This window comes from Crotalus tigris, unplaced genomic scaffold (assembly GCF_016545835.1).
Source record: "Crotalus tigris isolate CLP2741 ecotype Arizona unplaced genomic scaffold, ASM1654583v1 scf7180000019004.2909048, whole genome shotgun sequence".
Taxonomy (NCBI): domain Eukaryota; kingdom Metazoa; phylum Chordata; class Lepidosauria; order Squamata; family Viperidae; genus Crotalus; species Crotalus tigris.
In genome coordinates, this window is record NW_024097319.1 from 183,428 (window position 1) to 244,375 (window position 60,948).

Consider the following 60,948-nt stretch of genomic DNA (forward strand, 5'->3'; position numbering starts at 1 on the left):
AGTTATAGCTTAGGTCTTCTTAAAGTGTCTCCAGGAAATGTAAGGTTGCATTTCTATGAAATTGGGAAATAACATTAATCAGCAACCTTTTCCTTAAATGATGAGACCTTAGAAAATCAGAAGATACTGATAAGAGTCAAACAGAACAGTACAAATAATGTATTTATTTTATACAGTCCATCTTAAAGGTTCAAGAAAAAGTGAAGCATACCATTGAAAGTCAGAATGGTGTAATAGTTAAAGTACTAGATTGGTACTGAGGAAGAGCAGATTGAAATCCCCTCTTGACCACAAAGCTTAAATAAATATTTGGGACTGACATCTCTTAGCCAAACCTGCCTCATAGAGTTATTGTTGGGAGGATAAAGAAAAAGTTTTCCTAGCTATGCTACCTAAAGCTCTAAAGCAGGGGTAGTCAACCTTGGCTATTTTATGACTCGTGGACTTCAATTCCCAGCTAAGCTGGCTCAGGAATTCTGGGAATTGAAGTCCACGAGTCATAAAATGGCCAAGGTTGACTACCCCTGCTCTAAAGGAAAACAGAAACACAACATGTTTCTAAATATGAAACCCTGCACTGAGTCACATTGAATGAAGTAGAGTCATATAAAAGACAAAAAGACTTTTTTTTCTAATTAGTAGTGGCACAAGGCTGGGGGGCGGGGGAAAGCGGGTATAGTTGATTCTTACTTTAATTGGTTCATTCTTGCATTTTATTCCTTCAGGGCAGGTTCTTTTTATTTTAAGAATCTGCTTCGGAAAAAGTCAGATCAGATGAAGATTCACGATGTGTAAAGAAGTATCAATATCAGCAGAAAACATTAAGCAACCCTTTCGTTTGATTCACTAGAACAAATGCTACCGTTCCTACATAAGCGTGTGGATTAGAAATTTCTGTTTACGATGGGACTTCTAATTCCACTTTAAACACTACCTAAATTTTGAAAATACTTTGTATCATTTCTGGAACCATCCAGTCTGAGGCCAGGCAAATGACTTCACTGCCAGAATGTTTGCATTTGTCTTCCTAACTTACCTTTGAAGACAAGAAATACAAAAACAAAAATCAGGCTACAGGTTTATCTTTTAAGTATGATGAATAAAGAGAGCAGCAGCCAGCCAAATTTATGTCAATGTACAGCCACGTTTTAGGTGCTATTTAGCATGGGGCATCACAATGTCCCATTTCTTCCTGTGACTATATCATTCATCTTCCAGATGACTGTTATTTCTCTTTAAAACCCTTGGTATCCAATTTAAAGCATAATGTAGACTGATGTTCATCTGTTTTCAGATCTGTTTGGAAGTCAGGACACTATGAGTAAGGATAAGTTAATGAGAATGGAGCTCAAGGAAGAGCAAGCCAACATTTCTTCTTTTTGGTAAATAGCTGGGCCCACAGAAAAGCCATTCAGTTGTAACTGCCTGGTTTCCTATCCCCATCTCAGTTTTATGCCTAAATATATATCACTTCCCATCTTTATAAAAATAAAAAAATAAATTGCTATTGGGTTTTTTTTATGTTTCAGTGCCCGCGGTGGTAGTAAGCCTTCATTGTTTTTTAAAATCATGTTATTGTCTTAGCAATAATTTGACATTCACCTGGTCATGCCAAAAAGCTTCTATAGATGAGGGAGGGAGGATTTAAGATCAAGATAAAAACACACCAAAGAAAATAAAGAATAATCTTTCAAACATAAAAGAGTGACACCATGTTTTTCCTAAAGCAGAACTTGCTGTTTTGAAATAGCATTTCTTCACCCATGAATATAATGTAACTACCACAGGGATATATCAAAATTGCTTTCAGGTCTCTGATTTCAGTGTCAGATCCACTCAGGTACAAGGACTGTTCCTTCATTTGGAAGACATCATTGTTTTGGGAAAGAATTTATGTGCACCAAACAGATCAGTGGAGAGATGATATTTTTAGCCATTTATGATATTGAGATTGCATTATTCTCAACAATTACAATTATGAATGTCTAGCACTCTGTGTATATAGTCCCTATGCAGAGACTAACAGAGGAGCAGCTATGGTTGTCTACTGCAGCACAACAATCTTTCAGGTGCCACAATACTCTTCATTATTGTTATATGCAATTTGGTTCACAGTAGCCTTTCCTCACGTAGGATTACTGTAACTGCAAACATAATTACAGAAAGACATTTGGATCTTTGACCTGGTGACATATCTTAACTCTCAGTATTTCATTAAAATAAAACTGCATCAGGATTGTATCTAAATAGTGCAAATTGAATCCACCTAGGAAGCTATTTACAGGTAGTTCTCCTTTAGCAACTGCCTCAGACAATGACCATTTGCAATTAAAATGGAGATGAAAAAGTAACTTTGCATTCAATTTGCACATTTACAACTTTCATAGTGTCTTCCTCTCAGTGACATATTCAGCATTTCTTGAGTTTGTCCTGTGCCTCACTGATTTTTTTTTTCTCCCCTTTCTCTTGCAGTGTGGAGAGATTGCTTAAACAAGTTTTCTATTCCTGACGTGCTTTTCTATGCAGTGGATCCCTAAAAAGCGCTAACTGTAAGTTAAAAATCTCAGTTCTGTGATCTTAAACCAGTGGTTCTCAACCTGTGGGTCGGGACCCCATTTGGGGTCGAATGACCATTTCACGGGGGTCGTCAAACCATGCTGTCCGCCATTTTTTCCCCTTTTCCCTAGCTGTCCTACTCCCTCTTACTGGTGGCCACACCCACTTGGGGGTCACCACAACATGGGGAACTGTATTATGGGGTCACGGCATTAGAAAGGTTGAGGATCACTGTCTTAAACAGTTGATTGGAAGCTGCCACCAGCTGTTTATATTCAAGCATATATATTTATGGACATATGTAGCATAAATTCTTTTGTACAGTCTTGACCAGAAAAGGGTGGTGGCTTGCAGACACTCTTCAGTATTGCTTTCTGTGCATTAACAGAATCTATTTTACAAAATTAACATTCAAGATCCATTGAGAATTATATACCCATAGAATCCAGTGAACTTGTGAATGATGTGGTATGTGGAAGGGAGAGATCTTGATTTAAAACTTGCTGACAGATGCTATGTCCATGACCACACATATTCATAAACACCTTTGCCCCTTTGAAAATGAACCACTGCACAGCCCTAATATTGATCAGGTATAGTATCTCACTTGTGCTTTGCTTCAACCAGCCACTTTGCCAAAAGTGCCAGTGGATGTGTCTTCTGGGCAGCTGAAGGTATTTGAAGCACCTGCTTTGATGTGGCTTGACTTTGCTGAGCTATCACTTTGCAAGAGGCCGTTCAATCAGGGCTCTGTTCTACGCAAAGTCCCCCTGGGTGGCTTCCCTAGCCCAGTTTTCCAGCAGTAGAAAAATACCTTTTTATTCTCTGCTGCCTTTTAATTCAAATGTTTGCATTTGTTTTGCAAAGTTAATTGTGAATACATTTTTTGTTCTTGATGTTTAGTGGTCATTTTAATAGGTGCTTTAATTGTTGGTTTATAGTTGTTTGCTAGGCTGTGTGAGGCTGATGTTCTTGGTTTATATTTTTAGATATAATTTAGATAATTTAGTACATTTTCCACTTTGAAAAATTTACATTGAAAGGAAATATTTACATTCCAAAATAAACACTTTTTAAAGCCCACACATTTTTTAAGGCATACACTTTGACTCTAAGGCAATGAGTCTATATATAATAAATGCATATTTATAAAACAACTCATGGGATTTGCAATGCCAGGATAAGAGATTATGGAAACCAATTCTGAATGGCAATTAGGTATAGAGCATTCTGTATCTGTGGATCACTTTCAGTTCTGATTCACATTAACATATCTTTTTCATTGAAATTTTGAAAGCAAAACCAAGAATTGGTATTGCTGAAGAGTATGTGTTCCTTAACAGAAAAAAATAATAGCTACAATAAAAAGCAATTCATTGTTTTAAACTGTAAATATCATTGAACTGATATGATAATTAAATATAATTAATGTTATGGTTTTTTTACTGGAGGAATAACAAAACCTCTGGAGCAAATTTTATACCATGAATTACAGAAAAGTGCCTGGAGCCTGAGTTAAAGATTTCATTACAGAAATAAAAATAAATTAGAATGCAAAATTTCTGGGAATCTATTTCTGGGGATCACTCTATCAATTCATGCTTTTTATATGATGTTTTTTAAAAAATGAAGTAAACTACCAATCCATAGTGCTTTGCCATAGAACAAAAAAATAACCCACAGATTTCATGCAAACCATTTTAAAACACAAGCACCCAGAAAAATGAGATTGGAGCTTACATGTGAAATTTGCACCAGAGACAGTGCCACTGCTGGTTGTTTTGAAAGGATCTAGTACCATTTCTCTGAAATCTAAGTGATCTATTGCTGGTATATGAAAATGTTTTAGGAAACTGGCTCCTACTTCAGAACATAGCTCAAAGCAATCACCTCAGGCAAGGGATTTTATGGTTTCTATAGAGTTTCTGCTTCTTTGTGTTTTTTTTTTAAAGCCAGTTCAATAGCAATAGATACCATTTTGCCTTTCTCCATAAATGTAAACATATGTTAGAGAGTCATAGATGGGTTTTCAACTCTTTATGGGTTTGGTTTGAAAGTTGAATTAATAAAGTACAGAGAACATGTAGAAAAAATTTCAAAGTTGTAGAAGCAAACTAAATAACAGGATAAAATGTATAGTGAATATTGGCTCAGGTTTTTTTCTCTCTTTTTCTCTCTCTTGATCATCTTATTATTATTATCAAAAAAATGGAACTCTGTCTAAATTGAGACCACTTGATAGGGAAATCTTAATCCTTCCCAGCTTATTTGTGTTTAAAAATGTATCTCCCGACTCTATGGTTTGCCAATGCAGTTATTTCATTCCCACTTATGCTTTGCCTATTATATGTGCATATTAATGCAACTACTAGGATTTCTTGGAGTTAATACACCTCCCCAAAATGGTCTTTGTAGCAGATAAACCAGCACATTTGTAACAACAATCATGATGACACAGATACCCGGGCTAGTATGATAATCTGTTAGCTTCAACAGATGGACAACACAAATACTTCATTTTAAATGTTATAAGGTATTGTTATATTATTGTTATGATGTGTGAGTAATCTATGATTAGATTCATAGTCTAAGATTACTGGAAACTTAATAATTCAAATCCTAACTAAGGAACTAAGAATTATTAAGGTATGCTTAAGAATTATTATTATTTCACATGTACATCAAGCCTTTCTATAACATTTTTGCTGTTCCCAAATATAAGAATGCTTTATCTACATCACAGACTTCTGGTCCTTGAAGTTCTGGAGAACCAAATAATTGACTGAATTTCCAGCCCACTGGAACATACTAATTTTGAACTTTAAAGCCTTTTGTGACTTAGGGCCAGGATATTCAAAAGACGTATGTACCCATCCATACTTTCCCAACATCACTGAAGGAAATTCTTTGTCCACTGGGATACTCATGTATTTTTCCATCAAATAGTGGGGAGTTGGCCAGTGTTGAAGAGATCTCCATTAGTAGCAAGTGAAATACACCAAATCATTTTCACTACAGCACTAAGACATCTTAAAGACAGGCTTAAGGTTGTTATCCCATTTTCCCTTTAGCAGCCTGGGGTAGGGGGAGAACTGCCTTTAAAGAAGAAGAATTGCTAAAATTGTTATTTCCTTCCCCTCCTCCCCCCCCCCCCATCTTTAGGACTTGTGCAGGTTAAGCATCTGGGACTGAGATGGAAACAGATGCAATAAGTACATGCATATAAATGAGTGTTGGTATTTTCCACATACATGTGTAACTCTGCCCAGGAAATGCGTGGGGCAATAAATAACACTGATAAAAAATCTTCAAGTAGTAATAAATGGAATGGATGTGATGCCTGGCAGGAGAGGAGAGTTATTAACAAGTACCCCTAGTTTTGCTGCAGAACATCAGAAGACACTAGACAACTGTTATCAGTCTCAGTCCACCCCTTCCCTACTTGGTAAACCCCAAGCCATTCTTTTTGCTGCCAGATTTTAGTCAATGAGCATATATACATGAAGGTTAGTGAAAATGAGAATAATGAAGATGTTTTAAAAAAAACTGGCATCTTCTCATAGAGATTCTGCATAGCCAATGAAATGCTAAATTCAATTGATGAATTATTCATTGTGAATTACTCATTTCTCATGCCAAGCTACTTTGATCTAACTAGGCATTTTCATTGGAGAGCCTTTATAAGCTTTATCCCTAGTTTCTACTATTTCTTCCAAAGTCCATAAAATAGCATTCAGGGATTTTTGGCATCACTATTCACAATGTATTAATATTAGTTATTGATTCTGAATGTAGTATATACTGGATTTTTAAGACATAAAGACAAGGTATACTTTGCTATTTTAAATGGAACAGTTTTTTCCTATCTTGAAGCCCCTTGAAGAAGTTCAGCATGTTTACTCCAAAGTAAACCATACTCTCTATAATTAGCTTATTTGCAGATAAGTATGTATGCAGTCTTAATTGTTCAAAGGCATTTTTGCATGCTGGTGATATTTCTTGAGGCAAATAGATAAGAGTCAATGTACCCCTGCTAAACTCTGAAAACAACTACAGTGAACTATTGGCTATGTTGCTTGGACTTTACAAAATTGACCAATTAAACTTGTGTAGCTGGATTTTCCTGCTAGAACCGAATCTTAGTCTGGAGGAGTTGGTCTCAGATGTAAATATTTCTAAAGGGACTCGCTTTAAAGTAAGGAACATACTAATTATTATTATTATAGTGTAGATGTCAAAGCAGTTTATTTCTTGATGACAAGTGGCTCTTGAGCCACAAAATACTAATACTCTGCTCCTCTTCATTCATAAATACACATATATATTATGCATAATTTCTGCTTAATTGGAAGGGTGTCAACTTTAAGCAGCCACATGACAGATTTCCTGAAATCAATTTTAAGCTGCACCGGTTGCTGATTTGCTTCCAGGTGCAATTCGAGGTGCTGATTGTCACCTTTAAAGCCTTCATGGCTTGGGACCAGGTTATCTGAGGGACCATCTCTTGCTGGTCCCATCTACCTGACCCACTAGTGGGGAGACAAGGAATGTTGCAGGTCCCATCCCCTAAGGAGATGCATCCAGCAGGACACAGAAGAAGGGCCTTCTCTGTGGTGGCTCCCTCCCTGTGGAACATCATCCCTCCAGAAATTAGACTGGCCCCCACTCTAACACTCTTTCAGAAGGTCCTCAAGACATGGTTCTGTCAGTGGGCCTGGGGAACACAGAGCAGGATGGATCCCATTAAATTGCTGGTATGAATGTGTGTTGTTGCCATGGTGGGGAGGTGAGGGGTTATTATTTTCTTATTTTTACTTCTTTTATATTGTGCTTTTATGTACTGTAAACCATCCTAAGTCACCATGTGCAAATAGGAGGCAATATCAATTCTCTAAATAAACAAATAAATTTCTGCTCCTGAAAACACTAGTATCTCTCTGCTATTATATCGCTTCTAAAGCCTGAGAATGAAAAGATGTTCCAGATCTATGGCAGGTAGGCTAAAGGATTTTCAGGAGCCCCAATATTCCCAGTTCCAGACGTGCTCTAGAAACAGCACTAGGTCTATACTAAGGCAAGTGTAATTAAATTTCTCCTACTAAAATAAAAAGAGATGGGGATGGAGACAAAAATGGGAATGTTGAAGGGGATGGGGAGGGGGATGATGATGATGATGAAGATGATGATGATGATGATGGTGGTGGTGGTGGTGGTGGTGATGGGGAAAGATTGAAAAAACTATAACTCTTTTCTTCCATTCTGTTTGTTGGCATATTTGTAACATTATCATGTAAGTATAAAAAGGCAGGGTTTGGGTTATGATATCACAATGCACCTTTCGTCATTTTGGCATATTGTAGCTACTTGTGGATCCTTTGCCCTCTTGAAGTTTTGCTCTGTAGACATTTGAGTTTAGCTATAAGCTAAAAATTCGGCTCAATGATGTGTGCTTGGCTAATTGGCTGCTTCTTAATCTGTGTAGATCCAATAAACAGGGAGGATATAAATGTATTCCCTCCCTTTAGCCTGTGAAAGAAAACCATGCTTTTCCTGTGGAAATATAATGTTCTTTTCAGAAGTGAAGAGAGAGAGACCCAATCCTGTCTAGAACCACTTGTTGTATCAATCCACAGTAAAAACAATTTCCAGATGTTTTTCAGTTCATTAAAGTATGAGCTCAATGGAAATACTTTCAGTGCCTGTTAATTAATGCCCCTAAAGTGAAAGTATATAGATAACATCTAAAATAATAATAATTAAAGCTGATCGATCAAAACAAGCTGAAAGTTCATCTATTGAATGAACAAAGAAAGGAAGGGAGGAAGCCCTGTTTTCAATGTTGTTTTCTGTCTATTTTATTGGTTGAACTTTTCTTAGGTTAGTACTCTCCAGATATGTTGTCATCAGCCCCAGGTAGCTTAGAGCTATTCTGCCTGAACAAGATAGGGATTGTAGTCCATCTGGAGATGAAAATATCAGAACAAACTTAGGAACAAAGCAGCACTTGAAAAAAATGTCTAAGCTGTTACTAAAGGAGTTGTCTTACAGTCTACATGGATTCTGAAGCTAAATTTATTGTTTTTCTTGTGCCCTCTGCTGACTGAATACTACAATGGCATTTAGCAAAATAACAATAACAACCCCCATCTTGAGTGCCCTGTTGACCCAAATATGAGAGAAAGAAATCTTTTGCCTTGTATCAGCTCAAAGGTTCGAATCTCAGAAAAGGTATGTCTAGTTGATAAGAACTAAAAAGTTCGAAATAGCTATTCCAGTTCTCCTTTAATTCTTTGCTAGCAATCCAAATTTTAGAAATATATATGATGTCGCAGTTGTGACTGACATGCCTGTGGATGGCTCTAGTTTGAGCTGATACAAGGCAAAAGATTTCTTTCTCCCATATTTGGGTCGACAGGGTGTATCAAATAGCACTCAAGATAATTCTCCTCCCCTGTCTCTTCCCTCCCTGATACAGCTGGCAAAGTGAGAAAGAGCCTGTGGCCTAGAGGTTAACACAGCTGCTTAACAGGCAGACAGCCCAGGTTCGAATCTCAGAAAAGGTATGTCTGGTTGATAAGATCTAAAAAGTTCGAAATAACTATTCCAGTTCTCCTTTAATTCTTTGCTAGCAATCCAAATTTTAGAAATTTGGGCCGACAGGGTGCATCAAAAAAAAGCACTCAAGGTAATATATATATACATATTCCCAGGACTTCTAGAAAATATTTTATTTAAATAAAATTCTAGTTGAGAACTTTGGTCATAGGACATATTAGAAGAATAATGAATGAATGACCTTCAGAACAGCTTTCCTTGAAGGTTTTGAAGCAAAGGATGAAAGCCATTGCTTCGGAAGTAACAGGGTAGAATTGCTAATTACCTAAGGTTTTTGTTTCAGCTCTTATTCTGTGGAAATAAGTGACAATCTATTTGAAATGTAGCATCTTTGGCCTGTAGTACATCCTGAAAGGAATGGGAATCTGGCAAAAGGTCATGTTTTATAAGACCTACCTGCTTATTAGTAGAGATAGCATAAAAATCTTACACACCATTTATAGTAATATCTTTGAACTGAGAAGTCAGAAGTTCTGTGAAGGTGTTGATAGAGACAGAGTTGAAACTTCTAGGAAATATCTACTATAGTTCAGGCAAGTCTTTAAAATAAGAGAAGCCCTAACTCAGAACAACATTTCTCTGTGTGTATTAATTAGCAAAGATGATCATTTTAAAAACAATTATAACCTGACCATGCTAGGAATTAGCTACAACAAATTCCACAAGTTCCACTATTTCTATTAGATGTATCTTTTCCATACATCACCTTCATTTATGCTTAGTGATTTAATTATATCTATTAAAATATGTAAACCACAGCTAGTGGCTTAATGTGCCATGTGAAGGTGAATTCAATAAGCCATAGTTAAGCAAACTGTAATATAGTTTAATGTGTAAATTCCATTCTAGGTTGTTTAACTTAATTTTTTCTGTTTCTACAATGCTGTTGATTCACATTCAGTTCTCAATCAACTCTTATTCCAACTTTTTTTCACAACTATCATTCTTTTTTGTGAAGCTATCATTTCTTTATAAGGGCATCTGAATTTTGTTTTCTATGTGAAGAACATTCTAAATCAGTGTTTCTCAATCTCAGCAACTTAAAATGTGTGAACTTCAACTCCCAGAATTCCCTAGCCAGCATGAATTGAAATTCACACATCTTAAAGTCGCTGAGGTTGAGAAACACTGTTCCAAATGAAGCAATCCATGGGGGGAAATATTCTGCAGGTATTATTTTTAAAACTGTGGGTCAGGACCTCAGATAGTGTTTGTGAGCTGTTTAGAGAGTGGTCATAATTCTTTTAAAACCTGAATGATATAAGGTATAAATCAGATTTTTTTTCTTACTTCAGGGTTTTCTATTTCATTTCTTTTATTTACAGTATTTATTTTGCTTACTGTTTCTTAAATTTTTCTGTGCATTTCTTACACAAAAAAGGAATAGTAGAATGAGTACATAGAAGTAAATGAAAAATGTAGGTTGTGGACCTCATCAATTAAAGAATTCTGACTGGCATCTGGCAGGGTCCAGGAAGAGAACCTTCTCGGCCATTGCCCCCACTCCCTGGAACACTCTTCCCCCAGTCTTTCAGAAGAGTGTAAAAATAGGGCTCTGTTGCCTTGCTTTGGCTCATAAAGAAACATGCACCTGTGGGGCTGGTTAGTGCACTGGAAGCCCTTCCGCCTACTTTTTAATTAATTGTTAATGTTGAATTTTAATTATCCTTTCCTCTTTTTAAATTTATCTACAGTTTTTATGCTTTAATATTTTATTTGTATACTCCTCAGGGCAGTTTCAAAATTAGATAGATAGATAGATAGATAGATAGATAGATAGATAGATAGATAGATAGATAGACAGACAGATGGTTTCATTCTGTCCGTTTCCGCCCATTTCTTTAATCTTTGACATTCACTTTGAATTTTATTTCTGCTACCATCTATTCAGCCCAGTTTTGTGATATCTCAGTATTAACAACCATTTCCTTTATTTGTTCATCAAAATAAATAATAAAAGTATTGAGGACTAGAGGAATAATTAATGAAAATAGTTTATACCACCTTTTATCCCATTAGTTGCTGTTCCACCCAATGCAAAGCTAACTACCTAGCTAATCAGAATGCCATGGGGTATATTATCAAATGCTCGGCTGAAATCAAAATGTATTTTACCAATAGCTTTACCACAATCTATTAAAGAAGCCATCAATCGAAAACATGACTAACACAGAGTTAGTTGATCAAAACTATTGACAAATTCATGCTTATTTTTTGCAAATTACTGTACTTTTTTCAAGGTGTTCACAGACTATAGGTTTAACTTTTCGTAAGGTATCATTGTCAGCCTAACTCCTCTATAATTCTCTGAATCCTATTTATTCTCATTTTGAAAATTACAGATAAGTATTTGCTTTCATCTAGTCATCAGATATGTCCTAATATTTTTCAAAGAATATACATAAATTTTAGCCCAAATGTTAGCCGATTCCTTCACTATTATGCCAATAAATTTTGTCAGGGAAATTCAAATCATTCCATACAGTATTAGTGAAGCACAGCTGCTCAGAGAGGGGTGTGAGTACTCTTGCTTCACCTGTTGAAGATAAAGCAACTATACCTTTTCTATGCTTGCATGGAGGTTGCATCAGCCCTAGAAACAATCTGTTTGACCTAAGGAGGTACTAACAGGCCATAACACAGTTGTTACACCATGTAAACATTATTTTTACATTTGTTTAATTTAAATGAATACTTTCCTGGACCACATGTCTCCTGTTTGAGTACATCTTCTTTTAAGGAATGCCAACAGGTATAGCTACCATACTCCTTCCAAAATGCCTTTTATAGTATTTCCCACAGATATAGGTGCTGTGTCCTGAGCCTGCAAATGCAGGCTCGGGATGTTGCAAGGGTTCCCGAGCTTTGCAGAAGCTGCCTGGGACCAGACTCAGTGGTGCCGACCTTGCGCGCGTGCACAAGGCACAAAAAGTGTCTGATTATGTTGCTATTATGTCCGAGGTTTGGGGATGTATAAAAGGAGGCCTGTGTGCTTTTGCTCACTGTTGGAGTTTTGACTAAAAGTGCAATAAAGAATTGTGCTGTAGAAATGTGTCTTCCTCATTCGCCATCACTTCGAGGATTTAATACTGGCGACGAAGGTGGGATCCTTCACAAGATAACTAGAAGGAAGCTTTAAGACTCACCCAAAGAAGTCCTGAAGAGGGAGAACGGCATCCTGCCACTACAGTGCCGCTGGAGGGTGAGTTTGGCTGAAAGACCCTTTCCCTGGAAGAAGCGAGTGGTGAAGCGCAAGCTACAATGGCAAAGATCGGCCGCTTATCAGAGTTCGACATCTCACACCCAGAAAGATGGGAATCATACGTTGCGAGGGTGGAGAACTATTTCAGAGTCAACCAAATTCGAGAAGATGGCTTGAAGGCTGCCACCTTGTTGTGTGTCTGTGGACAGGAAGCTTCTGAGATTGCCAAAAATCTAGTGGCCCCTGCCTCTCTGGAAGCAGTAACGTACACGGATCTCAAGAAACTTCTGAAAGAGCATTTCCAGCCCAAGATGTCCGACATTGCTTGGAGGCACACATTTGAACAAAGGGATCAGAGGGCAGGTGAATCTGCTAAGGACTTTATTGCGGCCTTGAGGCGAGCAGCCAGACCGTGTGAGTTTAAAGATTTGGAGGAAAGGCTGTGCGATCATTTTGTATGCGGGTTAAGGAATAGAGACTTACAGCAAAAGATCTTTGCTAAAGAAGATGTTTCCTTCCAAGATGCTCTGAGAGAGGTTACAGCAGAGGAAGCAGCAGGTGGGGCAGTAAAGAATACGCAGCCCACCAGAAGCTCTCCAGAGACCATCGCCGTCCACCAGGAGAACGTGCAAGAAGAATTGGAGGAAGTTCCTGAAGATGAGGTGGATAAGCTTTACCAGGCAGCCGGAAGGAGACAGAAGGAATGCACAGAAAAGGCTTCAACAACCCTCCAATGCTTCGGGTGCAGAGGATGCCACAAAAGAGCAGACTGACGGTTCCGTTCCGCCATTTGCAGGGCATGCGGCAGGCAAGGCCACATCGCATCCGTCTGTTTGGGTCGTCAGAAGGTACAACCTAGAGAAGAATTGCATCTGAAAGGTACCAGGGTCCCCAGCCAAAATAGGGTGAGTTTCACGCAGAAGTATTCTAAGGACAGGCACACATAAACTCCTAAAGAAGAAGGTGTCCCTTAAAGTAAGGTTGCATGGGGTTCTCTTATCCATGGAATTGGACACTGGGTCCGCTCTCTCCATAATTTCCCTCAACACATTCAGGAAAATTTGTAGCAGCAGTGGCCTTTGAGTGAAACTGGGAATCCAGGTCACGGGGCTGCACCATTTGTAAATGTTAAGTCTTGCTGAAGTCTGCAAGGAATTTGCAGATGTGTTTAGTTCTGAGCTTTGATCCTATAATGGGCCTCCAGTTTCATTACAATTAGATCCTTCCATAACACCCATTAGGGTTAAACCTAGGAAGGTACCTTTTGCCCTAAAGGTCAAGATTGATGCTGAACTGGACAAATTGCTCCAGCAGGGCATCTTAGAACCTGTAGATTCTAGTCCTTGGGAAACCCCCATAGTAACGCCTCTAAAGGCTAATGGGGACATTTGCATATATGCAGACTACAAGTGCACACTAAACAAGGTACTGCAGCAACACGCTTATCCAGTACCTGTAGTCAGTCACATTCTGGCTTCCCTAAAGGGGGGGGGGCATTTTTGCGAAGCTTGACCTGGCACAGGCCTATCAACAGTTGCCTGTTGATAAGGCAGCTGCTGAGGCTCAGACAATTGTAACCCATAAAGGAGCTTTTAAAGTAAAGAGATTGCAATTTAGAGTGAATGTAGCCCCTGGCATATTCCAAAGGATCATGGAGAACACACTGAGGAGTATTCCTGGAGTCTGCCCATATTTTGATGATGTCCTCATTGCAGGGGAATCATCTCAAAACTTGGCAGAGAGATTAAGAGCTGACTTGCTTCATTTTAGGAGAGCAGGCCTTAAGTTAAAAAAGGACAAGTGTAAGATAAGAGTCAATTCTACTGACTTTTTGGGATTCAGGATAGATGCTCAAGGCATTCACCCTTCTGAAGCTAAATTGAAGGCCATTCAGCAGGCCCCAAGCCCTAAGTCTAAAGGGGAACTACAAGCATTTTGGGGGCTATTAAACTTTTACCATGCATTTCTGCCAAATAAAGCTGCTATAGCTGAGCCCTTGCATAGACTCTTAGACAAACAAGCCTGTTGGCAGTGGACTAAGGTCCATGAAAAAAGTTTCAATGAGGTTAAAGCCTTGCTTACTTCTAATGCTGTACTAGCTCACTTCAATGAGCAACTACCTGTTTGCATTGCCTGCAATGCTTCTCCATATGGAGTCGGAGCAGTTCTCAGCCATCTGATGGATGATGGGACACAGATCCCTGCTTATTATTCCAGAACCCTGTCTCCTGCTGAGAAAAATTACGCTCAGATTGACATGGAAGTGCTGGCCATTGTGGCTGGCATTAAGAAGTTCACTTTGCAGAAGCTGTCCGGGACCAGACTGAGTGGCGCCAACCTTGCACGCATGCTCAAGGCACGAAAAGTGCCTGACTATGTTGCCATTATGTCCGGGGTTTTGGGATGTATAAAAGGAGGCCTGCGTGCCTTTGCTCATTGCTGGAGTTTTGACTAAAAGTGCAATAAAGAGTTCTGTGGAAATGTGTCTTCTTCATTTGCCATCACTTCGAGGACTTAACAATAGGAATTATATCTTGAGACAAGATATAACCTTGCAAAATATTGCATCATAATTGTTAGGCTGCTAAGCAGAAATCTTCCAATATCACTTTCTGATAGAGCTGAAAGACATAAGACAAGATCCACTGCAAAGTAGTAGTAGCCCCCATCTCTCTCAAGCACTCCAAAACCTGCTGGGATCCATTGTATCATAAGCAATTGAGGGATCCAGGATTGCACCCCAATGTCTGTCTCTTGCAGAGAACATCTACCAGAGCAAAGCCATCTTCATGCCAAAGCTAGTCCTGAAATCAGACAGGAAAGAACCTAAATAACTCAGTTCACTAAGCGTTTTTGCCATGTTAATCCAGTGCATCTGGAAAGCACTAGGTTGGAGAAGGCTGCTTCACCACATGTATGACATAGTTTTTAGGAGGTGTAATACAGAGCTGGAAGAAATGTCAACTATCCATTCAGAAGATAGAGATTTGCTGAAATGAACTAGGGAAGGAAGTATCATGGAAATAACAGGGCAGAGGATTTTCAGGCAGAGGATAAAGCTTTTATTTTCTGCTTTGAATGTCTTTAAATCCTAAAAGTGTTAAAATCATATAACCACAATTTGAAACTTCTAGGAGAAGTGGGGGACACGAAAGGACACTAGGATTTGCATGGAATTTGTAGGGGGCAAGTTTGTAGGAAGATTTCTCTATACTCTCCTGAAAATGGTAGATCTCAAAGGCACATGGAAAGAAAATAAACAGACTATATGTGATAAATTGTGGCTGGGTGAAAAAAACAGGCATGATGGCAGTCATGGAAATGCAATCAAAGCCCCTTCCCCTTTGCACATGCCTGCTGTTCCAGGTTAAAAGGAATTTAAAGATTTAAAGGACTTCTCTTTTAGATAGGTGACAGCAAGAACTAATTAATCTCACATTGGTTATTAATTCAGACAATAAAAAATTCTCGTTTCATAGGAATATTTCAGAAATCAACACTAGATAATATATCAAATGCAGTTTCACAGCAATAAGTTAATAGTTAGTAAGAACCTCAAAGCCAAAATATTTTGATATAAGAAAACAGATTTAAATAATGGTTTAATGGTAGTTCTTAACTAGGAACCTTTTGGAACTGCTTCCCAAAGTCCTTGCTTGGTACCAACATTGATCTCAAACAAGCTCCCACGGCACCAGCAACAAGCTGCCTACAATGTTATGTTTTATGCGGAACCATTCTTTGTTGCAAAAAAAAGATAATAGATTTTTTAAAAAGGTTAGATAGACAACATCAAAACACAATTCAACAACATCAATTAACAATGTTGAGGCCACCAGGAGAGCAAGAATCAGAACTTTGTATCTCCCTGGACACCTGAAGTAATGGAGGAGGAGGAGGAGGAAGAGGAGGAGGAGATGATTCTTTGTTGCAGATTAATGCTTTCTCAGAAACTACTGTACAACTTGAAGCAAAAGTCTGGTTCAAGCAAAAATCATGACTAGATCATTCAAATCAATTTTATTTCATTACTTTTCATTTTCTCCACTACTTTTCATCCTTCTCCACTAAAGCTGCAATCCTTCAGACCTCATTTATGTCACTCCATCTCCCAGAGTCCCTCAGTAAACCAAGATTAACAGAGAGAAGCCCCTGGAAAGCAATAAGATCAAGAGTCCAGGTGGCCCCTTGTTACTGATGGCTAACCGGGCAATCAATGAAACTGCTTATCAAATGGCTGTGAAAATCCCCAAGTACCTGCTGGAATCACCTAGATGACAGATCCTGCAAGTAGGTCTGTTTGCTCTGCAAAAGTCCCAGGCAGCAGTCAGGAGCAGGATGTGATCTGATTATGGCTAGACATTATTAATATTGGCATATTCTATCTGATCATGAAAACAGAATTGACGTCAATATTAACCTGCTTTCCTAAAGCCAGAAAAAATTGTCAAGAATAAATTTTAAACAGGAAGAGCTAATTAGAGTAGTATAAGGGACTGCAAAGCTTGAAAAGTCAAAGTCAGTGAACCTTTGGATTGTAATGTAATACACCACCTAAGGGTGCAGTTTTAATCAAGATGTTTTTCTGCATTGCAAGGGTGCTATAACATGGATATCTTTATTTTCAAAGCAGTAACTTTGAGGAAATTATAGTTAATTATCCATATGGACTAATGCTGGAATCAATCTGGTAGCTCTTCTGGGAAATCTTCAGTAGTACCATCACTTTGTATTTTATTTTATTTTTTTAATCTACCAGAGGTGAATTCTTTTTGGCAACTGCTACATTACTTGGAGGTATTTCTCAGCTGTTGATGTAGCACCTGAAAAATATTTCAAGGAAAAAATTTGCTCTAGTACCTTTCTTTGAAGAGTCATGTTGGTATATGTTCCAAGCAGCTTGTCTAAAAAGAAATTGGCAGACTGTTTCAAGCCTACATCTTAGGAGCTGTGATGTTAGACTTGTAAAGAGCATCAATTATGCAAAATTGTCCTTTGGTGTAAGTTTCCTGTGTTGTTTTCACAAAGGTGAGAGTTCACCAGTTTAATGTATTTGTCAATGTGTCTCTCTTTGCAAAGCTATTGCAGCAGCACTAATTGGTTTTTTGGTGTACATGGTTTACTGAGACAAAACACAGCCTCTTCATAAGATGAGATGAGATGAGATGAGATGAGATGATAATCTTTATTGTCATTTTTTTACTGTGGGCACAACAGCACACATCAAAAATGAAATTTAGTTGCCCCCTCTCAAAGTGAACACATACATGACACACACTTAAACATACTATATACAACATATGTGTAGACCCACACCCCTACATATACATAACAAATAAATATTAAACACTGTCCATCTTGAAATATAATCCTACATACTTAATACAGTCAAAATTAGATTAAGTAATAATGAAAAGTTCTAATGAATCCTAGGTTATTTTTCTCCAAGTTAAGATAGTCCTCTCTTGCTGACTGTCTTGCTTAATGACCAGAGTTACAATGGTGTAAAAAAAAGTTTTTTGACCAATCTTTGTATTGGTCTCTACTCTGATCACCATTTGTGTGCTTCCCAACAAGCTTCTGGCAAGCAGAGTTAATGGAAAATGTGGAAGTAAAATCAGAAGATGTGGTCACATGATATCTCACTTAATGAGTATGGTGAGTCGCTTAATGACCAAATGGGAAATAACACTGTAAGCCAGGGGTGTCAAACTGCCGGGCCCTTGGGCTGGATGTGTCATGCCAAAACCACACCCACCCCATGTCGTGAGTTTGACACCTGTGTTGAAAGCCCATCATGGTCATTGAATTTTCTGTTTAGCAATTAAGGCACTTTGTATTAGAATTACCAGTCCCAAGTGACAGCTAACTATATTATGATTCTTAGTGCAACATCATGTTCCTCCTTAAAAGCAGCCTAGCCTTTGCCTACATGAATCCAAGAAACATGATGGAATTCAATTAGGAAAAGATTTACATTAAATAAAATATATTTAGATTATAATCATCAATATCTAAAACTATAATCAAGCATATAAGTGGTTTGTTCTATACATACTAACTTGTAATGTGGATTAATAATCCGATTCAGAAATATGCAATTATTATTTAAAACTCCACAGTCAGCCAGATGTGGTTGATCAAAGTATTAGGCTCTTTGCTTACCCTTTTGAAGGCAATTATAGTTCCAACAAACAGAATACCAGTAGCAATTGCAATTTGTAAACTGCAACTTGAAGAATACAGTCCTAACCCTAACCCTACAGTGACAATACAACTAAATATGCAGATGTGTTTTGTAAGACTATTATATTCATATTTGCAGAATTTTTACTTTTTTCATTTGAAAACAATAATACTTATAATAGTACTCATTTTACAAATAAAATAAAGAACCTAATGTTTTGCATCTAATGGCATTCATTATACCCAATGCTCTCAAGTCATTAGCACAATTTCTTTAATTAACGTAGCATTTCTGTGGTGGCCTTCCATGGGCTATGGCAGGGGTGTCAAACTCACAATGTCATGTGACATGTTGTGACATATCGTGACTTTTTTTCCATTGCCGGCAATGGGGTGGATGTGGTTTCACCATGACACATCCAGCTCACGGGCCAGCAGTTTTATACCCCTGGGCTATGGTGTTATCCAGATGTCTTCTTTGATGACAGAAAAAAGCTTCAGCTTATGAGGAGGATATCCAAAATTGAATTCCTCTTCTGCGGGCCTCCACAGCTGGCTATTTCCAGCCTAGCACAGGGGTTCACAATTACATTTTAAGAGAGAGAAAAAATAAGGAGATGGAGAGAGATTCAAATCTCTCTTTGATATCCCTTCTGCCCTGCTAGTCTGCAGCTGTTTGGCTTTGAATTCCAACTCTGAAGCATTCTGACAGAGCATGAGAATTGCTCTGCCCATAAGCTTGCCACAGAAGATTTTTACTTAATTGAAAGATTTGGGTGGAGGAGAGTTTTTGCATGTCTGCAATTTTGAACATTTTGCTTGCTTAGGCTGTTACAGCTGTCAGAAAGAGGTTCAGATCCAAAGATCACATCTGTTTATTCACTTAATACAAGTTCATGTGAATTATTCACATTCATATTCAGGGGGGTCAAGAAACTAATTATAGTTTTAAATAATTAAATATCCTTAAATTTAGATTGGGAAGTTACCCTGCAATCTTCAAGTGACATCAAGATTGCCAACCCAGCAAGTACTATAAAGTGGGCCACTTCCTCTTCTTCCTTCTCCTTCTACCCTATGTCCTTGGAAGCTCCCCCTCTCCCCATTGGTAAGTGGATTGCCTTTCTGCTTCAGGCAGTATTTGGATTACCTCCTCTTGTCAAACAGAGGAATTTTTTGATGCTCAAAACTGTCCAGGCCTCCACTCCTCCTGGAGTTTGCAATCTGCCTCTGGCATGGAACTGCTCAGTAAAATATGCTGGCAAAGTTTTTTTTCTCTCTCTCTCTCTACTCAACATGCCACCTTGGAATCAAAATGCCATACACTCTAACAAAACATTTCTAAGTGCATTCAACTAACACAGATTTTATTTTTCTGTGTGCAGCCAGGCTTTGAACTGGAAATGTATCCACTGAAAATCAGGCACCCATTTTCTTCAGAGTTGCATATAATTGTGCAGGTTACCAAAAGCAGGTCAGGGAGAGCACTAGTCATCTGAAGATTTATTTGAAAGTGAAATGTGCTTCCTAATTGTTAACATCTGTTTTATCAAGAAAAAATAATTTGAAAGCAGAGTTCTGATATGTAATGATGAAAATCACTGAAACAATTGTTATTTCTGTACTATTTGGGCATTGCATTACAAAAAGTACAACTAAAAAATATTCAGAATTATAGACTGAAAAGCAATTTTTATAATGTCTGAATAGCAGACCACAAATTGGTTTGATGAAGAGGTTTCCTGACATTCTAAACAATTTTACCAAAGTTTACTTCTAAAAGAAGATGGGCTGAATGGGTGTGGAGTGGTAGATCGTGAGGAACAGGGGGGCTGAGATAGAAGCCTAGCAGAAAAAAATAACAGGGTAAGAAAAACACCCTGGTTTGTCCAGAGAAAGTAGGATACAATTCTAGATGTGGTTCCTACGGAGTAAGCCCTGCTCAAGTTGATTTTTTGAACAGGATTGTATTTCCTGTGCACTATCTTTGCAGGCAAAATGAAGTACTTATGTTTTGTTCTTCTTACAGTTCAGGGTCTTGGAAGTGGAATAATTAGTTACTATATTCTTCTGGCCACCTAATGAGAAGGAAGGATTCACTGGAGAAGAGCCTAATGCTGGGAAAGATTGAGGGCAATAGAAGAAGGGGACGACAGAGAATGAGATGGCTGGATGGAGTCACTGAAGCAGTAGGTGTGAATTTAAATGGACTCCAGAAGATGGTAGAGGACAGGAAGACCTGGAGGAACGTTGTCCATGGGGTCGCGATGGGTCGGACACGACTTCGCAATTAACAACAACAACATATTCTTCCACTTGCTCCTAGTGCCTGGATTCTTAGAAATCATACAAATGTAGGGATCTGGATGCATATATCTGAGATCTCACAGCCGCAACCTGTCCCTAGAAGTTGCCACAAAATTAAATGTTACTGTGATAGGGAACCGGTAACTTGTATTCTTGTTTTACTTCAAAAATAAATTAAAATGAGATAACTTTTATATCCACATCTCATGTATTGGAAGGAAGATCTGGAAATAAATGACCTATATGTTGAGGTTTGGTGAAAGTATGCACGTTTCTATCCATTTAAAGAAGCTGAAACAAAGGTCTGCTTTGTATTCCAACCTTCTTACTATGGTAGGATACAATAGATTACCCATTAGTCAGCAAGTTATCACTAGCAACACAGCTGTTTAAAGATCATTAAAATACTTTAGGCTATAAGGTATTTCAACAAGATAACAAAATCCCTGTTTGGCTTGTGCATATGCAGGCATGCATGTACATGCACACAACACCCTTACTACCCCCTCTGATACATAAAAATGTGTACGAAAACTCATTTAACTCTTGCTTTCTTTTTCTTCAAAGGTTTGACAAAACCTTTTATTTCTGAAGATTATGTTTACTGAAAATGATAAAGCAGTTGACACTGTTTATACTATGCAAGAGATGTCATAAGCTATTACAGTTGGGTTTTGGGGCTCTGAGTATTTTCACTGAACTACATTTATGTCATCTAACTCTCTTGTTAATTCACCAAAAGGAACATGAGGTTGCAAAAGTAAACAAGGCTTTGAAAATTTCTTTGAAGATTTGTAATCAGGATTCTTGGATTCTTGCTAATTACCAGATAATGTGCAGTTAAGTGTTTGTAACTACCTTATTTCTTTTATGGCTCTACAGTAATTGTGTGTTTATTGTGAAGGAAATAGGATAGGATATGCATCCATTTTATGTACCTATAATCACCAAGGCCTCCCACAGGGGACTAATGTGAACTTTAAAAAGAAAAAGAAATTGTTTAAATTGTTGAAGACCACCTAAGGGCATAACTACAAGGGGCATTTTGGCACATCAAGAAGTGTCTTCTAGAATCCAGTCAAGGACTTGACAGCATTATATTCAGGAGGAAAAATGGCATCATATATAGACTGTATAATCTGGATGGGCTCATTCACATTGCCTTAATTCATTTATGGCAAGTGCAAGTCCCAGCCTAATTATGAAGACTTTGGATGAGAAATCATAGGCCGTTCCAGGTTTGAAAAATGGTAGAAATAGACAATAGTTCAATAATGTGGAGGAGTTGCATTGCAAGATGTTTTTTGGACCATTAGTTCTTTTTTAAAAAAAAAAATCCATCTGACATGAATTGCTACCCTTTTTTACAAATGAGTATAGAAAAGAGAAGTACATACTTCTTAATACCATAGTTGTTTAATTCATTTACATACATTTGGACAAATGCTACAAGGTACCAAAAGTAGGAGTTTAATATTGTATGATGTTTAGAGCCAGTCCTCTATGAAACTTTACCAGAACATTTTCTCACTGGTGATCCAAGTCTTTCTTATTCACTTCTTTATGCTTTGTTTAAAGCATGTATATAGCTTTTTGGTTGTCATTTCTTTTTTAAAAGACATATTAGAAAAGGTTATTGTGAAGGGACCAGGACATGCTTTGCAAGATGTTGTGTTGCCATCTAGGGGCCATTATATCATATGCCTTTCCAGCAGGAAAAGAGCAGCCACAACAGATCTCAAAGCACACATTTCTATTCCCTTCTTTACCCTAGCTCTTATTTAGTCAGGAATTATGAAATGAATTGTTATCTGTTCAACACTCCAGCTACAGTGACCTCTATCTGTTTGCCTTTCCCACACAACACTCAGATACATTTGAAAGTTTGAAAAAGAGATAATTTTCTTTCTTAGCTCTCCTACTATTTATAGAACCTCCTGTCTAGATACTGCTACCTGTAGTACTCCATTTTCTGACTCTGCTGGGCTCATGGATGTTTGGAAAGAAATATAGACCTTAGCACACATATCCAGTGAATTCTATTTATCGGTAACAGAAACAACCTTAGAAAAATGGAAGGTACAATAGAAGATTCCACACTAGATGATTACTTCAGGTCTGGGAAAAGAAGCCCAAACTCACTTCCCTGAAGCAAAGAGGCCATCCTGTTTGCCTCCAAAAGACAAATTGTTTTGGGCAAGTGCTGTAGTATAAGGTTGCTTTCAACCATCTCCTGCTCCTTACAACACCAAAGCCACACATCAGTAAGGAGATTTAATACTTGGGAGGTGGTTCTACATACTTTGTCTTCAGTGTGCACCCACAGTGGGTAATCCCATAACAATGCCAAACTTGGATTATATTTGGAGTACTGCTCAATCAACTCCCTCTGGTATCATCGGGCCAAAAATCCTGACCAATGTGGACCGGGAAAGACTGGCAGCACTACTCAATCCTTTTGTCACACATTTCTTCTAGCACCTACCGACAGCCTCCAGCATCTGCTGGCCAAAGCTCTGGAAATGTGAATGGTTCGGGTGAGTGACTTCTGACCCACACTGGAGTTACATCTGGGGATGGACAAAGATTGGAAGTGTGCGGTTGGAAGTGTCAAGGAGGCACAAGGTCTCTTTCTGATTCCATGTGTTTCAAGGATTCCCCCCAATCTGTACCAATACTACACTAATTCAAAGGTGGGTGGGTGGGTGGGGTGTATTTGTCACACATATACATACATACAGGTCTTTTTTTCTCATAGAACGGAGTTCCGGCACCTTTTTGGGATGGAACCTTGTACGGTAGGCAAGGCGGGTTGTATGACGTGTGTGAGTTCTGGCACCTTTTTTTTTTTTTTTTTTTTAGAAAAAAAGCACTGCATACATATATACATACTGAGCTGATAAATCATTTTCTACTCAGTGGGTCAGCTGAAAAAGAGCAAAGGCATTTAATTCTGATCTCACAAGAGAAAAGCAATTTTTGTATTGGTTAGCTATTATATTAATCATCAATTTCTGTGTGAATAACCCACCTGTCTTTTTAATAACTGAATAGACCAAAAACCTGACACACAACTAAAACCCATTCATTTCCTCAAACATGAGAAATGATCAATTCAATATCTGGATGTACACTTTAAGTGAACTTATAATAGCACTTTGTTTCAACAAAACATAAGCTTGTCACTTTGAATCATCAGCTCCCAGATAAGAGTATTTACGCTCCAAAGTAATCAGACAATGCCATCTGCTGTTTTGGAGAGAATAAAATAATTGTCACCATTATGTAAATGCACCATACTGTGTATTGCATATGTGGGGATGAAAGACAGAATTTCTACTGCTAACCTATATACTTTATAATACCATTACAAAAAAAAAAAAACTGTTACCACCTTCGATAGTCTGCAGTCTGTTCAGCCAGCAGGATTTGGATTCAAGACAATGAGACTATACTCTTACAGTTTTGTGTCTTGTGTTGTCTTGTGCTAAATATTTGACATAACCAGGTCTTAAGGGATTTCCAGAATGATAACAGGGATGGCACTAAACTGACTTGGGATGGGGGGAGGGGTGTTGTTTGCACCATAAGAGAAAAGGCCCATCTCCTGGGACCCACCAGTTGCAGTTCTCTGCCAGATGGTATCCGCAACATGTCTTCTCTGCTAGATCTAACGGGAGAGGCTGATGTTATTGGGGAGAGGTGGTTCCTTCGATAACTTTGTCCCACATCATGAAGATTAAAAGCAGCACGTTGAACTGGACCTGAAATCAAACTGCCAGCCAATGCAGCTTTGAGGAGCAGAGGTGTAATATGTGTTCTTCTAGGAGCAAACATATGACACTGGGTTACAATTTAAACAATTGAGAGAATCAGTCCTAAGATTAAAACAACAATATTTTTCAATAGTGCCTTTATTACATTTGCTGAAGAATAATAAACATTCTGATAAAATCAGAACAATTTTAATGCACTATTCTACTGAGACAGTAGTATGAAAATAATTCAAAATGCAACTTATAAATATGTTTTATAGGATATTAAAATATTATTCCATTAAAGGACTGCTATGCAATACTAAAAAAAGGGGAAATACCCATTTCGTTGATAGCCCACTAGACTAAGATTCAATTTGTTCTAGAGGAAATCCTGATTTTATTGAATTCAGTTAAAATTGTAAGCATTTATTCTGTAAAGAAACTTGACAAGTTATTTGATTTAAAATAATGTTACATTATTAAAATTAAGTTAAATATATTTGGAAATAAGACATAAATGGCAGATTTACTGTACTTATCTCTGTTTTTGGAGAATATTTTCTTTGGTGCTACATTAAAAAAAGAGAGGATTATATATTTAAATCGCTAGAAAGGGTCCTTTTCCTTTCACCATCTCTTCCCATTGAAAATATATCTGAAAAATCGCTTCAATTATTTTCATATATAAACATAAGAGTAAAGAATAATAAATGCACACAAGCCACTTTTAATTTTCATAGTTACTCTAAATTTGTAGGTGCCACACTTCTGTTTTCCTTTAGCTTTTCATAACTGCCTTGAAGAGATGCCAGATTAATTTTTAACTCTACAGTTAATCACAAGGCAAGAGGAGCCAGTTCTTAAAATAATAAAAACTCATTGATTCGGCTGTTATATCACTGTACTGTAAGTAAACAACTGTAGCTGATTATATTGTATCTGGTAGCTAAGATAGTATTTTCTTATTTTAAAAAAAAGAATAGGTTTTGTACTTTCACATTTCCAGGAGTGGAAAGATGCAGTCCACAAGTCTCACAAGGCCCCTAATGCTATGTGACTTCAGAGTCCTCCCCCAAATCAAAATTGCAGAATTGCTAAAAACCACAACATAGTATCTGCTGTTTTAAGACATAAAAGATATTTTTAAAGAATGAAAATGCAAATAAACACAGAACAAGACATCCTTGCTTTCTTCCTAAAACCCCGTTATGACTACGGGACCTAGCTGATCAATAAGGTCCCCAAAGTCAGTCCATCTCCCTGCTATTTTCTTACTGCAGCCAATCAGGTATATTAAATAAGAGAAAATTAATGGAATGTATCTGGCTGTTGCAATGTCCATAATATATTGATGAATTAACTAAATTCATGAAAAAAATGGATAGTGATTATTACTATTGAAGGGATTTTATTGTGCTTATGATTTTAGTATGTTTAAGTTTGACATTAGCATTTATTTTATATATAGTAACCATTTTATATTGATACTTAGAGTGTTACCATGTAATCGTTGTTTTGTTATTTTGTAATCATTATTTTGTAGTTAATTGCTTGATCAGATGCTTTATAAATATATATTGGAAAAGTAAGGGCTTCATGCTTTAGGCATAGGTTATTACTATATGAAAAGAGCATAGTAAGGGGAGAGGGAAAGGAGTTACGGATGGAGCCTGGGTTGCTGTGTATGAGTCATCACCTAGGAATTATTTTTGGGTGCCATCTTATGCCTAGTATCAAGACCTGATCTCTTTGTTCTGAAAAGGTATAAAAGGTGGAAGACATCTTTTCTGGTTGTTGCCTTCATCTCTCTACCAGCCACGAAGAGAGATGGGGTCACCCAACTCTATTTTGATCAAAATAAAAGTTGTTTGCTTGCTGAAACCTCGGCTCAGGAGTTTCTTTGGCTCTTTTAAATTCCTGAGTAATGCTGGGGCAATTGTGAGGCTAAGTGGAAAACCTTACACTATCAAAAACAATTCCATTATCAGGAAGAATAAAATAATTCCAAACATTAAAACCAGGGCTTTTTTTCTCATAGAACGCCCAGAACAGAGTTCTGGCACCTTTTTTGGATGGAATCTTGTAGGGTAGGCAAGGCGGGTTGTATGACGTGTGTGAGTTCAGGCACCTTTTTTTTTTTTTTTAAGAAAAAAAGCACTGATTAAAACTGTACTAAATACATTGTAATTGAAATGATATTCATATGAGCTTTCTATTCCTACCAGATTCCAACATATCTATTATTTTTCACATAATAGATAAAAATTTTAATCCAAAGGAGGTATGTGGGACAATTTATTATTAATGCAGATCTCCAACATATAGCCACTTAGATTCTTAGGAGGCATTTAGTTAACCACAAGAATGTAGTAGACATTTGACAACATTTCCAGTGGTATCCTAATAGAGAGGATAAGAATTGTACTTAATTATAAAGCATATCAGCAGCTGCATCAACTGGGAAAAAGTGCCAAGTGACATATAACACGGTTCTATTCTAGCTCTGAACACTTCAGCATATTCATGAATGACTGGATCAAGGGTTACAAAGTATGAATATCAACTTTGCAGATGACATGAGAGAACAGTATGAATATGTGAGGAATAGCTTGACAAGCTGGAATAATAGAAATAAATTAAATTAACAAGATGAAATTCAACAAGGACACATAAAAAATCCTGGATTTCAAAAACAAAAACATGGGATTGGATGAGAAATATTGAGCATAAACTGGAGCAAATCTAGAGAAGAGCAGGGAAGATGATCAAGACCTGAAAAAAACCTTATGAATAATACTGGAGGCATTGAGAATGTTTAGCCCAGAGAATTGAGACTATGGATATACATGTAACTTGGATCCAAGCATCTAAAAAGCTGTCATGTAGAAAAAATGATAGATTTTTCACAGTTGCTCCAGAACACAGAACAAGAAAATTAAATTGTTTAAATTACAGGGAGCTATAGTTTGGTTGGACATCAAGGGGGGAAAAAATTCTAAACATGGAACAAACTGGATTCTCCTTGGCTGAAGGTCTTTAAAGACAGATTGGCTGACTAAATCTGTATTAATAGATACTTCTATTGGGCAAAAATTAGACTAGATGATTTTTAAGTATATTCAAACCCTTGCATTTTATGATAATAAAATAATAAACAGAGCTCCCAAAGGCCCTAATATAACATCTTAAGTGTTCTGAATTAATAAGAACATTATCACAACCAAAACGTTATGAGATATTCTTGTATTATCAAAAACCATCTTTCTTTCCAACCCATCCAGAAAGTTCTTTCTGGCCTCAGAATGTCAGAACGATGGAATGGGAAGAATCTTTGGGTTGAAAAATTAATGGATCTTCTGAAATCAAAAGCTCCTGAATCTCTAAAATGTCCCCAAACTGACTGCACCCTATACCTACTTTGGTAAAACCTTCTCTTTCGCTACTTCCTCACTTCTGCTCCCAACCTGAACCCAGGAAAGTCTTGAGTTTCCAAAGGCTGTGATATCAAAATCTTCTGATCAGGTAGGCTTAATCTGACCAAAAGGACAGTAAAAAGAGATGTATTACTATTTTAGTGCTATAAGACAGCAAAAAAAAAAAAAACCATGGTAGAAGACAGAACAATCTGTTTAAATTGTATATTTATCCATAAATGAATAACACACTGTCTATCAAATCTACTCTAGCAATGTTTCTTGGGTTTTTTATATCTATTTATTCTCTAGGCAGATACCTGAAAATGGATGAGGAAAATAAGAAACTGAGAAGTAAAACAATTAAAGGAACATGTCTATAGGGCACATACTGTATTATGAGGAATGTGTTGAAATAGATCATGTTACCTTCTGTAAACTAGCTTGTTACCACTTCCCTTTTCACTGTTGTGATTTTAAAAAATCCCTTAGAAACATACAAAGAGGTCAAACAAGTTTTTTTATTGTTGCTTTCAGAAAGAAGGCTAGAGAAGCCAAACAACAAAACACTGCAGTTACATTTCAGATAACTATACTAAACTCATCCACATTAACAGGTAGTGAAATTTACTGGAGGATTCAGGAGTCTTTGAAGAAAATTTCTTGTAATGTGTTTTTTTCTGCAGGAGAAGACAACTCTGAAATAGCTTGTTCTGCTGTTTAAAGTGTAAGTAATGAACTAAAGGACCATAAATTATTTTTTCTAGAAATTTTACCTTCTGCTATTATTTATAAAAATGTTAATTAGGTGTGCATGTTTTTTCATGTTTAATTTTAAAGTGGCTTTGAAAGACAGTGAAATTAAAATATTTTAAGGTGATGTGCAGTGTGATTTTATGAACGTTGTATTCAGTGGTGGGATTCAGATATGTGAACAATCGTTTCTCTGTGTGGATGACGCTTCCAGAAATCCATTCTGGGCCTGGGCAACAAAAAATTAGCTACTGGTGCTGCCGAACTGGTGCAAATTGGCTGAATCCCACCACTGGTTGTATTCTCTGTTGCTTGTATAAAACATACACACATGATATGTTGTCCAAGGGTCAGCCTGACATGTTTTGTGTCAAACAAGCTTGCCAAATCCTTAAGTTTATGGAAGTGCAAGAAATCTTTAGAAGGTAAACGAACCATCTAGGTTTTATGCAATAGAAGTTACTGTTTATGGGATTGTAAACTATTGGTTTACATTCAGTAAACTGAAACAATCCAAGCAGGGTGAATAATCTATGTACTATAGATACAGTAATATGAAATTACAGCAGCACTCCAGCAATCAAAGACTGGACTGGGAATCCCAAAATTTATTTTGTGTGCCAGGAATCTTACTGAAAAATTTCACAAAAATGATGATCAAAAATGATTGCATGATTTCACACCATTGTAATGAGTATTGAGTGCAGTGATATTTAACATAGTTAAAAATAAATAAAAATAAAAGCCCACTTATTTCCCCCAAAAAATTATTAAACTAAAAAGAACAACTTTGTGTGTTCCTTTGTCCCATCTACTTTTCATCATTGATGGAAGCCCATTCTCCTCAAGAAGTATTTAATACGGCCCTGTGGTCAGAAACTGCCTATTCACTGATAGATATTTATAAATATTCCTTAGAAATATTTGTGAATGAGAACCTTAGGAAAATATTGCATTGGGGTAGTTTATTACCAAGAACTCTCAAAGATTGGTGGAGATGGCAAAATTAACTGCTTTAACTAGGAATAAAAAAAAAACTGCTGGGAAACCACTTTAGCTCAAAAGAGAAAAAATAAAACTTTGATTTTGAGTTTTGACGATTAAGTAGGCCATGGTTGTAGAAGTGGCTAGTATTAGTTATTTTAGATAAATAAAAAATTAACATTATAACTATATTTACCAAAAAAAGTTGAAAGTCATTGCTTTTTGTTTTCTGCTTTTCTTTATTTTTCCTCATTTTACGTACATTTCTCCTTTCCTTCACCTCCTTTCCTCTTCCCCTATTTTTTCATTGTCTTTATTTATATTTGCTTTTATATTAAGAAAAAACTTTTAGTAACAAATATTTTTTAAAAAACGGTTCCCCAAGAAATGTGAAAATTTGTGATTTTTTCCCCAACTTTTTATGTCTGATTTATTTAGTTGTTCAATTTCCATGGGTGCCCTTCTCAGAAAATGACCCTTATAATAATAATTTCCATAAAATCCCCTTGATTTCTGGAGAGTAATTTCACAGTAGACAATAACAAATTGTATATTAATTTTTCAATATATTTACTAGATTTATATTCTACTTCAATTGATGCCACCTTTAAATGGTTTACATACTCTATTTTCAAAAATAAAATTAAAATTATATAAACATTAATTATTTAACATTCTACTACAGCTCACATTTTCATTACAGATATTAGTAAAATAAATTCATTTCAAAAAACCTTCAAATTATAAGAAGTCATGGTTAACCACATCTCTGTATCCCCAGAGTCTTCAGGAAAAGCCAGTTTTAATGGCCTTTCTAATTCCAGCTGCGTAGGAGTCCAAAAGATTTACAAAGGAAGTTACAGAATGCTGTTCCAAGGAAGGAGGACCTTGATTAAAAATGTCTACCTGATCTGGACAAGCAGAAACAATTGGAAGAATGTAGTCCTGAAAACATCCAAGACCTCAACCATTTTTTCTCAAATTTGCATAGTTTTTATTATCCTTTTTCAAATAGTCATAAAAATGTACAATCACCAAAATAAAGAACAAAAACACACAAACATATAAATAAAAACAATCTGTAATTACAAGTATATGAAGTTCATCTGATTTTTTTTAAGTCTTTAAAAGGGAAAATTGAATCTGGAACAGCTTTAGAAGTGGCAATGAGTACTCAAAGCAAACTGGTTCCCAATGCAACTCTTGAAGTAGGGATGTTACATCAGAATTCATGAAATCTAATCACTATTCTGGAGCAGCTCCAGTTTCAGAAAGGATTTCAAGTGCAACCCATGTAGAGTGCATTGCAATAGTCCAAGTGAGAGGCAACCAAGGCATGTGTGAATGAAGGGAAAGTCTACCACTCCATAATTATTCCTACAGATGAAATTTTACAAGGGTGTATTTGCTACAGCTGCCAGCTGAAATTCACTTAAGAACCCCAAGTTATTTTTTGACATATATTTTTTATTAAATAAATTTAAGAGTATAAAAGCAATACAAATTTTGAAAAAAATATAAAGTTTAAAAGTAAATAAAGAAATAGAGAAGAAAGAAAATAAAAAGTTATGAAGAAGCTGCTTCTGATTTTCTTAACAGTAGCTAAGTACATTTATACTTTACCCTCTCTCTCTAAGGTTACAACATAATTTCCTTCTTTATATAGTTTATACTTTCTAGTCATCAAACCCATAAATCATAAATTCATTTTTTTTCTTTTATCAGCAAAAAATCCATAAGAGGCTTCCAGTCACTAATAAATGTGATTATTGTCCTTTCTCTAATCACACAAGTCAATTTTGCCTTCTTTGCTAATTCTTTCATCTTCATTAGTTTTTCCTCCATTGTGGATATTTCAGAACCTTTCCATTTTTGTGCATATAATATCTTGCAGCAGTTATAAGCCAGTTTGTCACAGAAGGAATCATGTTTCATCTTATCCAGAATTAAAGATATGATAGCAACTCTTGTAAAGAGTTCTTCGTGAAAAATTATTAAGCATTATCCAACATTTTGAAAATAAATGATAAAATCTAGTTTTAAAATAATTGATGTTGATTATGCAATTGAAAACATTGCTCTTATTTCTATCCTATGACTATAGATTTATGCTCCATGATCTAGAATGGAAAATATGGACAGTGGATCTTCTCTGGACATGGATAAAGTAATTAACATAAATGAACAGTGCCATATATTTAAGGAGACTGAGCTTTGGAAAGAAAATGTGGATTTATTAGAAAAGAGTGACTTGGGAAATACTATGTCCTCTTCCCATGAAATGTCAGCCACAATCAACACAGGGATAAAATTGGGCCCTGATAGCCTTACCAGGAGGCGGGACTTGACTGGTAAGTTGCATCTGCTGAATGTGGAGCACGATAGTGCTGACAATCCCCCATATCTATTTGATAGGCATGCTCCAAGTAGGATTTCTACTTCTCCAACCTTGAGGAGGCTAAGAAAGAACACATCATCAGTATCTCAAATATCTCCACTCCAGGACAGTGCTGAGAACATAGAAACAGACAAACAGATGCCACAAGTTGACATTTTTCTTTCTATGCATCCAGAACTTCCTTCACACCCTCAGCACTGTTCTCTCCCATCATCCTCTGGCATTTACTCAAATACATTGATCCAAATACAACACTCTACATCAGTTAACCCCACAGCGAATCTACTGGATCATAAACATGATTTCAGTGATACTCAAACAGTGCAAAACAGTAGTGAGAACAACTCTTCTCCAGAATATGAAGGAAAGGATTCTCAGCAATATAGCCAGGTAAGTAATGCAAAAACATAATAATAATCATTTTTTCTTTTCTAAATTGGCATACTTTAGAATTGTTCAGCTGAGAGTCTCATATAATAAATCATTATTACTCCTAGATTTAAAAGGTATTTAGTATTGTTTGACAGCCTATTTCAGCCTGTCTCAACCTGAAATCCCACAAATATGCTGAAACATGTTTTCCATCTCAACCAGTTAGCATGTTTTTTTTTATAACTGAACACTTTTATACACTTCTGAAGAGCACCAATTTGGACATCCTTATCTAGTCATTTCCCAATTAAGCTTGCATAGCTTAAATTAATTACTAAGCCTCGAATCATTCGGCTGAAAATCAAATAATTTATTTTACATGATTGAAACAGTTAAGTTGGTGCTAATATTCAACCTTCATCATCAACCATCATAGCCAATGTCAAGGAATGCTGGGAGATAGGCAGTAGAGTCCAGAGGACCATTCAGACTCCAGTCACATGTTAAGCAGTAGAGGGCTATTAGAACTGTCCAAAATTACTTTTTAAATAAAAAACTGTTTGCATAAATGGATTGTAAAGAATCTAGGAATTTAGAGTGCCATATTCATTTTCTGGCATGATTGTTCAGAGCAGGAAACACAAATCCAATCAAGCATTTATCATGCAGTATGGTTTATTAAATGACCTGAATTCCAAAGGTTTCAATGCCGCCTAAATCTGTGTGAGAAAAATTATAGGGGAGTTTTGATTCCATCATGAAATAGTCTGAACAGACTGAACAGTCCTATGATTATGGAAAAAATGTTTTGCAATATCATTATCAGTTTCCTCAGCCTTGCTACTTCTCAATCAAAGATGAGAAGAGAAATTATTATGCTATTCACAGTGTTGGTGTACTCTATCATGCAACCTGTGGCCCTTAAATATGCCCCTGTGGATGGTAGGCTTAACACCCACCACACTTGCTATATATATAAAAGAATAGACAAAAATTTTCTCTAGTTGTGAATATGCTGTCACATTGGCAAAAAAGCATTTACTCTATTTACTAGTGCCCCTAAGCTAACCAAATGCCAGCTTATAGATTGTACTCTTAATTGGAGTATATTGTTGCTTGAACATAACATAAAAAAGATGGTCACCCATCGTGCTTGTGGGCCTCTTGAATCCAACTAGCTGGTTATGGAATGCTGGACTAAATATCTTCCTGGCCTGATTTGTAGGCCTTAGGTGAATATGGTCCACATTCAATTTGATCCATTCTGAAATTCCATTTTTCATGTGAAATGCAGCCATTAGCTATAAGAACTAACACTCAATGCCTTATTTTCTCAGGCCTTGGATTTACATAAATCTAGTAGGTATGTATATATTTAATCTTGCTATTTTAAAATCAACATAATATTCCCATTTTATTTCATGTTAAGAAGTAAGAGTGACATATTCACTGCATCTAACAAAATAATTTCTGTTTAAATATAGATGGCCATGTTTTAAATGTTCCACCACTGAGTTGTTTAAACTTGCTCTTTTAACAATAGGTATTTCATGTTTGCATATTAGTTCAGACATGCCCAGCTATATTTATCTTTTCATTTTGTATTGTTAGAAGTAGCTGCACAACTGCTTGAAATTGTTAACAGAGTTGAAACAACCCAATGCAAAAAAAGACTACTGTAATATATCTTTCTCCAAGTTTTTTTTTAATCCTTCAATTACCAAATTGAAAATATATCTACAGTTCAGACTACCTTTTCCTAACCTAATGCCTTTTGGATGTATTGGACTTCAGGTCCCTTAATCCCTAAACAGATGGTCAATATTGAGGAAGATTATTATAGCGATTCTGCACAAGACATTACACAAAGTCCATGTTGCTACAGATTCATCAAACATAGATTGATTCCTAAAATGTAAAATAATGTTAATGAATATTAAGCCATCAAAAATTAATCATCCATATTCCCTTTATTTTACCTATTAATGATAGAAGAACAAATAGATTTTTCAAAATAGATCAACAATTCTTCAATTATTTGATGTTTGCAAGTATAACTGTCTTGAAAAATAAAATTACCAATTCTACTTATATTGGTAGAATCTATTCCTTGCTTTCAGAACACCATAATCCCTTCTCCCCTGCCTCTTTTATTATCTGTAGATAATATTGTTCAATTTTATAATTTTTTTTGTATAAAAACATTACAACCAGGATCATCTTATTAGGAAGGATGAAGTTGTTGTCACAAGGAGCAGATTGCATATGGTAGCAAACTGTTCAGGTTTTCTTTTTCACTTGTGATTGTTCTATTCTATTCTAAATATGTGATGGATCTTTCATCCTTAAGAGAGCATATAACTTGGCTTGTTTGAATAAAACCAACCTTGAATTTGAGCAGGAAAGAAGTTTTCATTGGCTGATCTGATTTGGGTGATTAATTCTTTGGCCTGATCTTGCAGAACAGAGTTAGGCAGAATCATGCTCTCTGGAATCAAATGACACGATAACTTTTTCAGATTTTGTGAGAAATTAATTATATGCAAACTATAGTGACTATACTAATCTTGTTGCACTAGATTTATCAAACTCTTTGATTGACTCAATGATTTCTGGTAAAACCTAGAAGGAAAAACTATAATAAAACATGTTATGCAGACTCCCTATTTTGAGTTTATCATAACCTGTTTGAAATTTTAAAATACCATTATATAACAGAGATTGTAATAGCTCCATATAGCTAAAGTGAAATACAATGCATTTTTGTTTTTATGAACAGTATTGACAATAAGACAATTTATTGAGTTCTAAAATTATTTTTATTAAATAGTTCCTTCGGTCATTATTCATACCCTTATTCTTGCAATAGTAAAATAAAGTTCAAATTTTCAGAAACAGCACAAAATCTAAAAGGAGTAGGATACATGTAAGTAAATGTTTGCATTTGAGTATTGAATAAATCTGTCAGCACTGCATCCAAGCTGATTCATTAATTAGCCATATGGCTCTTTCAGGCTCTTTCATATATATCACAAGACAATCAGAAAATAGAAAACCACACTGACATGGTTCATTGTCATAAGCAATTGTTTCTTAGCTTGCAAGGAGACTCCACAACAGTAGGAACAAAACTGTTACCGAGAAGCTGCTATTTAAACATGCAAAATGCATGCATTATATATCTGTATTAATGGTACTTGTATTTACTCAGTAAAAAAAGATTATATTTGTGTTGGTAAATTATGAGATGAAAATCCATGCAAGTCAGCCTTACAATGAATCTAGATGCATTAGGACTGAGATGACATGACTGCTATATGATAGCAAAGCTAAATTGTTTGACCAACGTTATTTTCTCTGCAAAGGTTCCTCTAGGTCAGCCACCCCACAATGTTGATTGGGTAAATGACTATATATTATTGTACAAGGTTGCTTGTTTGCTTCAAACTATGAATGTTGGGACTCTTGGGTAAAAATGAAGTTGAGGGGTGCATTTTCTCCCTTCTTTAATAACAACTTTCTTGGAATTAATTAACCACCCTGTTTTTGTTTTCCTTGTAAACTATTCAGGTCAGCTGTCCGCAGGCATAGCTCAGTGGTGGTGAGTTTGCCTGGATTTGAGATGTTCCCTGGAGACTTGTTGATATCAGACAGTGCAGCACAATTCCTATACCAATCAACATCACTGCAAAACTCAGGTCAGGGAGGAAAAACTGTGAATTGAGTTTTTAACTAAAAATAACTTCTGTGGTTTTTATACTGTTAAATGTAGCATTGTACCATTGGCTATGAAAACCAGTCCCAATCAAAATGCTCTGTGCCCCAGATCTTGGTGGGAAAGAACATAATAAACTCTAAATGTGGATAACAAACCATGATTTCATGTTCATATATAAATATTATGCCCAGACAACCCTTCCAAAAAAACCCCAACATAATAGTTCAATCAGAAGACCTGGTTTGTTCAGCGTGCTAGGACACTGGCTTTGTTTCCAAAAAGATCCTGAATCACACAAAAAAAAAAATAGTTTAATACATTAGACCACAGGTGTCAAACTCGCCACGTTACGTGATGTGTCGCAACTCTTTTTCCATTGCCGGTAATGGGGTGGGCACAGCTTCGGTATGATGAAACTGGCCCATGGACAGCAGTTTGACACCCCTGCATTAGACAAATCAAGCTTAGTTCTTGCAACAAACTGAAGTATGAATGGAGTTAGGTTACCCCTGGAAAACTTAAATCCAGTCAGCTATGTAGTTAAGAAGGTAAAAACAATCCCTAGTTTGTTTTATTAAAGTGCTCTTTGCAGTTAGATTCATTATGTGAATACTATCACTCAGTGAAAAGTAAGACAATTGCAAATGATTTTAAACATGAAAAATAGGGACAATAAAATCAACACGAAAGAAAAGAAGAGTAGAGGTGGCATAATAACAAACCATGTGGAAACAAAAGAAAACAATCCAAGTTAAAAGGAAATTTCATTCATCCTTACTAAAGGCCTGGATGAAGAGCCAGGCTTTCAAGCCCCTTTGAAACACCAGCAGGGTGGGATCTCGGGAGAATTCATTCCAGAGGGCAAGCTCTGCAACAGAGAAAGGTGCTTCTGGGTACTATTAGATGGCATTGCCTAATTGAAGGAACTCAGAGCACACCAACCTGCCAGATCGGATTGACTGGGCAAATACTCTAAAACAGGCTTTTCAACCGGTGGTACGCGTACCACTTGTGGTACATTAATGAGTGGCAGGGGGTACGCAGCCCTGCCTAGCCAAGTGTAGTGGGGGAGGGAAAGAGCCAGCACAGGCAAGGACTTGCTGTGAGAGAGTCCTCTAGAGCTGCAAAGGCCCCAGGCTCACTTCTGGCTCACCCTCCCCCATGAGAAAGGAGGGGGGTGGAGACAGGAGAGCCTATAAAAGGAGGCAGTTTGGACAGGAGAGGCAGAGAGAAAAAAAGCAGCAGCTTTGGGAGGAGGCAGAATCAGCTGCACCAAAGGGGAAGAAGGAGGGGGAGGGTGGGGGGAGAGGAGATCAAGCAGGCTGGCCATGAATCGATCTATAACTGCTGTGACAGCCATCTGTGCTGGCAGCAGCAAACAGGCAAGAAATGCAGCGGGGGAGGGATCGCCCTCCAAGAGGAATGAAAAAAGGCAGCAATGGCTAGAGGTGAGGCACGGAGGAGGGAAGGAGATGGAGAGTAGAAGGATTCTTATGTGCTTTTGTGACTTTGAAGTTCTGGGATTTGTGCAATGAGGGCTTTGTGTTCTTAAGGAGTGTTTGGCAATTTTTATTTGGCTGATGGCTGATGTCTCATGTTAGCTTCTATTGCTCTGCTGTTGTTAGCTGTTATAAATATGAATCAGTTGTCAAGCATCCAAATATAAATCACATGAACCTGGGCATGCTGCAATGGTCATAAGTATGAAAAATGGCCATAAGTCATTTCAGTGCAATTGCAACTTTGAACAGTTTTTTTTTTTTTTTTGGTCATCAAGTTTTTGACACCTTGCTAGGTGGTACTCGAATATTGCCATATCCTAAAAGTGGTACAATCAGTAAAAAGGTTGAAAAGCCCTGCTCTAAGACAGCCAGTCCTTCAATTAATTGGGCCTTATGCAATGAAAGTCTTTGTAGGTACTGTAATAGCCAGTATCTTGAATTGCACCAGAAGCAAATAGGCAACCAGTGCAGCTTGCAAAGCAGAGGTGTTACATGGCTATACTGCAGCAGGCCCATCAGTGCTCATGTTGCTGCATTCTGGACCAAATGAAGCTTCCATATGATCTTCAAGAGCAGCCACATATTGCCGGCAGGCAAAACTTGCACACCAGATGAAGCTGTGCAAAGGCTTTCCTGACCACAGTTCTTATCTGCTCATCAAGATGGAACTATGAGTCCAGGAACATCTCCAAATTACACACCACCCTTGAATGAAAAAGTGCCATCTCATCGAATGTTAAAGTTGGAACATCCCCAGAACTGGATGGTCTAAACCAGGGCTTTTCAACCAGTGGTACATTGGCACCTGGCAGGTGGTACGCGACCATTTTGGAAAATTGGTAGTGGGGGAGGGGAATGAGCTGAACCGGTGGCAGCACTGCACAAGCCTGAGCAAGAGATGGCTGGAGCTGCAGGGCTGTCGGGTCAGCGGAAGCACCAGAATCAGTGCTGCTTTCCAGCTGATCAGCGCTTCTTTGGGGCTGTTAGGGCTCAGTGGAAACGCCAGGATCAGCGCCAGGCTCCAGCTGGAGCTTGGCGCTGATCCTGGTGCTTCTGCTGAGCCCTGAAGAAGCACCAATCAGCTGGAAAGCAGCACTTCTGCTGAGCCCAGAAGACACGCTTATCAACTGGAACGTTGCAGCATCTCCAGGGTCTTGTGATTTACATTCCGATGCTTGGCAACTGATTCATATTTATGATGGTCACAGTGATCCAGGGTCATGTAAAGTGACCAAAACCTGCTGTAACCACCCAGCAGACGGGGGGAATAAAAACCAAACACCCCCCCACCCCACCCCCGCTGCCAATTCTCAACAGAAATGCTCACAACAATGAAAACCTCAGGCAGGAGAAAGAGCGCCACCAGGTGGGTGGGCAGGTGTCTTGCTCGGCTGTGGCTTGGGGAGCACTTTTTCAGTGCCATTATAACTTTGAACAGTCACTAAGCGAACTGTTGTATGTCAAGGACTACCTGTACTTTATCACTTTCTTCCTTTTTGGGGGGGTCATCAAGTTTTTGACACCTTGCTAGGCGACTGGTACTCGGATGTTGCCATATCCTAAAAGTGGTACAATGGGTGAAAAGGTTGAAAAGCCCTGGTCTAAATAACCACAGCCATTTGGTCATGATAGAATTGAGTCAGAAACGGTTTCTCTTGATCCAAACCTGTCAAGGCATTGAGACAGAATTTGACAATCTCTCTGGGCTGGGCTAGAATTGAAAGATATATTGATGATGCCAAACCACAAACTGATGAATGACCTTACCCAGCAATTTCAATTAGATGTTGAAAAGGGGAGAATAGAGAGTACTGTCCTGCAGCACTTCGCATGTGAGTGCCTAGGAAGCGATCTTTCTCCCTCAACAAACACTGTTGCCAGTTTTATTTCCTTTTCCTAATCTTTTTCCTTCTTTTCCTGACTTTTCCTGAGCACTGTTGGTTGGCTGATTAGTGGAGAAGAGCCTGGTGATACAAGATCCCTCTACCAGGATTTCCCTGGTGTAACATCTCTTAGGATACCAGACATGATTCCCGGAGAAATGGAGCTGGGGGAAATTACTCAGTATTTTCAAAATGGCAACTTTTGACCAAGTTAGCATTAGATAAATGATAGATAGATAGATAGATAGATAGATAGATAGATAGATAGATAGATAGATAGATAGATAGATAGATAACCTTTATTGTCATTTTTTACTGTGAGCCTAATGGCACAATTAAAAATGAAATTTAGTTGCTTGCTCTCAAAGTGTACACATACATAACACACATTTAAATATACTATATACAACATATGTATAGACCTACCCCCTTACATATGTGACATATAAATATTCATCACTGTCCATCTTGAATACATAACAGAAGGAGGAAGCTTTAGAGTTCACAAGGTTAATACTGTATGGGACAAAACTGTGACTAAATCTGGATGTTTGGTTTGGATACCACGAAGCCTCCTCCCAGAAGGTAACAAAGAAAATAAGTCATGAAGAGGATGTGTAGTGTCCCAGACAATCTTGTGGACCCTGGTGAAGCAATGCTTATATGCTATGTCCTGGATGGAAGGGAGGGAATTGCCAATAATCTTTTCAGCCATCCTCACCACTCTCTGCACCGCCTTCCTGTCTGAAGCAGTGATGCTTCCAAACCAGACTGTGATGCTGTATGACAGGATGCTCTCAATCGTCCCTCTGTAGAAAGTGGTAAGGACAGGGGAAGGAAGATGTGCTTTTCTCATGCGATGCAGAAAATGCAGGCATTGCTGTACCCGCTTCACCAGTGTCTTGCTGTTGAGCGACCAAGCCAGCCTACTTGTTAACTGCACATCCATTATTGTGTGCTGCCAGGACCTTATAAGTTAATTTGAGTGGGTTAGCTCTCTAGAATAGTGTCCTCCCCAGAGGTTCAAATTTCTCTGACTCTGCTGTCCTTTAAATTGGCCTTGAAGACCTGGTCTTTTCTCCAGGCCCTGGATCATCTGAGTTAACTCTGTTGTGTAAATAGGATCACACAATCATATTTTCTACAATATATATTTTTGTTTCTTTAGCAATGCTCTTCTTTTTTTCCCATGCAATAGAATCCAAAAGGACATGGTGGCCATTTGCTAAAAAAGGAATTGTGAGTAGTTCGCAAAATTTGCAGATTTTCCCTTTCACTGTCATTTGATACTTTATACACTGAAAACCTGATGAAATTCTGAGGTTATGACTTCTCTGCCACAATATCTGCCCTCTGGAATACTATTCCCTGAGAAGTTCATGTTTTCCTGACCCCACTGACTTTTTAATGGGCCTTGAAGACCTGATGTTTTCCCTAGACCCTGGATTAAGTGGGATGTGTGCTCTTGTGTGAAATTATATTAATTTGGCAGGCATGTTTGGTCACTTGGTGATGGAGGTGGTTGATGTTGGAGTGGGGGGGGGTAGATGGGTGGGTGTAGTAAGTGAGAGAGGTGGAAAGAAGGGAGGGAGGCACACACCTAGTGTTCATCAATAGGGCTTGCATTCTAGATTCAGATCAAGAGTTAGTCACCATAATATTTATAACATATTATAAAATAGCAAGGAAGGGTAGCTGTTTATCATCATAGCAGCCTGTATTTTGCACTGATATTCAACTCATACCGTATTTCTGTAAGCTATATAAAAATAAAAACCATGCTAACGCAAGCCTTAAGTGGAAGAGAGAAAGGGATATCCTCATAATTTAAGGAGGATGAATAAACTGTCATTTAATTCATCTGCATTCAATACATTCTGAAAATATTCATTTATAATAAAACATGCAAAATATTCTCCTATTTATTTTCCTTTGCCAATATTGACTAATCTAGTAGATCAATCTACTTTATTTTTTGGTCTATATACCATATTCTTGAAGTTTGATCTTATTTTTCTAAGGGGGGGTATTGAAAAATGATTTGTAACCTTCCCTCTTCCCTCCAGTTTAAATATATGGTTTTAGCTTTTTCAAATTAACATGTGAATTTTATCTTTAAATAGAATAAAGACAAACAAAAACAAACGGCTGAGCTGGAATATTGTCTCTCAACTCTAACCATTAAAATGTCCGAGTGTGGTGACTACAAATTATACAATGTAAAGGTATAATATTTCTTATCATATAATTTTAGCTACATTTGTTTTAACTTTGTACTTCAATTTCTCTTAACTGATTATTTTCCTCAGTGCAATATATAAAATCCTATTATTAATACTATTTTATGTGAGTTTTAATCCTATAATAAAAGTTCAACATATGACCATTACCAATCATTCTGGGGTTAAAATAGCAAAGATCCCTTTGAGAATGAATATGTATAAAGAAGCATACTGTATATCCATATTCACAATTACAGGATAAAACATGGCATGAAATGTTGAAGATGTATCAACTGGAGTCAAAAGCCACTAGTGATCAGTTAGACACAAAGAAGAAAGAAGCTGTGTGGGAGCTATTCACAACAGAATGCAACTACTTTCTTGATCATCTGTTGGTTCTCAAAATGGTATGCTTAAGTTTTTCAGCTATTTTACTGCTTGCCTCTTACCCATTCACCTGATTGTGGTCTTATGTAACCATTTGCTCCACTGAGCTGAGATGTCAGCCACAGCAAGGATTGCTCAACAAGACTCTGGCAGTTTATACAAATCAATCTCAACTGGAATGAAATGAATTGGGAAAGGATATATCTAATCTAAGAGCAGATCCAGACTTTCTGCTTGGCCCATCAGCACTAAGGGCTGTTCTCCGCTATCTGAGTGCAGAAATGGATGACAATGTCCTCTTCTCATTACACACATCCCCTACCTGTGTTTTCCAGCGTCAACTCACAACTCTGGTTTTGTGATGGGACCTATCTAAAGCACTTCAGTAGAGATGTAGTCCAGTGGTCCATTCTAGTACGATAGCAGTCCATGTTCAATAAGATGTCATTCCTTGCATGCCCCCACTCTCCCACTACTGGTTGGTTCCCTTGCAGCCATTTCATCCTGGATTGCTAGGCTTGTGTGTTCTCTGCTGATGGATAGCCACTCTTTTTAAAATAATCTTGACATTAAAGTTAATAATACATTAAGTCAACGATTCATCTTAACCCCAGAAGCTTATGCTCCATTCAAGCTGCACAGTTCTGTAAAGCTATCCGTCCTTAAAAACCAAAAACAAAAAGTTTTAAGTTGCAATGGAGAGACATAGATATTTGGTTTCTATGAAGCTGAACTCAGTGCTTTCTTGCTAAACAGTTTCCATGGCACTACAGAAGAAACAGGAGTAAAAAAAATACTGTTTCTTGTTGCTCTGATTATCATAATATAAGAACATAAGAGTGGGGGAGAGGACAAATAACCTCTATTGGGGTTAAAGGAGCTAATGTGGGGAAAGAAGTGCAAACATTTGGGAAAATAAGGAGAATCATAGAAACTAGTAAGAAATGAACAACCCATGAAAGAAAAACATTGGCAGATTGGTCCACACTGGTCCTGGCTGGCAAGGGTTGCTTTCCATGCATGGATAAAAAAGTGAGAAGCAGGAGAATGACCAAGCAGACTTGCAATGACCCTAGTCCAGGTGAACATGAGCCCAATTTCATTGCCAACCTGCTGTAGACCAGGATGGAATTTCTGACACTGGCTTATGAAAAATATGTGTTAGATAAGTGGAAAATATAATTTAGCATAGTGGATTGAGGAAGGTTAGTGTAATGCTATTTTAGGAACAGAGAAACTCAGTTATCAATCAGATACATATAAACCATCAATAATGTGATTAGCTTATTTTTGGATTATGCAAGTCATATGCAAGTCCATTCTGTATAGCTCAAAGTTAAACCATAAGTTGTTGTTCAACAATTTATGATTCCAAAAAATCTTCATTCAGTATTATGTACAAACAAGGCCATTCATAAAATAGAGGCTACTTTTCATGACACTTCCTGATTTCTTCAACTCTTCACTACTTTTGTTTTTCACTTTTCCATTTATCCTTACTACATGAGAACTGAAACCCAGTTATACAAATACATTTGTGAAGAAAAGACTACTTGCATTTACTTAAATGGAGAACTATACTTACTGGAAATAGCTTCCTCAAATGTAAGAGGAAGATGTTCTAATAATGAATCTTTCCAAAGGGAAATCTTCCTCCAATCAAACTCATTTCCTGATAACTTTATGGACATATTCAGATAATTTCCTTGGCACAGTATTGGAATGGTTTGTTATTAGCTGAGTGGCGTTTGAACTAATGGAATGGCATTTCCACTTTCTAACAGTCTCTGATCCAATACTTTGTATTCAAGGCTTGGTTCCCATGGCATTTCTTATAAAGATGTGTGGTAGATAACCACCATCATGACTTACTATATGTAATAATCAAAAGCAATGAAGATAGTTTCATTATATCAATACTTGGTATTTCAAAGAAAATGTTTTAATAAAACAGCATAAAACAAAGAACACAAGGAAAACATATGGCTCAATTTTATACACGCCTACTTCAAATTAAGCCATTTGGAGGGTTTTATCCTTTAACTGAATTGTGAAATAATTGTCATTTCAACTTGGCAGCAATGCAGTATGCAAGATTTCCAAGCAATTATGAGCACATCTGTGTTATGTTATTACAGGGGGTTTGGGGGAAATTGAAGGGAATTGAGATGCATTCTCTAATATACAAATATATATTACAGGTCCTTGAAATGTAATGCTATTCTTAGAATTTTTGGGTTATTTGGGGCAGTCAGAGCACAGTTTGTAATTTAATAATAGTTCCCCTGTGATCTGAAATAGATTTGGCAGGAATAACATATTCCCAGTCCTTTAATAATGGCAAAAATGATCCCACTGTCTTAAATTATAATACTGTCTTATGACAGGAATACATTTATTTCAATTCTAATAGCCATAACTAATTCTTGACTTTAAAATTCTTTTAGTCTAAATCTCTCTGTTTTCCCTTGTTAATAAATAGGTTTGTTTATAACAATTATAATTATAATTTCATAACTATAATTCTGAAATTCTAGTTTAAAAACAAAGTAGTCTTTCAGTGAAATCTGAGCTCTGTTTTAGAATTATAATGGATTAGCTTCCTCAAAAGAAGAACTAGTAGCAATAGTAAGATTCAAGGATTTGGAAAATAAATTATTATCAAAAAATTGGTCACTCTTTCTTTGTTTTTCAAAGATTTTTATGGATACATTAAAGTACCTGCAGAGCAAAGAGCTCCTACCAGATGTGGATCCTGGCCTACTGTTTGCAAACCTGGAAGAATTAAATCAGGTGACAACAAGGAATTTTAGTGATAACAAAAATGTGGACATACCAGAATTATTCATGCCATCAAATTAATTTGATTGTAATAATTAAAATAAAATAGTACTAGTAGCAAAACCCAAATACTCCTTATTTTTTACAATGTAAATCTCTGGAAAATTGAAATAGAAAATACAAGATATTAAGTTTTCCAAAGCATCTATCCCAAAGTTATGATTTAATTATAAAGTATGTTACATAATCCTACATTGAACAGAATTTAGACTCCAGGTCTGAGTGGTTAAAAACTGTGTGCTCACCAAATCTGACATACTTTTTTTAATAATCATCCAAAACTCATTTTAGTATCTATTAATATTTCATAGATGTGTCCTTATTTTAAGCTGGAACAAGAAAAAGATCCTGTGATCTTAACACCACCATTGTAAAAGAATGTCTTTGGCTCCCTGTCTTTGAATGACACATAAGATCCAGAAATATAGTTTAATTTAATTTCGAAGGAATGTTCATGGACTGTGTTATACACGTTTAACAGAGCAGTATCCCCCATCCAGGGCCCATCTAAAATTGCTCATCCTCAGTAATAAGATTTAAGAAAATGTTCCATTGAAAACAATGAAAAGTTTTTGCCAAGCTTAATTTGGCTGCCTGAGGAATGATCTGGGGAAACGATTGCAGTCACTTGCACCAAAAAACCAGGACAAATTCTGTTGCAGTGAAAAAACTAGGCTTGAGAATTGAGCATTGAAGTGGAATTGTTGTTGTTGTTAATTGCGAAGTCATGTCCGATCCATCGCAACCCCATGGACAATGTTTCTCCAGGTCTTCCTGTCCTCTACCATCTTCTAGAGTCCATTTAAGTTCACACCTACTGCTTCAGTGACTCCATCCAGCCACCTCATTCTCTGTCGTCCTCTTCTTCTATTGCCCTCAATCTTTCCCAGCATTAGGCCCTTCTCCAGTGAGTCCTTCCTTCTCATTAGGTGGCCAAAGTGTTTGAGTTTCAACTTCAGGATCTGGCCTTCTAAAGAGCAGTTGGGGTTGATCTCTTCCAGGACTGACCGGTTTGAACGCCTTGCAGTCCAAGGGACTCGCGGGAGTCTTCTCCAGCACCATAGTGCAAAGGCCTCAATTCCTTGGTGCTCAGCCTTTCTTATGGTCCAACTTTCACAGCCATACATTGCAACTGGGAAAACCATGGCCTGGACTATACGCACTTTTGTTGGCAGGGTGATGTCTCTGCTTTTTAGTATGCTGTCTAGATTTGCCATAGCTTTCCTCCCCAGGAGCAAGCGTCTTTTAATTTCTTGGCTGCAGTCCCCATCTGAGGTGATCTTGGAGCCCAGAAAAATAAAATCTGTCACTACCTCCATTTCTTCCCCATCTATTTGCCAGGAATTGAGAGGGCCGGATGCCATGATTTTGGTTTTCTTAATGTTGAGTTTCAAGCCAACTTTTGCACTCTCCTTCTTCACCCGCATCAAGAGGCTCTTTAGTTCCTCTTCACTTTCTGCCATTAGAGTGGTATCATCTGCATATCTTAGGTTGTTGATATTTCTCCCGGCAATCTTAATTTCAACTTTTGTTTCATCTAGCCCTGCCTTTCTCATGATGTGCTCTGCATATAAGTGAAATAGGCAGGGCGACAGTATACAGCCTTGCCGGACTCCTTTTCCGATTTTGAACCAATCAGTGGTTCCGTGTTCAGTTCTCACTGTTGCTTCTTGACTCGCATATAGGTTTCTTAGGAAGACTAGCAGGAAAAATAGCCTTTTGTCTATGTGGTTGTGGTGCTTCCTGCCAATTACACAGTGACATTCTAAACCATTTTCAATCCCCAATTGTAGCAGATGGTATGGTCTTTCCCTGCTGCACAAAGAGACCCCTCTTCAGTTTTTAATCCAATCCACTTTTTTTTTGCAGAAGCTGTCCACTTATAGCCTACAGGCATCAGTAGCTTCAATGGAAAAGAATGTGGTTCATTTTATTTATTTTATTTTTTAAATTTATATGCCGCCCCCCTCACTGATAAACCTTACAAATCCTCATATTTGTATATCTTAAAGACTAGTATTTAATCCAAAATTATTTTAAAATAATAAATTTATTCTTTGCTTAGGTGACTCTAAATTTTGTAACCAGTTTATTTAGCACCATTGAGGATCATCTTCTCAGGCGAACCCCCTCCCTTGATTTCATCAGTGTACTCACAAAGGTAATAAGTTACTGAACACATTCAGTTATGAACTTGGTAAGAAATGCTGGAAAGCAGAAGTTTTAGTTCTCCTAAAGAAACCCACAATTCTTTTATTTTAATCTCAAATCACCACGATGCCACATAAAAGGTATTCCAGCCACAAGCATTCAAAATGGCTTCCTTTCCTCTAGTTATGATAATTTGTTTTTCCCAGTTTGTTGACTTCTGAATATCTAGCATATTTTGGTGCTCATAATTCTGCAGGCTCCAAGTCTTTGGTTATTGTGGCTATGATGAGGAAAATGGAAATCTGGTATTTGGATAGATATGTTTGGATAACTGTATACAAGACCACCACAGCAGTGAAATCTTGCTTTAACAGATTAATTGGGAGAAATGTCTCTGTTATTGAGAACAGTCAATTGAATGGGAGAGTAGAGCATGGCAATTTTATATGATTTGTGTGATTAAGTTATGATGTACATCATGCAAATCATGCCAGTTGAGTAAATCTCTGATTATCCAAAATATACAAATCACAGCAGAAATTTGGTCTTTCATATGCAATCTCCTTTGCATAAAGGTCTGATAAAATGAGATTTTAGTAACAGTTTCCTTTTGTAAGCTAAAGAAAACCAATAGTTTCTATGATCCTGTGCCTATTTCCTGAGAAATACAGTAAATTTCACTAAAATCAATGGAACTTCCTAAACTTACTATTTTAAGCGTTGCAATAAGGCTGGATTATGCCCACTGTACTTTTGTTTTTGTAACAATCATAATCAAAGAATTAGTATTAATGCATACAAAGTTCAGCATCATGGCTAGGTAAAAATTTCAAGGCTTTTTTTTTTTAAAAAAAAAGCACAATATGCTTTGTACTCTAGCAGTAAGTGCCTGGTATTTTGTTTATCTTCCAGCATTTCCAAGGTAACCTGTGCCAGAGCCACCAGATATACTGTCTGACTTATACTTCTGCTATTTTTTACTTGGAAAAACTGAAAAAAAGAGACGACTTTGGGACCTATTTGAAAGTAAAGCTATTAATCTTGTCTTTGATTTCTTTTACAGATTTCTTTTACAGTGTTTAAACTGATTTCACTATGTCCAGAACAAATCACTAAGGGAAAGAGAGGAGAGAGGAAAGAGGGAGAGGGAAAGGGAGAGATTCAGTCTGCTTTTAACTGAATAGTGGTGTTGAAAGAAAAATCTTCATCAAAGTCCAGTCCAAGCCAGGAATAAACAAAATTGAGACTGCTTTAGAAAAAAAGGTTCTTGTTTATTTAGTTGCCAGAAACTTCAGTGACAGCAGCATGTTTCTGGGGTGGCTGACCAAATGGAGCTAGGAGTGGTAGGTTTTTATACCTTCTTGGGCTTTTGTGTTTGGAGTTGTTCCTGTTCCTGTGGCATGAACTTTGACCTGAGGTTCAGTGTGCCCTTCTGGTATTCTAATAGTGGTGGGTTAATCCTATTATGGCCTAGAGATCACATGTCCTGCTTCCTTGGGGCTATGGCGATGGCTATGTCCTGTGTTGAATTTTTGGGTGAGGGGTTCTTATATTCTGCTTTTTTTTTAATATCTCCCAAAATATTTCTTTCTCAGGGGGAGGTGTTGCCTTCCTACAGTGGCAGAATTCTGTTGTTGATCAATATGTTCTGCCAGAAGGCACAGCTAGCTGACTTTGGCTGACCTCAGAAGCTAAACAGGGTCATATCTGATTGATATTTGAATGAGAGATGACCAGAAAATAGTAGGAGGCAAGCTAGACTGGAAAAAAAAAGAAAAATTTATAGAAGGCAGCAGTGAGAAACCAAGGAAATTACTGCCAAAGTAACAAATACGTGTGTTCATGAAAACAAAATTTACCAAAGTCAGACTTAACACAAAAAAGCTTTATCACAACTATGTTTTAAGCCACATTTTTAAATGTTGAACATTTTTTCTATTTCTGCAATGTAATTAAAAGTTTTTAGTTTATTTTGTATAGTTCTATTTTTGATGTTTTCTGCATTATAATGTGCCTTTAAAAGATTCATTTTGAGGACTTCCAAACTGAAGGTGCTTCTGTTAAAAGCATATCCAGTGACCAGAGTGGAATGAAGAGCCAGCCAGTAACCTGGCTCGGCAGACAAGGGGAGGACCTGCCATTGCATACAAATGCTCCAGACAGTTGCTCCTCACAAGGAGACTGCAAATTCAGGGTCTCTAATAGTTTTAGAGTTCTGAACAGGGTCTCCAACCCCTGGTCTGTGGACTGGTACCGGGCCATGGCATGCCAGCAACCAGTCCACATAAAAAAGCAAAGCCCCATCCGTGGGATGTAGGCAGCACACAAAACCATGCACTCTCCGGTCTGTGCCCAAAAGGTTAGGGATCTCTGCTCTGGAAGACAAGGGAATCCATCTTGTTCAAATCACAGTCTGCACCTTTATGGATGCAGGGTTCACATAATTCCTTTTCTAATCGTTTTTGAAAATTGCTTGTTAATTGCTTTTCTACTACTAGGAACCTTTACATTAACAGGTTTTACAGCACTGGGTGAGTCTCCTTCAATCATAGGCAAAAGAAGTTTTAAATACAAGTTTAAGGACTTTAAAAGAGTAGTTAGAATATTGATTTTGGAAAGTTACAAATGGACTACGGGTCCAGATATATTTGAAGTAAGATTCTGAAATAATTATAAGAATCCTTTCTGTGGGAAAAATCTGTTTGAATTTTTTTTAAAAAATGATAGAATGGGACTTTGAAGGCTGGATTTTAAAGGTAACCAAAAGGAACTAAAATTTACAGTCAAATGAAAAGAGCACTTAATTTGAATTACTAAAATAGAATAGAGTAAATGCTTGAAAATTGGGTGTTATTTTTGAAAAGTTTAAGAATGTCTGCCATTATAGATAATCTGTGTTTAAAAGAAATTATCCAAGAGGAAGAAGTTTTACTGGACAAGACTGAGACTGATCGAAAATAGATTTAAAAATGACAGACTACAAAAATGATATGGAAAAATGTGCTACACTGAGCACAATAAAAAGAACTGGTGCCTTAATATTTATTCTGTTAAAAAATCCCATTGAAATTATGTTTCCTAACATGTCTTTTCCATCAATTTTAACAGTGGTGTGAACGGAATAAAGAATGTAAGCGACTCCGACTAGCTGAAATGTTAGTTGCACCTTTACACAAGTTGACCCGCTATCCCCTTCTGTTAAAGAACATTTGGAAAAATATAGAGACAGCAGAGAAAGTTATCATTAATTCACTTAAGGAAAAGGTGGAAACATCAATACGTGAGTAAAGAAATTCAAAATATCAACGCTGCTTTGGGATTTGTTCTATTCTGAGTTTCTCAAAGAAATGTGCAAAAATTGTTCTATGATTCTAACTAAGAAAAAAATAGCAATGCAAGGTTGATGTTACTTCATTACTTCATTGTCACATTTCAAAGGCTATAATATATTTCAGTTTTGGACTACAGTATCTTTATAGTTTTTTTTTTTTCTACACAAGTCTTAGATTATTTCTGAAGGCCTAGGGAATTTGCAGACTGAGATGTGGCCAGGCCTTCTCCGTATTTATCCCACAACACTGAAATATCCCTTGGCCTTCACCCTTGTTTTACTCTTTTTGTTTAGAAAGCTTTTTGTTCCTTCTGTCCCTTTTCGTTCTCTGTCCTTTTTGTTCTCTGTGTAAGGACCTGCCCCAGCTAGTCCCTGAGGAAAGCAAGACTCTTGAATCCGTTGAGTTGAATCCAAAGAACTTTTAGTGAGAGAAGGTAGTTGCAGTAAAGTCAGACGGAATCTGAAGGTCCCGCCCAAAGCACAAAGCAATTCTTTTGTTTTCCCCAAACCCAATGCCCCTGACCAGTCCACCAGCAGCCAATGTAATGCCAAGAAGATGTTTTGAAAATGCTGAGGGGCTAGGCAGATAATAGGTCACTCTCATGGCACAATGGCCTTGGAACCAGACTGGAACCAGCTGGGAGTCTGCCCCATCTCCGAAAACAATCCCCCTCCCTATTTCCAAAGCATGCAGCAAAAGCAAAAGCATCCCATAAATGCCAACCTCCCTCCCCCTCCAACAGAATGGCACGACACATTGGTGGACCTAACACTCTGTGGGTTTTGCCATGTAGTTTTTTAATCAGTTTTGTTTCTATTCTTTAGTTCCAATTCTCTAGCAGTTATTTTAACTATTTTATCGTTATATAGGGATATTTTTTATTTTGTGCTACAGTTCTTATATTTTTTATATTTGCTTTTCTTATTAGATATTGGTTTTGAAATACTTCTGTCATTTACTATAAGCTGCTTGGGAATCTTTTTGTTCTGAAAATTAATGTACATATTATTTATACTATTATCAGTAGTAGTATTATACAGACTTACTGAAAAAAAATCAACTTTTCAAACCAAATAAGCACAAGAAACTAAAAATCTGACAATTCATTTTTGCTATATATAACAAAACTGTTATTCTAAAATATTATGATAACCACTTGTTTTAGATTGAGTTTATCTAATGTGGACATTCACTTTTTGTGTGAAGATTGCCAATGTTCACATATTTGCTACCATAAATGTTTATAGAGATGTTATTACCAGTCATTGATTCTTGACTTTCTGTGGCATAATTTTAGGAGATTTGGAAGGTAAAGTGAAATGGCTGGATAATTTTCAGAAATTTAAACAGCTTCAGGAAATTATAATTTGGCCTTCACTTTGGGATCAAGACAAAAGACATTTTGTTCCTGAGGTATGCAATTTCTTGATTAGCATAGAAAATGTTATAATATAGTCTTTAATCTTTCTCGCCTAAGTATTGTCATACAAATTGAGTAAAAGATAACCATTATCACATAGTGTGGAACATTCTACCTTCATGGCAGGTAGATCACAATAGTCAATCAAAATGTTGAATATAAAAGATTACTATCTATTCATTATTTGTTTCAAATGATGTATCACAGTATGAACTATAAAGGTTGAAGGGTCTCCAGGCAAGTATGGCCTTGGAGAATCTAAAACAAAAATATTGTATTTTCACCCCTTCAGTCCCTCCCCCATCCTCCAGTTGCTCTTTTATAGCATTTTTAATGTTTGAATATGGTATACTGTAGTTATGCTCAGCATTTTCATTTCTTTGGCCAGTCTCCAAGAGAAGAAAGCATGACCAGATCCATGCAGACTCTTCTTAAAAAAAAAACATGGGTGTGTATTGCTGAAGTTAGAAGCCCTGATCTTGTTAACAAAGCAGGGCTAAAGATTAGAGCTTAATAACCTTGTATTGTGAAGTTTGTATATGAGATTTGATTCTTGTACCCTTTAACAGTATCGTGGTATATCAGTTTGTTTTCTATTGACATCTACTTGTTATTTATTTTCTTTACACTTTCAATAAAAATTCACTTTTTATCTATTGTGGCCTTTTCTACCTTCCTTTTTCCCTATCTTAAGTCTCTCAAGTACATGCTAAGAGATAATCCACATGAAAACATCTTGTCACCTACAAAGAGATCACTTGTTCTTGAAGGGCGATTGATACTTGCAGGTAAATACAATATTTCATATTTGGCAGGCATATTAGACAGTACGCAGAATGAAACAGCTTCCAAATCTCATGAAAGAACAAAAACAAAGTCTTAACAAGGCACAGAATACATGTTATCCAGGCAGAATTTCTAGCTCATTTTTGTGTCCAATTCTGGATATTTACTATTTAATAAGTAAAAGTACATGGCCATAGTTTGAAATTAGAGCATTAGTCATAGAAAATTAGGGCTTCCATAAATGCCATAAATGTTAAGTATTCAGGAATTTCATAAAATCAAGACAGCATCCTTCTCCATGGTTTGCAAAATCAAAGTCTATTACTTAGACTTTCCCTTGCTTGCATACCAATATTCCCGGGATTGGTTCAGCAGTCTACTAAAGTATTAATTCTTGAGGAATTCTTTTGTTCAGCCTGTTATGGGTGCAACTCCTTTCTCTTAGCCAGTTCTCTCATAATGGGACTGGGGTTTTTTTTTCCTGATGATGAGTTCCAGTTACTGCGGAACTCCAGACCATAGTGTGCCCTAAAGTTACTTCTGTTGCTATCAGCGCTTCGCAATCATTTACTTAATTCAGCCTTGTAAATACAACCGCAAGTATTTTTACATGAGGAGATATCTTTACATTGTAGTCCATACAGTACCACTATGGCTGATATGACTATTTAATAACTCAAATATAAATTTAATCTCTTTATACTTTTAAAGTTGTAGAGTGTTAATAGGAAGGAGTTGTTTTCTTCCAATTTCCTCATGCATAAAAGGATATATAAAATCAAAGATCTATTGGTCAGAAAAGGTAACATACTTTTTAACTTCTTCCAAATTTTTCTGTTAGATCTGCCAAAATCAAGAGATAGTGAGGAGCTCAGAAAATAGTTTTGTTTTTAATATACCTGTATCACAGTTCACCTTTTTTTTGCTCAGCAGAATCCATGAGATTTACCGACATCTATCTGTTCTTGTTTGATGATTTGCTATTGATTACAAAACCTAACCGATATAAAAAGGTAACAAAATAAAAGGAAAGAAAGAGAAAAGTAACAATCAGTTTCTGTTGTATTTATATACATTTTGACTTGTTGGGAACTGGAAGAGTTGCGGATAACTGGCATAGCTATTTAATTATCAAAGAATTAAGAAGAGGGCTATGGAATTAAACTATGTCCTTTTGCAGAAATCTACCTGACTTATTTTCAGAACTGTTTCATTCACCACTTAAATATCAACTTCACACTGCTGTTTGCAAACAATTTTGTCTTTTCTTTTCCTTCCTCCCTCTTCTCTTTGAACATGCCCAAACTTGGAATTGTTTCCCTTTATTTTGCTTCCTGAAGCAGTTTCTGAGAGAGAGCACATGTTGCTAACATTTACAAAGATATACCTTATTAAACAAGCCCACTATTTGCTTACATGGAAGAATCACTTTTTGAAATGGCCCCCAACTTCTTTTGTTCATCTTCAGTACATCCTGATCAACAACTTTCGAATCAGCAGCAACCAATCTTAAGAAGATGGGAAAATATCATAGATCAAAGAGATGGCAGACAGAAATAAGGAATTTGCAACAGTCTAAACATGTCTTGTATAAAGAAATCCCTAGAAATTGAGGGGAAATAGGCCTACTGAAATGCAAAGACTAAGATTAGCTGGCCTTACTAAACATACAGGGAGGGAGAAAGCTTATATTTGAAAATCAACTTTAAACAAACAAAAAAACACTCTTGTAAAACATACACTAAAGCCATTGGCTTATGCTTTGGGGTGAGTTAGTCTGCCAGAACAGAAGGGCTTTAAGGGTTGCCATGATACAAGCCAAATCTTTGGAGGACCTGTAATATTTGCTATGTCAACCATATTTATTTTTAGGATTAGGTTCCATACTTTCAGTATCTTCCATTTCATTGTGCATAATAGTTATTACAGGTTGGCTGAAGGATATTGGATGGGAACTCCCCTTGGGTCTCTTCACAATAGGTAGTAAATACAGTTAATATTGATAACCAGAGAATATTTCTGGCTTATGTCAAAAGCTGTGCAAAGAGTGACTAGCTTCACAACCATTAAGATGGGGCTAGCTGTAATCATAGTTTGTAGAACAAGGTATATTGGCCTGGTTCAAACATAATGCTATGATTTCTTGAGCATTTTGATTCACATACCTCATTAAGCCAAAAATAAAGAAACCGCATTATGGTTTAGCATGTTGTGCAAAGCCAGCCATTCATTGTAGAGCTTTTGATAGAAAAGCTCATATTCATATTAGTAGTTTGATTTAAACATCAGCTTCACATTGCTGTTTTCAAACAATTTTGTCTTTTTTCCTTCCTCCCTCTTCCCTTTGAACATGCCCAAACTTGTGTCAGTATATGATTCGGAGCTAGTTTCCTGTCTCCTTCCTAATTAGTTGGTTTCCTTTTCCACCGTTCCATCTGCCATCCATTAATTGATCTTTATAGGTTAATTAAACTATAACATAGAGGATGTAAGACGAGCTGCTAGCTTTTCCTACAGTCTCTATTTCAGTGGCAGTTGTGGGCAGGGATATCAAAATTGGCAAGGAAATCACTATAAAGGCCCTAACCTTTTTGAAGTATGTGCACCATAGATGCCAGGTCTTGTGTCACAATACTGTATCTGCCAACTTGCCATTTTTGACACTAGCCCTACTTCCACCCCCCACATTACTGTTTATTCCTATTTATTTATCCCAGAGGATCCTTTTTCCTATGTCCTGTAATTTAGCTACTTACCTTAATTTGAATCTTTCCTGCTTTCCCTGCAATCATGGATTGCAAATATGTTTTTCATTTCATTTCAGAAATTTGACCTGAGTTTAACACCTGCTTGTTCTTTCTTCAGTCTGGAGTTACAATCTTTGCTTGAAGAAGGTGGTAACTGCATGGTACTTGGCCAGCCTATTCCATTAGATAGAATGATGGTAAAAAATATTGATTCATTCCATATAACAGGTATGCTAAATTGCTTTGCCAGAGATTTTACAATTGCTTTGCCAGAGATTTTAAAATCATTTCTTGAAGGCCAGGTCATCTACGTCAGCCCTCTTTAAAATATTTAGAAAACTTAAATAATGAAGAGGGGTGTGAAGTTTTTCCAAAAATGTCTACTTTCATTGGAAAGCCTCTAAACAGTCATTGTATATATTCAACAACTTGTAAGTAATGAATAGAATTCATATAATACTGTACTATAGATGGCATATACTGTATTATGGATTTGCTTTTTAAAGTGTGCTGGGAAAGAAGCCAAACTGATGGGACAAACCCACAATTTAGCACTGACATTATTATTCATTGTTAAATCTAAACAATCTATTCTTGTTGTACTCTCTTCATGTGAAAATGAACGTTTTACAAAATAAATCTTATGTTACCCATTTTCAAATAAATCCAGCATATTTGAATTCTCCATTTTCTATGTCCCCAACATATCTTAGTATGAAGCTATTATTCACAGCTGATACCCTTATATATAGTGCATCTGACTATTATATTATCATATCTCCTCAATATTTGATTAATTAAATACTATTATGGGGATTACAGTGATACTTACATCACGAGAAATCATATATGTATAAAACCAGCTTCAGCTCTTAAAACTGTAATCTATTTCTGCATGGTGTGTAGAGACAGAGACATTTGTGGTGAAATATATGACCAGCAGAAGAAAAATGAGGCACTATTATGCCCTTTCCTTAGAATAGCAATACAGTAAGTATTCAGATAATTAAAGTGGCAATGGAAATGGAAAAGCTAGTGTTCACATTCAGATTTAGACTTAATACAATCTATTCTATTAATACAATCTATTCTATTTGGAAACAGTAACACAGGCAGCTCTGAGATTAAATATCATCACTTATAGAAGAACCCTTTTCTTAATATTGATGAAAATGTTAGCCCATTATTTTACTATCTTTACAGTAATTGAAAGGCATTCCTTTGATGATAAAACAAGGGTGGGTATCAGTAGCAGATGTTATTTTACATGAGCCAGAACCAGTTAGGAGAAAATGGGATGTCCAAAGTATATGTGAGTTTGCACTTTAATTTCCTTGAAGAACTTTGTATTTAGTACTCAACATTGATTTTCATGAATATTTTTGGAAACTTTTTGTTTGTTTGTTTTCTTACCACTTACGACCAATTTTTAGGCTGCATTTACATCTAAACCAGACCTATCTTTGTTTAGGAACTTACATGATAGGAATAAGACAGAGGCAAAAGAAGAAAGGGGAGAAACCAACATTAGAGAATAGAAACACTTATTGTCTTGATGAGAACCATTTTTATGTATGTATGCATTGCATCATCATCTCTTTTCCCCAATAACAGACTTTAAGGAAAAGAAAGCAGTTAAGAGATCTCAACAGATTTAATAGCTAAAATTCCAGAAAGGCTCCATAAAATTTACCCAAAAGTCATTGTTGCCTACTTCTATATAAAAGAACGTTAGCTGAACATTCTATTGAAGTTGTTCACTGAATTATCTGCATGTACATCAGCAGCAATTAAATATTCCTGTTACAAACTTAAAGGCAAAATGTCTATGGAGATTCTCAGTCCACTAGTCATGATTGTCTCAAAGGTACTTTTTTCAAGAGGCAACTGGACTTTTTTGTTTTTCTTTGAAGATGTTTCGCTTCTCATCCAAGAAGCTTTTTGGATGAGAAGCAAAACGTCTTCAAAGAAAAACAAGAAAGTCCAGTTGCCTCTTGAAAAAAGCACCATTGGGAAAACTGAAAGGCAGTTATTCACTGTTTATAGAGATCTGGAATGAAGCTATATCATGTTTCTATATTTCCTTAGCATTGGGACTACGAAATGCTTTTCTAATACAACATGAAAATAGATATCAACAGTGCATAGGAGCCTATTTACTTCAAGCACAAACAGAGGTATCCAAGGTAGGCATTTTACTTTGGAAATGTTTCTTGAAAGCATAAAATGTATCCATCCTTATTGGCCTCTTTGATGGATGAGGTAGTACTTCCTGCCTTGAAATAATGCTGTTGCTTCTCCAACAGTTTTCAATAACTATCAGTCCCTTTTCTTCTTTCTGAGAAAGGTTATTGAGAAAATAATCGGTCCATAATATATGAGAACTCTTGAGGAAATGGATTATCTAGACCCATTGCAGTAAGGTTTGAGCCATGATTTAGTATTGAGACAACTTGGGTTGTCCTTGTAGATAACATCAGAAAAAGGGTGGAGGTACTGCATCCATCCTTGAACTCTCAATGGCTGTTTATATTGTTGACCATGGTATTCTTCTGAGATGCCTCTCTGGGTTAGGGATGGTGGCATCATTTTATGATGATTCTCTTTTTTCCAGAACCAGCTCCAATCAGTATTGCTTGGGGGAAGAAATCATTCTTGCCCCTCTTTTGTAGGGTGCCATAGTTTTATTCTCTGTCCCCTTTTTTTCAACATCCATATAAACTGCTAAGTTCAGAACCATCAATACATGGATAATACATAATTATATCTCTTGACCCTGGGCTGGCCAAGCTGTTAAGGTTCTGTCCCACTGGAGTCTGTGCCAGTTTGGATAGGGAGGAATTCACTCCTATAAAGACCAACTTGCTCTGAGTACTTGGGCCACTCAGATCTTGAATTATTCATCTTTGACTTTGCATGGGATTGCACTTCCCCATGAGGATCTCAATAAGCATGTGGCTGCTGTGACCAGGAAGACCATTGCACAGCTTCATTTGGTACACCAATTATGCCGTATCCTAGATCAGGAAGATTGTCAGTCAGTCATACCCAGAATATCTCACGACTTGACTATTGTATGTTGTACATGCGATTACCCTCAAAGATCACTCAGAATCTTCAACTGAGCCAGAGAACAGTGGCATGGGCAGTGATGACATTGCCTGTGTGCCGTGTAACACCTCTGCTTTATGAACTGCACTAGTTGTCTATTTGGTTCCTGTGCAACTCAAGGAGTTGCTATTCCTATAAAGCCCGTGTTAGTATAGCACCTAATTATTTGAGGGGCTACCTATCTCTTATAGCATTTGCTCAGGCTATTCAATCTGGCAGAGTCAGCGCACAAGTGCCTGTGATTAAATAACGCTATCTATTGGAACTCCAAAAGCATTCCTTCTCTGTAGCAGCACTTGCAATATGTAGTGAGTTCCCCAACCACCAAGCTAGCCCCCACCCTGTTTACGTTTTGAAGAGCCTTAAAAACATGGCTCTTCACTCCAGCCTTTAGTAAGAGTGAGGAAGCTTTCTATGGATTGTGTGAGTTATTTCTCTTTTGTTTTGTCTGGTTTTTGTCATTCTTGCAACTTTTTTGTCCTTTTTTTCTCTTTCTGATGTTTTTATTTGTGAGCTACCCAATGTCATTGGGGGTTAAGTGGCATACAAATTCAATAAATAAATTGTAAAAATTAATTTAAAACGTTTGCTTTTTTTCTCAGAAAACATGGATATCCCAGATGGAAACAACAATCACCAACTATATAAGAAGAAATAATCTTTCAAAAGCTTCATTTTTCAGTCAACTTGCTGAATCCTCTGAAATTTAGCTGTAGCTTATAATGTTTTTACTTTTTTAATGTTTTTCAATTTTTAAAGAAAAGTGTTAAAATGTTTGGAAACCTTTTTGAAATGAGAGTACTCTTTAGTTTGAACAGAGTTCAGAGAATAACTCATATGAACATATGCAAATATCAATGTTACTACCTTGTTTCCCTGAAAATAAGACCAAGTTTTATTTATTTTATTTTTGTCTCCAAAAGAGGCACCAGGGGGTATTTTCCACAGTCTCACCTCACGGCGGTGGCGGCACCGACAGCCCCGCCCAACCAGCCCATTTCTTCTGCGACCAAAGGAAATGCATCTGGAATGGAGTTCCAGATTGACACACGCAGTGCCCCCTGGCCTGCATTTTGCTGTCAGAGGCCTCTGCAGCCAAGAACTAAGCTACGGATTGAATCCAGAGCTCCCTTCTCAGCTACAGAGGCCTTTCCTGAAGGCCTCTGCTGATGAAGTGCAGGCTGGGGGCCCCCGCAGAAGTGGGCTAGTGAGGCGAGGCAGGTGTCTATTCATGGGAGGCCTGGCTGCAACGGTAAGCAGGTGCGGAGGGTGTGGGGCAACTCCACTCTCCATCCCTGCACTAGCTTGATTTTTAGGTGCGCCTAGCCCCAAAACTAGGGCTAATTTTGGAAGTAGAGCTTATATTAGGCTCACCCCCCAAAAAATCAAACTAGGGCTTATTTTTGGGCTAGGCCTTATTTTTGATGAAACATGGTATGACCTTTAGTTCATCTGCATTTACTAATAAACATAAATGGAAAAATATAAGAATATTAAATGCCATTAAACTAACATTTTACTTACTTTCATGCTTAATTTTTTATCAAATTAACTACAATAGCATTATGCTGCTTTTCAAAAAGTGAGAAGACATCTCTAAGTACATAATATGACCTGTCTAAAAATTATAATGACAATTAAAAACCTGAAGATAATAGTGATGAAGACAAAGCAGAGATGAATAGTGAGAAAGAAAAAAAATCCTATAATACGCAAGTCTAATGTGAAAATTGTTGCAATTCATATGGTGTAGGGATGAATTTAATCGTATGTGTCATTTGTTATGATAAATTGGACAACGAAGAAATGGTATCCAGCAGAGATTTCCTGGTAGAACATTCATCTAGCTGAAAAACCTTGATTCTACTTTGAGAGACTTTGAAATTCAGAAAAAAATTGAAATTATCTAAAACAGTGTCAAGTAAAACTCAAGAAGGTAACTATTTAATAGCAGAACTAAGACCAGAAAAACTTCATATAGCTCTAGAAGCATTGATTCTTCCTTTCTGCATTAAAGAGATACTTAGGCATAAAGGAGAAACAGAAGGGATTTTTAAAGGGTTTGGGTTTTTGGACAAAACTATTAACAAATGAATTAACGATAAGGCTTTGAAATGTCTATATCTTCGTTATCATCAGACACTGGAAGAACAGCTCATTTGCTAGGATTGATTTGCCACACTGATGATTGTAAAACAGAAATGTTCTGTTGTAATGAATTAACAGGGCTTTATGGCTGCAATGTTTTTCTGAAGCAACCATGCTAATAGAAAATGGAACAAAAATGCCACAGAATATGATTTA

The 60,948-nt window shown here is 36.9% G+C and overlaps 1 protein-coding gene across 3 annotated transcripts; it reads left to right on the forward strand.

The window, feature by feature from the left end:
- Positions 1 to 28,582: 28,582 nt before the first annotated feature.
- PLEKHG7 (pleckstrin homology and RhoGEF domain containing G7) lies at positions 28,583 to 60,168 on the forward strand. Of its 3 annotated transcripts, none has more exons than XM_039358202.1 (17): positions 28,583 to 28,654; positions 31,879 to 32,562; positions 33,882 to 33,907; positions 36,115 to 36,242; positions 40,846 to 40,886; positions 41,771 to 41,872; positions 42,127 to 42,276; positions 44,954 to 45,049; positions 47,163 to 47,258; positions 48,161 to 48,274; positions 50,357 to 50,528; positions 51,878 to 51,993; positions 52,695 to 52,788; positions 53,717 to 53,799; positions 55,611 to 55,761; positions 57,622 to 57,719; positions 59,247 to 60,168. In XM_039358202.1, the coding sequence occupies exons 2-17, from the start codon at positions 31,900 to 31,902 to the stop codon at positions 59,352 to 59,354; spliced, it is 2,238 nt and encodes a 745-aa protein (XP_039214136.1). In that variant the 5' UTR covers positions 28,583 to 28,654; positions 31,879 to 31,899; the 3' UTR covers positions 59,355 to 60,168. The 3 variants fall into 3 exon arrangements, with proteins under 3 accessions (XP_039214136.1, XP_039214135.1, XP_039214137.1); XM_039358201.1 differs by having other exon boundaries at positions 28,590 to 28,764; XM_039358203.1 differs by having other exon boundaries at positions 28,590 to 28,764; positions 53,720 to 53,799.
- Positions 60,169 to 60,948: the final 780 nt, after the last annotated feature.

Excerpts from the sequence above, each read along its gene's own strand:
- PLEKHG7 (XM_039358202.1), top strand. The coding sequence starts at position 31,900 with ATGGAAAATATGGACAGTGGATCTTCTCTGGACATGGATAAAGTAATT. Across the intron at positions 41,873-42,126 it reads ACAAATTATACAATGTAAAG|GATAAAACATGGCATGAAAT; the intron begins GTATAATATTTC and ends TCACAATTACAG. Across the intron at positions 45,050-47,162 it reads ACCTGGAAGAATTAAATCAG|GTGACTCTAAATTTTGTAAC; the intron begins GTGACAACAAGG and ends TTCTTTGCTTAG.